General features: G+C 36.5%; 6 protein-coding genes across 7 annotated transcripts; 2 read left to right on the top strand and 4 right to left on the bottom strand.

Annotated features, from left to right (window-relative positions):
- Positions 1-656: 656 nt before the first annotated feature.
- On the top strand, positions 657-6,243 carry LOC132314549 (uncharacterized). The gene is made up of 4 exons (XM_059813398.1): positions 657-869; positions 1,469-1,482; positions 3,757-6,156; positions 6,225-6,243. Exons 1-4 carry the CDS (start codon positions 657-659, stop codon positions 6,241-6,243), a joined length of 2,646 nt encoding a protein of 881 aa, XP_059669381.1.
- Positions 6,244-10,991: 4,748 nt separating this feature from the next.
- On the bottom strand, positions 10,992-11,597 carry LOC132314548 (uncharacterized). The gene has a single exon (XM_059813397.1). It carries the CDS (start codon positions 11,595-11,597, stop codon positions 10,992-10,994), a length of 606 nt encoding a protein of 201 aa, XP_059669380.1.
- Positions 11,598-14,521: 2,924 nt separating this feature from the next.
- LOC132312742 (rust resistance kinase Lr10-like) lies at positions 14,522-17,584 on the bottom strand. The gene is made up of 3 exons (XM_059811235.1): positions 16,724-17,584; positions 15,904-15,936; positions 14,522-15,807 (listed from the first exon to the last, which is right to left on the bottom strand). Exons 1-3 carry the CDS (start codon positions 17,415-17,417, stop codon positions 14,696-14,698), a joined length of 1,839 nt encoding a protein of 612 aa, XP_059667218.1. The 5' UTR covers positions 17,418-17,584; the 3' UTR covers positions 14,522-14,695.
- A 4,966-nt stretch (positions 17,585-22,550) lies between these two features.
- LOC132312741 (rust resistance kinase Lr10-like) lies at positions 22,551-28,191 on the top strand. Of its 2 annotated transcripts, XM_059811233.1 has the most exons (4): positions 22,551-23,432; positions 25,505-25,540; positions 26,660-26,686; positions 26,906-28,191. In XM_059811233.1, the coding sequence occupies exons 1-4, from the start codon at positions 22,592-22,594 to the stop codon at positions 28,036-28,038; spliced, it is 2,037 nt and encodes a 678-aa protein (XP_059667216.1). In that variant the 5' UTR covers positions 22,551-22,591; the 3' UTR covers positions 28,039-28,191. The 2 variants fall into 2 exon arrangements, with proteins under 2 accessions (XP_059667216.1, XP_059667217.1); XM_059811234.1 differs by lacking the exon at positions 26,660-26,686.
- Positions 28,192-56,476: 28,285 nt separating this feature from the next.
- On the bottom strand, positions 56,477-57,780 carry LOC132312743 (rust resistance kinase Lr10-like). The gene is made up of 2 exons (XM_059811236.1): positions 57,752-57,780; positions 56,477-57,667 (listed from the first exon to the last, which is right to left on the bottom strand). Exons 1-2 carry the CDS (start codon positions 57,765-57,767, stop codon positions 56,556-56,558), a joined length of 1,128 nt encoding a protein of 375 aa, XP_059667219.1. The 5' UTR covers positions 57,768-57,780; the 3' UTR covers positions 56,477-56,555.
- Positions 57,781-58,727: 947 nt separating this feature from the next.
- LOC132314547 (putative RING-H2 finger protein ATL21A) lies at positions 58,728-59,255 on the bottom strand. The gene has a single exon (XM_059813396.1). It carries the CDS (start codon positions 59,253-59,255, stop codon positions 58,728-58,730), a length of 528 nt encoding a protein of 175 aa, XP_059669379.1.
- Between the last annotated feature and the right edge of the window lie 1,693 nt (positions 59,256-60,948).

The raw sequence follows: 60,948 nt of genomic DNA, 5'->3' as shown, positions 1-60,948 counted from the left end.
ACATAACAACAGAATGATATGTGTCCATCGTTTCATCCTTGGTTTCATATTCGCCGTTCACCTGTCGAACAATTAACTGCGAGTCACTAAAGACAGTCAAATTCCTGACCTTCAGCTCCTTGGCAAGCTTAAGTCCTGCCAACAGTGCCTCATACTCACCTTCATTGTTGGTGGCTCTGAATTCAAGTCGGAGCGCTTGACTTAAGGACGTACCTTCTGGTGTCTGCAGTTTGATCCCAATGCCTGCCCCCATCTGATTTGAGGATCCATCGACAAAGAGTTTCCACAAGAAACTACGAAGGTCTTCCTCCATGTCTTCTGAATCACATTTTAATGAAAAATTTGCTACTGCTTGCCCTTTGACTGCCGTTCTGGGTTCATATGTTATATCAAATGAGTTTAACTCTATGGCCCATTTCGTCATCCTTCCTGAGAGGTTTGGCTTATGCAGGATTATTCTGATAGGGAAAGTGGTTAGAACGATGATAGGATGGGATTCAAAATAATGCCTGAGCTTTTTTTTCACATGCACTAGCGAGAGTATCACCCGCTCGGCCTTTGAATAACGTCGTTCGGCCTCAGTCATCATTTTGCTAACATAGAACACTGGATATTGCTTCCCCTCTGCACAACGGATCAGAACGCCACTTGTCGCGATGCTGGATACCCCGAGGTATAAAAATAGTTTTTCTCCTGGTTTTGGAGCTGACAGGACCGAAAGGTTCTGCATATATTCTTTCAGACCAGTTAATGCTAGGCGCTGTTCATCCCCCCAAACTTATTTGCCATGGCTTCGTATTGTGTCAAAAAATGGTTTGCAGCGATCTAACAATTTGGAAATGAACCGGCTCAATGCAGCGATCCGTCCTGTAAGTGTTTGCACTTCTTTGACTGTCGTCGGCTCGGTATTCTTAGTTAGGGCTTCTGCTTGGGCAGGGCTAGCTTCTATGCCTCTATGATTAACCACGTGTCCCAGGAATTAACCAGAACTCACGCCGAATGAGCACTTGGTTGGATTGAGCTTCATTCCATAGTGCCTCAACACATCAAATACGTCTTATAGATGTTTCAGATGGTCAAATTTCTTCTTACTTTTTACTACCAGGTCATCAATGTAAGCTTCCACAGTCTTCCCTATTTGACCCTTGAAAATTTTGCTAATAAGCCTTTGGTAAGTTGCTCCGGCGTTCTTCAGTCCGAATGACATAACTTTGTAGCAATAGGTCCCGTGTTCAGTAACGAAAGAAGTTTTCTCCTCATCGGCAGAATCCATGGGGATTTGATTATAACATGAATAAGCATCTAAAAAGGTTAGACGTTCATACCCAGTAGTAGCATCTACCATTTGATCAATTTTTGGCAGCGGAAAGCTATATGTAAGACCCGTGTAAAATACATATATATATTTATATCATATATTTATTTACTTAATATAATTTAATGGTTATCTCTGATTTAATTTAAACAGGTGATTGTGATAAAGTTTGTTAAATAATTTAAATTTTAAAAAAAAAACTAATTTATCTCACCAGACTCCCTATATCTCTATAACTCTCTAATACGTTTTATTTATATATAAAAAAAGAGATACTAGCACGATAACGGGATAAGAAGGGACCAGAGAGAGTGATTTGACGTCGTGTTTTCCTGCAGTAGCCGGGGGAAAGGAACGGTAATCGGGAAGTCGCGTAGAAAGGAAGAATTATTTATACCAGGCAAGTTAATCTTGCTTTGTACTTTTGTATATAAATGTGACTCGGCATATTATGTTCTTTGTCTATATAATTTATTTTTTTTATGTCTTATTAAATTGATATAAAATATTTTAATTATAATTACGAACAAGATGATAATTATATTTAAGTTATTTTTATGTGATCTTGGGATAGAAGGATCTAATCTGGAATATTTATATATAACTTTATACATGTATGAACTGACTGAATTAATTTTTAAAGTCTGGATCATAGAAACTGTAAAATAATTTTATTTATTGGTTTGTTAAGGTAGTAGGGAATTAAAATAGTATATGGATTTGTATACGTGTGTGTGTGTGTGTGTGTATATATATATATATATATATATATATATATTATTTTCCTGACAGTCATGTATGGATAAAGCAACCACAGTTGTGGACAAATATGATACAGTGTGGTGATCGGACAAAGGACAATAGTTTTATTCGTGAACAAGAGCACAATTTGGAGCATAAGATTCATTTTTTTTTTTTTCTAAATAATTAATGTACCATGGGTTAGCCGCATGTCATGAGATGTAAACAAATTTGTCTGGTAAGAGTTCCAGAACTTATAATAGAATAGTCATGGAGTAGCTGAAGTTCTATTAGTGGTTGTTGTACAACTTGTAAGAATTGATTTTCTCTTTATGTGTTAGATGGTTCATGAGTCATAATTGATAGCTATAGTACAAACTGTGGGTTGACTAGAATTGGTTTTGTCTTCTTGTAAAGTTTGAGAGGATGATTGGTTATTGGTTAGAGACTTAAGAAAAGGAATTCAGTCTTGAGAATGAAATGGGCCAGTATGTGCAAGCAAACCCACGAGCAAGCTATTGTTAGGCTTTGGTTGAGTTACTGGAAATGGTGTAAAATAAGGTTCAATAGTTATTTTAAAATATTAGGAATTGTGCAAAGTAGTAGTTAAATAATATTATAAATTATGGTATATTTCTAGCTTCTCAAATCATGTGGTGGAATTTTTTTTAATTGTTTAATGTATATATAAACATATTATTATATATTTTCAGTGTAATATATAAGCATGGGATATGATTGGATTAGTCGGAGGAGTAGTCCAGGACTGACTTAGTGATGACTTTTGGGTATGGTCAGGGACCTACCTATTTGGGAGTACACTACCCTTTTGTTATGGCCATGGGTCTAATGAGCCCTTATTGTGTGGACGTGATCAGGGATCATCTGGGGAGTAGACGTACAATCCAGCCTCACGTGTGTTTTTGGTAGTCAGGGACTATACGATTCACACCACTTTATTGGACGGGAGCCAGGGGCTCATGCGAGATATGTGGATTTATTAATGAATAAATAATATATATTTATTGAGTTTATAATTAAGTGGGATTTACATATCTGATTAAAGCACTTATTTGAGCTACTTATATATATAAGAATACAAGGTGAGGTTAATTTGCTGAACGATGATTGTGTTTAGCATTTATTGCTGAGCTTGTGAGCTCACCCTATTATCACATTTCAGGTACACGTTGAGTAGGAATGTGATGGGATCACATGATGGTGATGGATTTTGGCCAGCTTTATGTATTTTTTTGGTTTAGTTAATTTTCGCATTGTAATAAGAATGGCGATATTTTTCTTTTGAGTTAGTTCATTTTGGTCCAGTTATCGTGGATTATTTTTGACAAGGTTGTTTGATACTATGGTTGTATCAATTTAATAATTAGAGGGTGGTTTGAATCTACCTCTTTATTTGATTATTTTTTTTATTTTTATTATTATTATTTTTTTTGTAATGTTGTGGTTCTGTAATGAAAGTCATGCCAGACTTTAATACAAGACAGGAGTTCATGTATTTAAGATTTTTTTTGGGGTGTGACAGTTTGGTATCAGAGCCTAGGTTAAGAATTACCTGGCTAAGAAAAGTGATAGTAAGAATAGGAGCATATACTTATACGAATTATTACTCTCTTACCATGCTCCAATTTAAGTATAAATTACTTGTGAGACTTATCATTGACATTCTTTACTGAAAATAGGATGTCAGGAGCTGGAAGAGGCAGAGGACGACCTGCTAGAGGTAGAGGTCAGGGAGGTGCTGGTCGTGGTGGTGTTGACCATGACAATGTTCAGTTGGAGGATGCACCTCATGTGCCAAATCCTATGATTGGATTTATCAGAGATATCCGCAAATTGGGGGCTGTTGAATTTGCTAGAGCTACCGATCCACTTGATGCTGAGAAGTGGATTGAAGATATGGAAAAGTATTTTGAGATGATGGACTGCACTGAGGTGCAGAAAAGGAAGATTGGTACATTTCTTTTATCTGGTGAGGCGCGCCAGTGGTGGCAGTCAGAGACCAGGATGGTTGTGGACATTACAACTATGACCTGGGATGATTTTAAAACTCGGTTCAATGACAAATACTTTCCACAATCAGTGAAGGAGAAGAAGGCAGCAGAGTTCACGCAGCTGGAACAGAATAATGAGATGTCAGTTAGTGAGTACGAGAGGAAGTTTACAGAGCTATCCCGATTCGCTCCTCACATTGTTGCGAATGAGTTACACAAGGTTAGAAAGTTTGAGCGAGGATTGGTCTCTTATGTGAAGAAGTTTGTGGTGGGTCATCGTTTTGACACATATGCTAGAGTGGTGGAATGTGCTATGGCAGTAGAGGAGAATAATAACATTGCCTTTCAGAAACAGAAGGAGCGTAGGGCAGAACAGAAAGGTAAGGGGGCTAGCAGCACTCAACAGAATCAGAGTAGCTCTCAACAGAATCAGAGGGGTCAGCAGCAGCAGACTCAGAGAAACTGGCAGGGTCAGTCTTGGCAGAGAGGTAGACAAGATTGGCGAGCAGGGAAATGGCAGAGAGTTGGTGAAGGTGAGCAATCCACAGCTTTAGTACCAGCCACACCTCATGATGCACAGCCATATCAGTTCAGCGGGCATTGCTATAATTGTCGTGAACAAGGACATTTGGCTCGTAATTGTCCTAAGCCTCACAAGAATAACCAGCAGAAAGGTCAGGCACCACAGCAACAAGGAGGTGCAAGGGTTTACGCAGTTGTTCCAGATGGGAGACAGGATCGTGCACCACCAGCAGTAGAAGGTACACTTACTATTTATGGCAGTATAGCTAGAGTACTATTTGATTCAGGTTCTTCATATTCTTTTATTGCACTATCATTTGTGAATACACTGGGATTAGAACCTGGACATATAAGTAATGCCTTATCTATTATAACTCCACTCGGGAGCGCAACGACACTTGATAGAATATGTCGTGCTTGCCCTGTTACAATTGGGGAGTTGGAGTATCCTATTGATTTAATAGTATTACGTATGAGAGAATTTGATGCTATACTGGGTATGGATTGGTTGGCTAGATATCATGCTCAGTTGGACTGCCATGAGAGGATTATTGTATTCTCAGTTCCGGGACAGTTTCCTTCTCGATATAAGTGTGGGGAGTTTGAGGGCACCATGACTATGGGATTTCTGGCCCACATCGAGGTGGTTGAGCAATGCGTGACTATAGAGCAGTTGTCTACAGTGTCAGAGTATGCAGATGTGTTTCGGGATATTCCGGGTTTGCCTCCTAGGAGGGCAGTGGATTTCTGCATCGACCTCACTCCTGGTATTTCACCTATCTCTAGGGCAACCTACAGAATGGTGCCAGTTGAATTGAGTGAGTTGAAGAAGCAGACTCAAGAGTTGCAAGATCGGGGGTTTATTCGACCTAGCACATCACCGTGGGGAGCACCTGTTCTTTTTGTTAAGAAGAAGGATGGGTCACTCCGCTTATGTGTTGACTATCGTGCGCTGAATAAGGTCACTATTAAGAACAAGTACCCATTGCCACGCATCGATGATTTGTTTGATCAACTCAGAGGGGCGCAGTTGTTCTCTAAGGTTGACTTGAGGACTGGGTACCATCAGCTGAGGATTAGGGATGAGGATATTCCTAAGACTGCCTTTAGGACTCGTTATGGCCTCTATGAGTTTTTAGTCATGCCTTTTGGGTTGACTAACGCTCCGGCAGCTTTTATGGATTTGATGAACCGAGTGTTTCGACCTTACTTGGATCAGTTTGTTGTGGTATTTGTTGATGACATTCTGATATATTCCAAGACTAAGGAGGAACATGAGAGACACTTGAGCATTGAACTTCAGACTTTGCGTGAGCATCAGCTCTATGCTAAGTTTGAGAAGTGTGACTTTTGGCAAGAGCAGATTCAGTTTTTGGGGCACGTGATCTCTAAGGATGGAGTTTTAGTAGATTCTGCCAAGGTGGAGGCTGTGATGAGTTGGAAACGGCCTACTACTGTCACTGAGATTCGTAGCTTCTTAGGACTGGCAGGATACTACAGGCGTTTCATTGAAGGTTTCTCCAAGATTGCTGCACCATTGACCCGTTTGACTCGGAAGGATGTGAAGTTTGTTTGGGATCACCGCTGTGAGCAAGCATTTGAGGAGCTGAAGACGAGATTGACTTCGGCACCAGTTCTTACCATTCCTGTTAGTGGTGAGAGATTTGTGATTTACACAGATGCATCACATCAGGGTCTTGGCTGTGTTTTGATGCAAGATGACAAGGTGGTAGCGTATGCCTCTAGGCAGCTTAAGCCACATGAGCAGAATTACCCTACACATGATCTGGAATTGGCAGCAGTGGTTCTTGCATTGAAGGTGTGGAGGCATTACTTGTATGGCGAGGAATTTGAGTTATTCTCTGATCACAAGAGCCTCAAATACCTCTACACTCAGAAGGAGTTGAATATGAGGCAACGAAGGTGGATGGAGAAGATGAAGGATTTTGATATGACTCTTCAGTATCATCCTGGAAAGGCGAATGTGGTAGCAGATGCCTTGAGTCGGAAACCGAGAGGATTAGTTGCCTTTATGATGATTCAGGAGTGGATGATGTTAGAGGCATTGGCAGAGTTTTCTATCATGCCGAGTTCTCAGAGTACAGGGGTTATTCTTTGTAGTTTGACTGTACAACCTACTTTGATCAGCCGGATCATTCATTTTCAGACTCTGGATGACAGGTTACAGACCAAAGCAGTTGAGTCTGTTAATGATGAAGGTAATATTGACTGGGCGTATGGAGCTGATGGTGGTATGAGATTTCGAGGTAGGCTATGTGTTCCAGACTTAGCAGACCTCAAGAGAGAGATTTTAGAGGAGGCACATCACTCTAGGTACACAGTGCACCCAGGTGGGACTAAGATGTATCATGATCTTAAGAGGCAGTTCTGGTGGGAAGGCATGAAACGTGATGTGGCAGAGTTTGTATCTAGATGTCTCACTTGTCAGCGAGTGAAAGCTGAGCACCAGAGACCAGCAGGACTATTACAGCCTTTGCCTGTGCCTGAGTGGAAATGGGAGCATGTGACGATGGATTTTGTAGTGGGGTTACCGAGGTCGATACATAACCATGATACAGTATGGGTGATAGTGGACCGATTGACTAAATCAGCTCATTTTCTACCCATTCGAGCTACTGATACTGTAAAGGAATTGTGTAAGATCTACATTAGAGACATAGTTAAGTTTCATGGAGTGCCGGTGTCTATTGTCTCAGATCGTGATCCTCGTTTTTCATCTCGATTTTGGAGTAGTTTCCAAACAGCTTTTGGTACTCCTTTGAGTTTGAGTACTGCTTTTCATCCTCAGACCGATGGCCAGTCCGAGAGGGTCATTCAGGTGTTGGAGGATATGCTTCGTGCTTGTGTGCTAGATTTTCGGGGCAGTTGGGAGGATCACATTCCATTGGTTGAGTTCGCTTATAATAATAGCTATCAGGCTAGTATCGGCATGGCACCATATGAGGCACTTTATGGTAGACCTTGTCGTTCACCTGTATGTTGGGCTGAGGTTGGTGATGGTAGTTTTTTGGGGCCAGAGTTGGTGCAAGAGACTACGGAGAAGGTTGCCATCATTCGAGATCGACTTCGCACAGCTCAGAGTCGACAAAAGAGTTATGCAGACCGACGCCGTCGTGCTTTGGAGTTTAGTGTGGGTGACTTGGTGTTCTTGGAAGTATCACCAATGAAGGGGGTTACGAGATTTGGTAGGAAGAAAGGGAAGTTAGCTCCTCGATTCATTGGACCTTTTGAGATCACAGAGAGGGTTGGAGTGGTGGCATATAGATTGGCTCTACCACATAGACTATCAGCTGTTCACGATGTTTTCCATGTCTCTATGTTGAGGAGGTGCTTGAGGGATGAAACTCAGGTCATTGACTGCACAGAGGTCCAGATTTGCCCTAATACGACCTATGTTGAGACGCCTGTTCGCATTGTTGACAGTATGGTGAAACAGTTGAGGCGGGCAGAGATACCTCTGGTGAAGGTATAGTGGAATCATCAGGATGAGAGAGAGGCTACTTAGGAGCTAGAGTCAGAAATGAAGGGAAAGTACCCACATCTATTCGAATAAGGTACGCAAATTTCGAGGACGAAATTTCTTTCTAGGAGGGTAGAATGTAAGACCCGTGTAAAATACATATATATATTTATATCATATATTTATTTACTTAATATAATTTAATGGTTATCTCTGATTTAATTTAAACGGGTGATTGTGATAAAGTTTGTTAAATAATTTAAATTTTTTTAAAAAAACTAATTTATCTCACCAGACTCCCTATATCTCTATAACTCTCTAATACGTTTTATTTATATATAAAAAAAAGAGATACTAGCACGATAACGGGATAAGAAGGGACTAGAGAGAGTGATTTGACGTCGTGTTTTCCTGCAGCAGCCGGGGGAAAGGAACGGTAATCGGGAAGTCGCGTAGAAAGGAAGAATTATTTATACCAGGCAAGTTAATCTTGCTTTGTACTTTTGTATATAAATGTGACTCGGCATATTATGTTCTTTGTCTATATAATTTATTTTTTTTATGTCTTATTAAATTGATATAAAATATTTTAATTATAATTACGAACAAGATGATAATTATATTTAAGTTATTTTTATGTGATCTTGGGATAGAAGGATCTAATCTGGAATATTTATATATAACTTTATACATGTATGAACTGACTGAATTAATTTTTAAAGTCTGGATCATAGAAACTGTAAAATAATTTTATTTATTGGTTTGTTAAGGTAGTAGGGAATTAAAATAGTATATGGATTTGTATACGTGTGTGTGTGTGTGTGTGTGTGTATATATATATATATTGTTTTCCTGACAGTCATGTATGGATAAAGCAACCACAGTTGTGGACAAATATGATACAGTGTGGTGATCGGACAAAGGACAATAGTTTTATTCGTGAACAAGAGCACAATTTGGAGCATAAGATTCATTTTTTTTTTCTAAATAATTAATGTACCATGGGTTAGCCGTATGTCATGAGATGTAAACAAATTTGTCTGGTAAGAGTTCCAGAACTTATAATAGAATAGTCATGGAGTAGCTGAAGTTCTATTAGTGGTTGTTGTACAACTTGTAAGAATTGATTTTCTCTTTATGTGTTAGATGGTTCATGAGTCATAATTGATAGCTATAGTACAAACTGTGGGTTGACTAGAATTGGTTTTGTCTTCTTGTAAAGTTTGAGAGGATGATTGGTTATTGGTTAGAGACTTAAGAAAAGGAATTCAGTCTTGAGAATGAAATGGGCCAGTATGTGCAAGCAAACCCACGAGCAAGCTATTGTTAGGCTTTGGTTGAGTTACTGGAAATGGTGTAAAATAAGGTTCAATAGTTATTTTAAAATATTAGGAATTGTGCAAAGTAGTAGTTAAATAATATTATAAGTTATGGTATATTTCTAGCTTCTCAAATCATGTGGTGGAATTTTTTTTAATTGTTTAATGTATATATAAACATATTATTATATATTTTCAGTGTAATATATAAGCATGGGATATGATTGGATTAGTCGGAGGAGTAGTCCAGGACTGACTTAGTGATGACTTTTGGGTATGGTCAGGGACCTACCTATTTGGGAGTACACTACCCTTTTGTTATGGCCATGGGTCTAATGAGCCCTTATTGTGTGGACGTGATCAGGGATCATCTGGGGAGTAGACGTACAATCCAGCCACACGTGTGTTTTTGGTAGTCAGGGACTATACGATTCACACCACTTTATTGGACGGGAGCCAGGGGCTCATGCGAGATATGTGGATTTATTAATGAATAAATAATATATATTTATTGAGTTTATAATTAAGTGGGATTTACATATCTGATTAAAGCACTTATTTGAGCTGCTTATATATATAAGAATACAAGGTGAGGTTAATTTGCTGAACGATGATTGTGTTTAGCATTTATTGCTGAGCTTGTGAGCTCACCCTATTATCACATTTCAGGTACACGTTGAGTAGGAACGTGATGGGATCACATGATGGTGATGGATTTTGGCCAGCTTTATGTATTTTTTTGGTTTAGTTAATTTTCGCATTGTAATAAGAATGGCGATATTTTTCTTTTGAGTTAGTTCATTTTGGTCCAGTTATCGTGGATTATTTTTGACAAGGTTGTTTGATACTATGGTTGTATCAATTTAATAATTAGAGGGTGGTTTGAATCTACCTCTTTATTTGATTATTTTTTTTATTTTTATTATTATTTTTTTTTTGTAATGTTGTGGTTCTGTAATGAAAGTCATGCCAGACTTTAATACAAGACAGGAGTTCATGTATTTAAGATTTTTTTTTGGGCGTGACACTATCCTTCGGACAGGCTTTGTTCAAATGGGTGAAATCAATGCACACTCGCCATTTCCCATTCTTCTTCTACACAACAACAACGTTTGGCAACCAGTCAGGATAATACACTTCTCTTATAAATCCCGCATCGAGCAACCTGTCAACCTCCTCGGCTATGATCCAGTTGCGTTCTGGAGCAAACCTTCACTGCTTCTGCTTTACAGGTCTTGCATTAAGATTAACGTTCAAGGAGTGACAAGATCCGGAAGGATTGATTCCAGGCATGTCTAGGTGACTCCATGCAAATACATCAGCGTTCTGAGACAAGAAACCAACTAACTCCTGTTTCTCCTTCACAGCAAGTCGTTCCCCCACTCTCGTTGTTCGTTCTGGTCAGAACCGATCGATCTATACATCAACTAGGGGTTCTTCGGTCAATTCCACTGGCTCCTCCTCCCCATTCTGCTTGGGGGGAGGTTCCTGTAATTGTTATCTCGGGCTTGCCGAATGGATGGGTGCTTTCCCTTTTCCAGCATACTTCAGCGTTACTGAATAACATTCCTTAGCTGCAACCTGGTCCCCATGAATGTCGATTACCTTGGCTCCGTCTGCCCCAGGTATCTCATTACTTGATGCAGAGTGGAGGGAACACCTTGAACTCTGTGGATCCACCCTCTGCCCATCAGAAGGTTGTAAGAGGGATGAATCTCGACAACTACAAATGTCTCCATCAGAACCCTCTCTGCAGCATGTACTGCTACCTCCACCGTACCGATGGGCTCCACTCGTTTTCCATCAAACCCTAGCAAAGGATTCCCAGTGGGCTTGAGCCGATCAGGCTTAATCTTGAGCCGATCAAATGTGTCCCTCGGCATGACATTTACACTACTTCCAGGATCAATCAGAACTCTGCGTACTAAACATTCGCCCACTATTAAACTGATGACCAACGGGTCCTCATGGGGGATCTGAGCATGCAATAGATCTATTCTGTCAAACTTTATCTGTGTTGATGGGCTCTGTTGGTGCAGAGTGTTTACATTGCCCATCATTCTCTTCATCGTTGCCTGACGAAGGCGTGTTCGAAGCAATTCATCTGACTCCTCAGTAGGCTCAGGCCAACCGTGGATTGCATTGATTATTCGAACTGGTTGCGTATTGTGAGAGTTCGACTTCTGATTCCTCTTTACGTGCTCCATCGGTCGGTTCTGTTCCACCGCTGGGCCTTGAATATAACTTGCGAACTCCCCTCTGGCTATCAGCATCTCTACCTGTCTCCTTAAGTTCCTGCATTCATTAGTCTGATGGCTAAAGTCAGAATGAAATGCACAATGCTTAGACTGATCCCTCTGTTCGAGGGGTTGTCTGATTGGTAAAGGAGATCAGAACTTATCTTTATTTTCTTGGTACAGCCTTGCTAAGGTGACCTTCAATGGAGTAACCAGCTCTTCCTCCCTAAGTCTCTTCTCAGATTTCCACGAGGTCTGACGCTGTGGCTGAACCTGTTTTTGTCTGATCTTTGCTTTGGTTTTCTCTTCTATTGATATGACGGATGTCTTCTGAGCGTTAGCTGCCTCTTCTTCTTCCAAGCGCACAAATCCATCAGCTCTTTCATTAAGTTCGTCCATAGTCTTCGGCGTAGTCACTACCAAGCTTGTGTGGAATGGAGTGCCACGAGTCATGGCCAATATAAACGTTTGAATTACCGTAGAAGGATGACATTCAATCACTATACTCTTAGTAAGGTTAAACCTGGTTAGGAAAGCTTGGAGACGCTCATCCTCATGCTGCTTCATTGTGAATAGGCTCGAAATGTCCTTTGTTGGACGCTTATTTCCATAATATTGGCTTCTGAACCAATCACACAAGCTTCGAAAACTATCCACTGAGCCCCTTAGCAAGTTCTTGAACCAACTGAGCGCTGGTCCAGCTAGACTTGTAGGGAAGTACTTGCACATCAAGGAATCATTCTCAGTGTTCAGAGCCATTTTCAACTGGATGTGATACACATGATCAATCGGATCGGTCGTTCCGTCGAACAGAATGAAAATGGGCATGGAAAATTTCCTCGGACTCGGAGCATTCAGAATTTCATCGGTGAACGGTGAATCAACCATTCGAGCTGCTGAACGGAGGGCTTCATTTTCCCTCTGGAACCCCGCGATTGCTCTCTGATCTACAGATCTCCTCCTTGAGCTGCAATAGTCGAGCGTCGCCATGGAAGGCTGATAAGTCGGATCGAATGATCTTTCCTCAATAAACTCTTTGTGCCATGGCGGTATAGCTTTGTGGCGATCAAACTCCATTGCTTCTCTTCTGCTGAGTGTTTCTTGATTTGGATCGAAAGTCATGGCTTCGTTTCGCCTAATCTGTTCACGCTGTGGATCCACGTGAGTTGATCCTTCACGATCATCAACACGACGAGGATTTGGAGGCAAATTGTTTGGCCGGACCTCCTCGCGGTGAAGATCTGTCTAATTATTCCCTACCTCCTCATCGTGATGTGCCGCATCGGTATGTACAACTTCTTCTCCTACCGGGAGCGGTCGCGGAATCACCGGAACTTCTTGACGCTGCATTTCAGTCCTTAGATCTGCATTCTCTCTCCTGAGAGCTTCGATCATGCTCATCAACTCATCAAGTTTCATCTGCTGGACATTCTCTACCGTATTGGAGTTCTCACCCCCAGTCATCATTCCAGAATGGAGCAAAGGAATGAATCACAAATTCTAAGTTAGGTCTGAGTCTCGCTGACGCGAATCACGTCAGATCTGGACTCAAATTTTACGAATTATGTTCTCTATTCGATAGATCAGAGCTTTTCCGGCGTCTGAGCTTGCTGGATCGAGCCGCGATAGAGTGAATCACAGCTGCGTAAACCTAACGCCAATTTCTCATAATCAATTAAGAATCAAGAATTTCTCAAGAGCAAACTATAATCTCTTAGATCTGGATTAAACTTCTAGAAATCAAACTTCGTCATCATCAATCAATCTGAATCAACATGACGTTGATCAAACAAGAATCAACCTCCAACGCTTCCCACAGACGGCGCCAATTGAAGATGCAAAGAATTTTCTCTCTCTACTTTGACAGAGTCTCATTACATTTTCAATAAAAAAAATAAATCTCTCCCTCTTTTACTCTCTTCACTGCTCTTTTATAGGCAATTACAAATGTTACTGGACTATCAGTTTTGGGCCTTCTTTCCAATAGGCTTGGCCTTCTTCGGTGAACCCTCCGAGCTCGACCCATTCTGTGGTGCTCTTGTATGGGCTGTATTTCGATTGTTTGCCCCGATGTCACGTTCGCGGACTATAACCGGTCCATATCACTTATTGTATCCTCAGAAATATATACTGAAAATGAATTTTCTAAAGCTGTACTAAAGCTGTAGACGTCAAAAAGGACCCACACGGTATCAGCTTGACTTGCATTTTTTGATTTGGGAATTTTTTTTTTTTTTTTTTTATCACCAATTTGGGAATTTGACATGTCAACCCAAAGACTTGTAGCATGTATTGTAGCATAATTTCTGGACCGTTGAACATTCTGTCGCTTTCATTCTTGAATGCATGATTTAATTCTAATTTGGTTTCAGAATTTTCAAAAGAAATGAAATAAGAATTTGCTAGTCCAAGTATGGGTGCCAAGACTATTTTCAATAATGTTCACTGCAGAAACTGGAAGTTGACATGTCTTCACCATCTCCACATATCAGCAATATCTATTGTCCATGATTAGTACAGAACACTGGTGGTGTTTCCCATTTCATCTTAACAAATTTAAACCAATCCAAATATGACTGTGCAGTAGAAATCATGAATGAAAATGACCCAAGTGCACAATATCTTCTAATTCAATTGACAAAACTATAAGTTTATATCATCTGTCTTTCATAAAAGAAAATAACAATGTCGTCTATTCCATATACCAAAAAACAAGAATTTGAGTCCTTTTTGTTTTTCCTGTTTTATTTTCCTATAAAGGGACATTATCAAAAGAGGCAGACTTTGATCCCCACTAATCAAGAAAATCAGCTTAGAAATTGCCACATTGCGTTCTTTATTTTCCATAAATATGTAATAAAGACCACTTAATGAATCATTTGAAAGAATGAAAAGAAATAGAAGCATAGCTAGCTAAAAAGAAATAAGAAATTATTACAGAACAAATTATTCCAAATCTCCTTAGATGGCAATGGGCTTGCCATTTCACTCATGAATGAGTACACACAATACATGGTACCTACCCATTACAAATACTAATAGCATCATAAACATCAAATTTACTATAGTCACTCTACTTCAGAAATAACTTCTAACTCTATTTCAAAAGCTCTTGCAGGCATGGTTGTTCTATTCATTTGAGCTGTTGAAGCAAAAGGACTTGGGGGCATGGTCAGACCATCTCCTTCCCCTTCCAGCATTTGTACTACAATGTTCATGGCAGGGCGATCCACCGGGTACCACTGAATGCACCACAACCCAACAATAGTCAATTTCTTTGCTATCTTGGCATCTTCCTCTTCTTCAATGTGCATCCCTAGCTCTTCTCCTTCACGCAAGCGATTATAAATCCATTCTGGAAAGTATGTTTGGCTGGAATCCTCTACTGTAACATCACCCTTCTTCCTCACCCCCACCATATCAAGTAGCAACATCCCGAAGCTATAAACATCCGATTTATATGAGACATTTCCAAAATTCCTAGAAAAAACTTCAGGGGCAATATAGCCTACGGTCCCTCTGGCTGCTGTCATAGAAACTGCACTTTTTTCCTTGGAACACAACTTTGCTAGCCCAAAATCTGAGACTTTTGGATTGAAGTTGTGGTCTAGCAAGATATTATGAGGCTTAATATCAAAATGAAGTATTCGTTGATCGCACCCTTGGTGAAGATATTCAATTCCCTTGGCTACGCCTAGAGCAATATTTTGCAGCTTCACCCAACTAAGTGAATGTTTTTTTTGTTTTTCGGTAAACAGGAACTTTTGTAATGAATCATTTGGTAAGAACTCATAAACAAGTGCTCGTTTGAATCCATCAGCACAGAACCCCACTAGGCGAACAACATTGACGTGGTGGATTCTACCTATTGTTCCCACTTCATTAATGAAATCTTCCCCTTTCCCTGTGGAATTGTCAAGGACCTTAACAGCAACAAGAATTTCATTGGAAAGTTTTCCTTTGAATACAGTTCCGTAACCTCCTTGTCCTAGTTTCTCCTCAAATTGATTTGTGATCTTCTTAATATCAGCATAAGAGTATCTTGTAGGCTTGAGAGCTCTATAGTCCTCCAAAAACTTCTCAATCTTTACTTGGTTCTCTTTCTCCATTTTATTCATGGTATGGAAACGATAGAGTAGAGATGCAACCACCACAAGAAAAAAGGGACCTAAGATTGAACCTGCACGCGAACAAACCAGAGTTCAAAACCCTTTTCAATAGTCCACAGTCCCTGGTACTAGCTAGTAACAAATGAATGATAAATAGACAACCTCACCTCTAATTAATAGCATTGCTGTTGATGATACACCTGTAAAAGATAATAAAATAATTAATTCATCATGTTCATGAAATAAATAAAATCATAATAAAACTTTTGTCCATTTCAAAAAAAAAAAAGATACAACTGTTTAAGTAATTAGTTTTCATGTCTACAAACACCCTGTGCAGAATTGCAGTAGAAAGTTTTTAAATGCCAATATGCCATAAATTTTCTCCCCCTAGATTTTATATCAGAATTGGTAGAAGAAATATAAGAAGTGCTTCATGTCAGGGTTTCAGCCATGGTTAAAAGTATTAATGTTGTATTTTCAATTAAGGATTTTTGGCTCTGTTTGGGGTTGGAGCAAGAGAGATAAATAAAGGCGGAGGCCGGAGTTATTACCATTGCACGAAACAATGATAACTATCACAAATCTTTTTAATCATGATCTAAATTAGTATTGTTTTGATGGAAAACAATAGGTGATGGAATTGAAACCACTAGACCAACACAAGACTTAATTAGTATCTTAATTTTTAAGTCAATCAATGAGAACAAGATAGACTAGACAAGAAAGAAACTTGATAGTGCTAAAAAAAGAGTCTTTGTTTTTTCCCCCTCATTTTCTAAAATAAATCAATAAAACCCTAAACGAACAATTCAAGAATGAAGTTTCACATGGCGGCATTGACCCAAATGTCTTCAACTTATGTGATGCTAATATTATAATTGAACAAAAGTTTATTTTTTTTCTAACAATTTTAACTTTCAAATCAACCCATTATTAACATGTGACAAGATTATAAGTTTTTATAGGGTTTGATTGTAAACATACCTTGGGATTCTTCCGAACATTGAATTTCATATCCCCCTGTGTAGTTCTTGAAACTACAAATCTTGCCTTGTGATTCACATTTCCCACAATTTGGTGTGGACCAATTGAGTTGAGTTCTAAAGTTCTGGCTAAAAAAGTCATAAGGAACGGAGGAAATATTAGCGGCAATCTTGGAGCAAGATGTCAAGGAATAGTAATCTATTTCCACGGAGGAATCAACGGCATAAACATGGTAGCCGGGGACATCAAGGCAAGGGACCAAGTACCCTCGATCCCTATCTGGTGCAGAGCAATTGAACAAGGCAAAGTCATACGGGTAGAAATAATCCTTGAAGTGGAAAGGAGAGACAGGGAGGCTGAGGTTGGCAAGGCAGCTTTTTGGATCATTATAATCATGATAGATATGTATGAGTTGAGATGTATAATCAATTTTCTTGACCAATACCTTCAATGAAAAGGGAAGCTCCAGCACTGTTTGGTTGTTGTCGTTGCAAGATAGCTCGAACCCGGGATAGCCACACTGATTGTCTGGCTGTTGGTCTTTGATCTTGAATGGGAACCTAATGGCGGGGCCATAGTCACTGCACCTTGATACACCGCACAGGGCATGGCCTCCTCCAACCTTTGCTAAGACTAAGATCAGTAGCATTGAAAAGGAGGAGAAGAGGATATTGATCGCCATTTCAGCCTCCATCTCTCTTAAGGTGGATATATTAAGTTCAGTTTCTCTAATTCTCTCTTCTAATTCTCTCTCCCAAGGTTCCAATATTCCCGCTCAACCATGACCGGCTAGAATATTCATGGTCTGCTCTATAGGAATTGAGGCTTAATGCCAAAACTCTAAATTAAACCATTTATTAATATTTGATATAATTTACACTTTTTTTATATAAAAAGAAAAAAATGGCACTCCACACTATTCTTTTTATCTCAGAGAAAATAATAATAGAGTCTTTAAACAGATCCTCTCATATTTTGTAATACTATAAATACCCTTTATGCTATGAAGTTTAATCATTTTATTTTTTTAACCTTCTTTTATTATTTTTGTACGTTTTCTCACTCTTACTCCATTTGATTTCCTAAATCCACATGATGTTTGGCTAATGAGAAATTTAGCTTTGAAGTTTTTTTTTTCTTTTTTCTAAATAGATGTTTTTCTCCATTTGAGTGTCCTAATATTAAATTTCTATTGGTCTACCTTTTTTGCATTCACACTTAATTTTGGAATATGTTTACATCATTGTTTTTCAATAAAAAATAAATAAATACATTATGTCGCTTTCTAATGTCAATTCATTGGACTTTTCTCCCATTTTTAAGAGTGCAGATCGTTGATGCTACTTTTGAATTTTTCAAAGATAAATAATAGTTTCGTTTTTTTATTTTTTATTTATTATTTTGAAAGATACATGTAAAATGTACATGGAGACACAATGAGCGGAATGGGCCAAAGGCCACAAACTTAAAGGACTAAGTGAAAAGCCCAAACAAACCCACAGTTATAAACAAGGGACAAGCCCAACAGCCTAACCGAAAGCATCAAAAACCACTGAAAATATAAATTTGGTGGTTCTCACAGAGAAAAATCAGTCCTCTAAAACTTACAAAGATTATCTACCGTATTTTTACAAGACGAAGACTAGAGCTATATTAAGAAATCCATTAATTTTCTATAAATGTGAAACTAAATCAAGAATTCGTCATTACCCAATAACTATTTACGATATATAATTGACATCTTATAACAATAATAATAATAATGTTGTTTGATACTCCTGGAAAAGACTAAAAAGGAGAATTATTCATCTTTTATTGACTTTGTGATCACATTAAAGTAATTTTATTTGAATGTGAAAATTTAATATTTTTTTTAAAAAATAAAATTTGTGGGGTCTTGTCTTCAAAATAAGATCATAAATACTATATTAATGCCCTTAGATTAGGTTGGGTTTTTTTTTTTTTTTTTTTTTTCATTGGTAAAAAATTCACATCCATTTTGTTCTAATATGGACTCGAGGCCTCAACACTCTTTCTGGAAGGTTGAGAAGATATGGATGGAGTCCATTCAACAACTAAGTAATATGATGGTGAGGATTTTTTATTTTTGCATTTATTTTAAAGTAATGATATTCAAGGTCAATTTGTCGCCTAAAGGAACTTTTATTTATTTGATGTCGTGGATAAATTCAAATGTATATCTTATCTATTAGTTCATCAAAGAGATATTAATATTTAAACTAGACAAATTTGCCTAACAAATAGATCTAAGATTTTTTTTTTTTTTTTTCCAACTTTCAAGCCTCATGTAGAAGGTTTTCTTAGCTCAAAAAAAAAAAGAAATAATTAGAGGGATTTTTGAAGTAAGATAATTTCAGAGGGCAGGCATGATGTAAAATTATATACAGTCATAGAAATGAAAAATTAATAATAATAAAATTAATGAGCCAGCTTGGGCGGGGCAGCTAAAAAATAATTGCAGTGTACTTTTTCTTCTTGCACAATTAAATATTTGTTTTTTATCAATGACTTTGACTAATTCTCGAACAAGGTTCTACCTCCCCTGCCATATTAATCAAATTTACTAGTATCCAACATTTTTAGTGGGCTTAGCATTGCAAGTTGCCTGAAATGACCGGAAACGAAAGCTATAATAGACATAAAAATTCTGTTTGATTCAAACCAATGCTCCATTGAATGAGGTCGATTGATTTCATATTGAGATTGATGTGAACTGAGTTGATCTTTCTCAACAATATCTGTAATAATTTTGACAATTGTCACTAGGCTTGGAAATTTAGGATCTATTAATTGCTACGAATTTTGTTTTTGTGTTTTCGTTATAACTCGAAACAAAATAAGTTTTATTTATTTATTTATTTATTTATTATGTATGGTGTTTTGAATAATAATCGAAAACATGTAATGTGTGTTTGTTTCAAAAATTTTGCAAACAAAAATATATTTGGTAAAAAAATTGTTGCAAAATTTAAAGATATAATGGCTACATTATATGTTATTATTGTGCAGAAACATGTAAAAATATCAATTTAAATATTTCAACTTCTGCCTATTTTAAACATTGTACAAGGCAAAATATGTTTTTACCAAATATATTTTTTTAACTAATCATTATTACAATACCGGACAAAAATAAAACAAGAAAAACAAAATGAGCAGCAAACATGTCCCGATTAAATTATGCACACATAATTCTATATTTAACTGCGGACTTTTTGTGTGGACGTGATTAATTCAAAAGGCCCTCTGTGGCTTTTTCCAATGTATACTTTTAGGAGCTTTGTGAGTTCAGCTTCCCATTGCACAGTCTGTAAAGTAATTCTTATGTTGAAAAACTCAGTAATTCTTATGTTCAACAACGATTTTAAAATATTATAGCACTTTGGTTGTTTCACGTTATACATATATAAATTAATAGAATGTACAGGTACGTCAATATAAAATGTATGTATGCTTAATTCCTTTATATATTTCAATGCTTTTGTAAGTTTAATTTTCAAGATCGAATTGATAAATTCTGTACAAAAGGAAGGGGAAAATGCATGCTTGAAGTCTTAGCAATTACCATTATATTCAATATTCCTGCCGTCATTCTATATATGATTCTTTGGTTATATATTGCTGACTAGTCTGCGCTCCATATAAAATTTAATTCTCCCTATTTCAACATTTCTCACTCTAAAATTTATTTTAGTTAAATTCTCTTCTTTTTTTCTTTTTCTTCTTTTTTTTTTTTATTTTTCAATTTTACCATGTAGTCCGTATTTTTTAGGTGATATATGAGGAGTCATTTATTAGAAACTAACTAATTAGAAATCTTTTTCCAAATTAAATTATTCAATTTGGATAAATTATTCAATTTTGTTCACATCCGATATGATCTAGATGTACACGGCACTACTTGACTTTCTTTGCCTATTTTAGTCAGTCAACCCCATTTATCACTTCGAACCATTTATCACTTCGAACAAAGACTTAGTGTCACTTGATAGCTATTTGCAGTTATTCATACTGTACTAATTGACTTGCTAATATAATAAAATGAGCAGTAATACTCACACTGTACATTTGTAATGAATTGTAGAAATAATTTTTAATTAGTTATTTATACCAAATATAACTAAGTGGATGTCTCTACATTCTTATTTGTTACATAATTGACCAATTAAAAAAGTAGGTCTATTAATTCACTGCAATTATTCGGTACTAGAATCATTTTCCAATGAAAATATAATAAAAATTATTCATTTAAAAAATTAAATTTTAAAATATGTACACTTATTTAAAAATGGAGGAGTAAGAATCATAAACCATGTAAGCTGTGTTGGATCTCTAATTTCTGGTGCATGCAATTTTTTTTTTTATTTGAAATCAAAATTATTATAAAATCATTTTAATTACTTCATATAAGCTTCTATTATCAAGACATGCACGGTTGAGACCTAATTCAATACTTTAAAGGAGGGCTTTTTAACACATTAATATAAATAACATTAGTATCAGCAATATCAGCAATATCTATTGTCCATTTCACCTTAACAAATTTAAACCAATCCAAATATGACTGTGCAGTAGAAATCATGAATAAAAATCACCGAAGTGCACAATATTTTCTGAGACCATTTTCAATGGCCTCTTAAATGGGCTCTCAAACTCAAAATATAGCATGTGGATGGAAAATAAGGCATTCCAATGGTCTCTCAAAAAATTTCTTATATTTTGAAATTCTCAAATGTATTCTCAAATATATCAGTTCTCAAATGGCCTCTCAAACTCAAAATATAGTAAGTGAATAAAAATAGGTGAGCTTTCTCAAAAGACCTTTCATATTTTGAAATTGTCAAAAGTTGCTAAAATAAAAATAAAACACTCCAATAGACTCTCAAAATATAAAATGGTTGTTGTGTCAAAAAATAGCATTTTCAATAAAGCATCATTGGAACAGAATTATAAAAATATAACATTTTTACGCTGTAGTTCCTTTCAAAATATAGATTTGACGTAGAAATATAGCACTTTGCATTGAAGATTCAATTGACAAATCTATAAGTTTATATCATAAGTCTTGCATAAAAGAAAATAACAATTAATGTCGTCTATTTCATATACCCAAAAACAAGAATTTGAGTCCATTTTGTTCTCCAGTTTTATTTTCCTTTAAAGGGACATTATCAAAGAGAGATTCTCAAATGTATTCTCAAATATAACAGTTCTCAAACTCAAAATATAGCAAGTGGATGAAAATAGGTGGGCTCTCTCAAATGACCTATTATATTTTGAGATTGTTAAAAGTTGTTAAAATGAAAATAAGACACTCTAATGGACTCTCAAAACATGGAATGATTGTTTTGTCAAAAAAATAAGTTATATTATTATTTAATATATTATATATTAAAATATATTTTTATCAAATAAAAAATAATGTACAATATTTAATATATTCTATATTAAAAATATATATTTTTATTAATATTTAATATGCAACTTAATATATAATACAAATAATATGAATTTTATTTAAAATAAATAGTATCTGTGTAGTACTAATAGTAAAAACGTTTATGCGCTACAGTGCCAAAAATATAAGAAACATCTTTTTATGTTTTTTTTTTCTTCACAAAAATAAAAACATTTTCAGTTATAGGAAAACAAAAATATATTATTGAATACAATATTTATTTTCGTCTTGCCTTTTTAAATTATGCACACATAATAATACTATATTTGACTGTGGACTTTTTGTGTGGACGTGAATAATTCAGAAGGCCCTCTCTGGCTTTTTCCGATGTATACGTTTAGGAGCTTTGTGAGTTCAGCTTCCCATTGCACAATTTGTAACTAATTCTTATGTTGAAAAACTCTCTCTCACACATGTCTGGAGGAAGGCTTGTAGTTTGTGTCACAGCCCTTGTACTTCTCATCCTTCAGCTACCTCAGATTAATTCAAAAGCTGTGTGTGAACCTTCTTCTTGTGGCAATATCCTTAACATAACCCACCCTTTCCGATTAAAAGGCGATCCACCCTCTTGCGGTGATACCAAGTATGAGCTGGTTTGTGAAAACAATCTTTCTACACTAGCTTTTTTCCATTCCAATAAATACTACGTCCAAGCTATCAACTATCACAACTTCACTATCCGTCTTGTCGATGCCCATATACTACTGCACAATAACCATAATTGCTCCTCCTTACCTCGTTACTCTTTTACCCAATACAATCTCAGCTTTCATGAACACCCCCCCTATACCATTTCTAGATACCCAAGGTACCCAGAGTCAGAGAACAGTATAACGAAGCCTATAATTTTTTTAAGTTGTCCGAATCCATTGGATTCTCCTCTCTACGTTGACTTATCTCCTTGTATGAATATTGGAGGAGGAGGAGGAGAACTCTTTGCTTCTTCCAACTCCTCTACAACTACAAGAAGGATGCATTCTTATGCTTATATTGGGCACCTAAAAGCATCAAGTGTGATGGAATTGTGCAGTATTGACCTTATTTTTATGACATCGTTGCCGGGGGTTAATGAAGTTCACGGAAACCTTTCATTTGCACAACTCCAGAGTGCCCTGCTTTATGGATTTGAGCTTTTCTGGTTTATGGATCAATGTGGGAACTGCACTCGAAGGGATTGCTACCTTGATCAAGACATGGAGCACTTATATTGCTCTACTCCCTATTACTCTGGTAAGACATGGAAATTCTTTTTTCTTTTTTTCTTCTAATTCACTATTTTCTTCACTTCAAAATTTTAACACCTAGTTCTACTTTTAAAGATAAAAACTTCCTACTTACACTAATTACCAAGTACGTCATACGTGTGTGCCTGTTGTAACCAAGGCCGGAGCTAGCAAGTGTATTCCGTCCCCTTATTTTTTCTCTCTTCCTTATTTCGTGTGTGTGTGTGTGTGTGTGTATTTTACTGAGTTTTTACAAAATTCACTTCCTGATTCGCAAAATTGTTAGTCTGAGACCACATTTTTACTCGACTAGACCCAAAAATCTCTTGCTCTCTCTCTATATATATATAACCCATGAACACAAATTTAAATACATAAACATTATTTTTATAAATGTATTTATCTCTCTTTTCTTGGATCCCAAATACATACAAATACATATGTACATGTACATATATTATTTGCATAACATTGCATCAATTTTTTTTCTTTTTTCTTTGTCCTAAAACTTGCTTCGTAGCAAACGGGGTAGGCTTTATCTAAATAGGTCGTAAAGTCACCTAATCAACTACCGTATGGCATGTCCTTACTTAAGCCTGTAATCGAAGGGGGTCGACCTCGCTAACCCTGAAGTGGGTCGATGGCCGAATCTTGCATTTTTTACCACGGACTCGAATACTTTACTTTTTACTTTAAACGGAAAGAAAATATCACTAAATCACAAGCCTTTTTTATTAGGAATTTTAACTAATTCTTATATATTCATGGCCCATGCGGACACTTCAACCATCCATCTTATACTTCGCAAAGTAAAAAAATACCACCGCTAAATGCCCTTGATAGATTCTTTGCATATATCTTATTATTATTATTATTGATATAAGAGAACCTTAACCATCCATCAATAGATTTATTTTAATTATTTTCTTGGGTGGACTAGTACATAGTTAGTACTCGTAGTTAAAACGATCAAAAATTCTCACAATTCTGACCAGATTATCTTATTTCAAATTTTCTTTTGAAATGAATAGTTTTTAATTATTTTTTATATTTTAGCTTAAGTTCTTATGTTAGTTAAAATTTATTTATTTATCAGGTTCAATATGCCCCGAAATAAAAACCCCCACTATATAGCTATTGTGACTTCTTTATATATATTCAGTACCAACTATTCTAGAAGCTTCATTTTGCCAACAAAATTTTTAATTACCCAAGGAAAAAAAAAAAAAACTATTATAGAAGCTCACACTTTACTGGAAAGGGTACAATTATACCCTCAGTTGTTGTCTCTCGTGAATTCATGTTTATTGCATTTCCTCACCTCCCTCATATATATCATGCATGAGGGGCCATTTAGAGCAGAAACGGATTCAGAAATTTTTGGAAAGAATGCAAAAGTGAATTTAGTAGGAGTATAATTTTTTTTTGTAATTTTAAAGGTGCTAAAGTGAAAATTTTATAGATATATAATTAAAAACAAAAATAAAAATAAAAATAATTCAGTCGGGGCAATTTCCCCAAGGCTGTGTCCTGACTTAGAGGTGTTGATTGCTTTTTCTTCTTGTGTTACTTCTCGCACTTTGTTGCATGCATGTGGTTGAAAACTACACTCTTCTTCTTCTTTTTTTTCCTCCTTTTTTTTTTTTTTTTTTCAAGGTAACGTTGAAAAATACTCTTGTTACTTTCTAATTGCTACATGCCATTATTGTTTATATATTGGTTCGTTTGCCGACATGTTATAATAAAAAAGAAAAATGTTGTTACAAGGGAATGTACATATATTTTTGTTTTGGATATTGTCAATTGGTGGTACCCAGCTCGTGAAATTTTGTTCTCTAAAAGTACACCGAAGTGGCTTAAAAAAGAAAAAAGAACACAAGGATATATATATTTTTTTCGAAAGTTACGGAAGGGGTTTTTTTTGCCATAACTAGATTCTTCTTATATGTGTGTTCTTTCTTCTGGACAATTTAGGTATGGATTCATCTTATAAATTTTTAGTTATTTTTTAAGATTATGTTATATTTGATCTTATTCATATATGTATTTTTTTTTTTTTTTTTTTTCTACACAATTTAGGTATTCGGTACAAGGTGCTTTACTGGACGAAAATCGGTAAGAATTCTTTCCCCAGCAAATCACATTTAATAGAGGTGCCTATTGTAATGGACCACCAAAATGAGATGGGTGTGAGTTTGTGACTTGACCTAAACTAATTCATGAAAACTCAAGCAAATCGTGTTTGGTAACATTTTCAGTTTTGATTTTTTTTTTTTTGTTTTGATTTTTCTTTAAAACCAGCAACAAAATATATTTGGTAACTCTATTTTGACTTTTTATATTTCAAAATTTTTAACTCTTTTCATATTTCCTTCACAATCTTAACTCTACAAATGTTTGAGACTTGATTTTCAGTTTTGGTTTGAAATACTGTTATTATATTATTTTTTCAAAATGAGAATTAGAAAATTATTATTTTATTATTTTATTAATTTTCACAATTAAAGAAAATTTATTTTATTATTTTTCAATTATACACAAATCGTTAATAAAATTATAAAATATATTTTATTATACTCGAATAGTAAAATTATAAATGTTATTTTTTCATTTTATTAATTTTCAATTATACTCAAATAGTAAATAAAATATTATTTTATTATGTTATTATTTTAAAATTATACTCAAATAGTAAATAAAATTAAAATATATATTTTATTATACTTGAATAGTAAATTTTAAAATATTATTTATTATTTTATTAATTTTCAATTATACTCGAATAGTAAATAAAATATTATTTTAATATTTTTCAATTATACTCAAATAGTAAAATAAAATTAAAAAATATATTTTATTATACTCAAATAGTAAAATTAAAAGTTCTATTTTATTATCTTTCAATTATACTTGATTAGTAAATAAAAGAGTCAATTTAAAAATAAAAAATTATCAAACATATTTTCTCTTTTCTCTTTTCAAAAATTCAACACCACCAGATTTACATTACCAAACATATTTAATTTTGACAACTCCACACCTTTTCAAAATTCGTCATTTTCACGGAAATGAAAGCAAAGTCAAAAATGAAAACAATGACTTTACCAAACAGGCCCTAAGATGTAGCAATTGGTTTTTAGTCACAAGGTACATTTGGCACAATTATTTTCAGTTTGTTTATATTCCTCACTTCTTTTTGCATGTTTGCTTGCTTTTTTTCTTTTTTTACTGCAGTGACCTATCTGGCGGCACATGTTATTGGTAAGAATATGCGTCTTTCAACACTTAAATATACATATATATAAAAACACACTTAGAGAAGAAAAAATGTGAAAAATATGTCTTGTATACAAAGAAACAAGGCAAATTATAGAATTTAAAAATGCCTGTAATGTAAAGCAGTCTCTTCTTCTGTGCAAAGAATAATAATGCAGCTATAAGTACGTCTGGTCATGATTATCTTGTACTATGCCTCCACAGGATTAAACATTGCAATGAGAATTTTATGTGGAATTCCATTCGGACTGACGGTCTTCATAAAAAAATTGCGAAGAAGGCATTTATCAATGTTCGATGATATTGAGGATTACTTACAAAATCAGAATAACCTCACTCCTATTAGATATTCTTACTCCCAAATTAAAAAGATGACCAATGATTTCAAGGACAAATTGGGTGAAGGTGGTTATGGTACGGTGTATGAAGGAAAGCTTAGAAGTGGCAGCCCTGTAGCAATCAAATTATTGAGTAAGCCTAAAGCTAATGGGCAGGAATTCATCAATGAAGTGGCTACCATTGGAAGAATTCACCATGTCAATGTGGTCCAACTTGTTGGATATTGTGCCGAAAGGTCTAAGCGCGCGCTTGTGTATGATTTCATGTCTAATGGATCTCTTGAGAAGTATATTTTTTCTAGAGAAGGAGAAACACCATCCTTGAGTTATGAGAAAATGTTCAAAGTTTCTATTGGAGTGGCACGTGGGATTGAATATCTACATCGGGGTTGTGACATTCAAATCTTACATTTTGACATCAAGCCTCACAACATTCTCCTTGATGAGAATTTCACTCCAAAAGTTTCTGATTTTGGGCTTGCAAAATTGTACCCAACAAAAGATAGCATTGTGTCTCTGACTGCGGCAAGAGGAACAATGGGTTACATGGCTCCAGAATTGTTCTATAAAAGCATCGGAGGTGTTTCATACAAAGCTGATGTGTATAGTTTTGGAATGTTGTTGCTGGAAATGACGGGAAGAAGGAAGAATTTGAATGCATTTGCCGATCATTCAAGCCAAGTTGACTTCCCTTCATGGGTATATGACCAAATTATTGAAGGAAAGGACATAGAAATAGGAGATGCCAATGAAGAGGAAAGGAAGGTTGTAGAAAGGATGATAATAGTGGGATTGTGGTGCATACAAATGAAGCCTAGCGATCGTCCTTCAATGACCAAAGTTGTGGAGATGCTGGAGGGAAATGGTGAACTCATGCAAATGCCTCCCAAGCCCTTTCTTTATCCAGAGGAGATGCCTGAAGATACTGGAATCAATACAGAGCATTCAATTCAATTGGGTGATTCTATTGATTCCATCACCTTAGATATAAGTGCTTGACCTGTGGCTGAACCACATGGAAATAAATGGGGCAGTTGCACCCCTATTGAACTGTTTGTTATTTTAATACTATATGTTTGTTATTTTATAATTGTGAACGTATTGTCTTCGAACTTTTCAACCCTTATATATATATATATATATATATATATATATATATGTGTCAAATTATCTCTTTTCTTTTCCAAATTATCTGCCCCCTCCTTTTCATGACCATAACCAAGCTCATCTACCTCTTCTATTTTAGCCAGCTTCTCTTTGGCTCCTAAGTCAGCTAATTCCAATTTTTAGCTAATATTATTTTTTTAACAAAATAAGATTCTTTTTTTTATTTTAGAAAAAGAGAAAAGTGAGAAAAAGTGAAGAATTTTGTTAACGGCAATAGATTGATTAAGAAAAGTATTTAACGTTTTCATTTTCAATAAATAAAAACATTTAACGTTATTCATAATGAAATTGAAAATTATAAATGTTTGGGAAAAAAACACTACAAACCAATATATAATTTCATTATTTGTCGTTTTGGAATATATATATATATATATATGTGTGGTAATTTTCACTGAAGTAAATTTCTAAGAAGTCTGTATTGTTATTAACTATTTACCAAAACTTTAATGTGTAACGAGGAAAACAGATTTTTTCATTCCTAAATTCTCTCATTAATGATCTTAATTGAAGGCTGTTGTTGTTTCTCCAACATGTAAAAAATAAATAGATGGAAAAAGAATTGTTTCACATCAAAAAATACCCCACACTTGAATTGTTTTTTTGTTTTATTATAGAGTTTGACTTGTCAACCAAAGACTTCTGGCCATATAATTGCTGGTCCCGCTAAACGTTATTGACTTGTCAACTATAAACTAATTTTAGTTGTTTTAAAACGCTTTTTAACTTTTGGTCCAGTCCATAGATTTGGAATTGGTAGCTATTTGTCAATGTCCATACCTGGACATCTTAATAGTTGACTCACCGTCTACATATTATGCCCAAAAAAATCTATAATGGCCTCAACCATTCATTACGAGGGATTCAGAAATAAAAGATGTATCAAATGATTGATATCTACAATAGATCAATGGATCAAAAGTAAGTGTGGATTTTACCTTAGATATTTCAAATTACATATACTTCATTTTTCAATTTATTTAAATTAAATTCTCTCCGTTTTAACTTTTCTCGCTCTAAAATTTAATCCTCCATATTTCAACATTTTTCACTCTAAAATTTATTTTAATTAAATTCTTCCTTTTTCATTTTTACTAAGTAGTCCGTATTTTTTAGATGATACATGAGGAATTATTTATTAGAAACCAATTAATTGGAAATCTTTTTCCAATTAAATTCTTCAATTTGGATAAATTATTCAATGTTTTACACATCTGATATGATCTTGATCTACACGGCACTACTTGAATTTCTTTGCCTATTTTAGTCAATGCCATTTATCACTTTGAACAAAGACTTGAGTCACTTGATAGCTATTTGCAGTGATTCATATAGTACTAATTGACTTGCTAATATAATGAAAATGAGCAGTGATATTCACACCGAATATTTGCAGTGAATTGTCTAATGCATGCAAATTTTTTAAATTTGAAATCAAAATTATTATAAAATCATTTTAATTACTTCATATAAACTTTTAAGAGATATAATATCACCACATGCACACCTACAATCAACTTGAAATAAGTCGACACCTAAGTCAATATTTTGAAGGATGGCTTTTTAACACATTAATATAATTAACATTATATTTGTAAAAAGTTTTTATTTGAAATCAAAATTTCCTCTCATTTTTAGCATCTTAAATTAAAGAGAGAGAAAATGGTGTAGAGAGAGAGAGAGAGAGAAAGAGAGGAGAAGCCTCTCACGGCTAAGGAAGAAGAAGGAGAAGGAATGCAGAATTTTTGCTAAACGTGCCCCTGATCACAAGCATAGTGTCACGGGCCTAGAGATTTGGCGCAGCGGCACGGCCCGTGCGGCACCAAGGCGTTGCTTCAGCTCGCGCAAGCGCCCTGGTCAGCCACCACGACCTGCCCTCCCAAGGATACATGCTGACTGGTTTCGGCCTGCCATGGCCTCGTCAGGGGAACGGCTCCAGCTCCCGACCAGTTTGTGCAGGGATGGCCAACTCCCTTCTTCATAGTCAAGTCCACGACCAGCGACAAGCACCTCGAACTGAACCGAGTCGACCTGCCTGAACTCTGAAGAGGTACCATCCTGTGCTCCTGCACGCCCCTTCCCTGGAACCATTCCCAGTCAAACTCTGCTCTTTGCCAACCAGCATGCGTGTCTTCCATCCTCCAAGCGTCTTAGGAATCACTTCGTGACAATAGTCCACCTTTGACTCACTAAATGATCGAATTGCCCCCTCATGCCTATATACTACAAATACACACCATTAACATGTAAAAACCACATATACCCTCACATAAATATTAAATACCATGTAAAACATTTAATTAGGTCCAAAAAATATTTTTCGGACACCCAAATACGAGAGTAGCACCCATCTGAGACCTCTCAACTCGAAAATTCGAAAAATAGCAAAATGATCAACAATGTATTTTTAAGAGTTCTGAACTCAAAAAAATACCTCAAACAACTCTCAAAACTCATACAGTACTCCCACAGTGTTAGACTGACAAAACGAGTTGACAAAATAAATAAATCCAAAAAAATTTGAAAAAACTTGAAAAAAAAATAAAAAATGAGAAACATTACAATACGAGTAATTAAAAGATCATACATTCACATGAGACACTGGTTTTTCAGAGAAGTGTGATTGTTTTTTCATGCTTTTACTTATTGTACTTGCTGCATGTTTTAATTTTACTTTCAAATGTATATATATACATATTATTGTTACTTGCTAATTGGATGTCATACATGTCATTATTATTCATGTGTTACTTGTATTTATCTCAGGGAATACGTGTGCCAAAAACCTAATTCTATTGTTTAGCTGTTATTTGTTATGAAAAAAGGATCAAATAGGAGTTTATGAAAATAAGAGAAAAATAATGACAAGAAAAATGAATAGGTACACACACAAACGAGACAAGAATTTACGTGATTCGGCTATACTTACATCCACGGGGAGAAGACAAAACAATATTTCACTATAGAAATAAAGAGATATAAGGCAAAGTGGCTCACACCCAAAACCCAATTACACCCAAAATCTCTCACTCTGATACTGATATTACAAACTCACAATTGATGATTTTGGATTTATCTGGAATGCATGATAGACATGGCTATTTATAGCCAAAGAAAGACAACTTATGCTTGATGATCAAGCATAAGCCTTACTGATCACACATGAGGCTGCTTGGTGACCACTCAAAAAACTTGGTAAATACACATACTTGAAGCCCAAGTTGATGGTGAAGTCATGGGTGATGTATGCTTGCTGAGTTGGCAATTTGATTTGAGCCACAATATTCTAACAAATCTCCACCTTAGCTAAAAAAAAATTCCGAATGAGCCACTGTATCTCTGCAAAACATACTGTCTTCTCCACAACACAAACTAATTGAGAATTTTAGTTAAGTTTGAGTCATGCTCAAACTTAACTCTCGGGCTCTCATTCTTCAACCCATGCATGTCTTGCGCAGCCATAAGCATACCTCCAGTATTTGTGTCAAACTCTAAATGTTTTCTCCAAAAGCAACCTCAAAAATTTCAAGTTTGACATCTCCTTCAACAACCTTCTCCAACCACCCACAAACCACCGGCTGGTAATGAAAAGTCATCTTCTCACCCTTGTAGAGAATAGGACGTCCTTAACTTTTCCTCGCATCTCTGTTGTGACCAACTACTTGCCTCCCACGCATCTTAATGGCACTCGAATGGACTATCTCATTGCCACCAAGATTATTGCAAGTCAATATCACACCTGTCCTCATAGGTCTGCCTCCTTGTAAGGATTGCTGCAATTTCGGTTGCCATTTGAAAACGGATTTCATTCTCCCACCATGTTATGTAGTCCCCTCACAGCCCTTTTGAGAACTAGGATCGTCACTCCTCTTTCTAACTCTTCTTTTGTCAAGACCTGAACGCAGATTTCTGCTAGCTGTAGAAGTCCCTGTAGAAGTTCCACCTGTTACTGTATTCCCTTGGAGAAGATACAAAATTTTCACCTTGGTGCCCTGTAGCACCACAAGAGAATCCATCACGACCATCATTACTCCACCTTCTGTTACAACCTTGTAACCTTTGGTGTCTAGCACACCTACTGAAATAAGATTCATCTTCAGATCTGGTACATGTCGCACATCTGACAATGTTCTCACCAACCCATTGTGCGTCTTGATCTTGACTGTTCCAATTTCCAAAATTTTGAAAGCTTTCTTGTCCGCCGTCAAAATCGAACCACCTTTCACCTCTTTCTAGGAAGAAAAAGAATCCCTATTGGGACACATATGAACTGAACAACCAGAATCAAGAATCCAACTGTCATTAAATGACATACCAGAACACAAGTTTGTCATCCTCCATATTAATAGCGTCTTTTCCATAGAGCAGTGTGGTAACAAAATGCTTATAGGAAGGAGGCAAATAACACAACAAAATAAGAGCTTGATCCTCATCATCAATTTTAATATCAGTATTTTTCAAATCCATAATAATATAATTGAAATTATCAATATGCTCCTTAAGAGGCATACCTTCCTTCATACGAAGGGTGTAGAGTCTCTGTTTCAGGTAAAGTCTGTTGGTGAGAGATTTCGTCATATACAGATTCTCCAATTTCAGCCACAACTTTGCCGCCGTGTCTTCATCAATAATTTCACGCAGCACCTCATCAGTTAGATTCAGAATAATCGCACTACGCGCCTTTTCATCGACCTCATCCTTGTCTTCATCGGACATAGTTGTTGGCAACTTGTCCTTCCCGAACAACACCTTCTTTAGACCTTGCTGAGTTAGCAGGGCCTGCATCTTAATACGCCAAATACTGAAGCTAATTTTGCCATCAAAATTTCCAATCTCGTATCTGGTCGACATCTCAAAAAACTTCCCAAAAAATTACTCGGTGAATAGTACTGTATTTGTGAACAGTGCCCGAATAGTATATGTGAACAGTACCGTACGTGTGAACAATATTTATACATAATATACACGAACCCGAGCTATGATACCAGTTTGTTATGAAAAAAGGATAGAATAGGAGTTTATGAGAACAAGAGAAAAATAATGACAAGAAAAATGAATAGGCACACACACAAACGAGACAAGAATTTACGTTGTTCGGTTATGCCTACATTCACGGGGAGAAGACAGGACAATATTCCACTATAGAAATAAAGAGATATAAGGCAAAGTGGCTCACACCCAAAACCCAATTACACCCAAAATCTCTCACTCTAATACTGATATTACAAACTCACAATTGATGATTTTGGATGATCTGGAATGCATGATAGACATGGCTATTTATAGCCAATGAAAGATAACTTATGCTTGATGATCAAGCATAAGCCTTACTGATCACACATGGGGCTGCTTGGTGACCACTCAAAAACTTGGTGAATACACATACTTGAAGCCCAAGTTAATAGTGAAGTCATGGGTGATGTATGCTTGCTGAGTTGGCAATTTGATTTGAGCCACAATATTCTAACAATATTATTATTTCTACAAAGAAAGATTTTTTTATTTTAGAAAAAGAAAAAGAATGATAAAAAGTGAAGAATTTTGTTAACATCAATAGATTGTTCGAGAAAAAACATTTAACATTATATATATATATATATATATATATATATATATATATATATATATTTAAAAAATTTACATTATTCATAATTAATTTTAAAATTATAAATGTATTGAATAGAAGTACTACAAGTCAATATTTAAACTTTATTATTTGTTGTTTTGATCAAAAAATTATTTATTATTGATTAATAGTACATGGTGGCTTTTACTAAAGTAAATTTCTAGCTAGGTATTGTACTTAACTATTACCAAATGCTGTATTATTATTATTATTATTATTATTATTATTATTATTATTATTATTATTATTATTATTATTATTATCATTATTTATTATTTTTGGTAAGTAACCAACTGCTTTGTATTGTGTAACGAGCAAAACAGATTTCGTCATTGTACACACAAATTTTGTAAGTCTGCAATAGAAACAAAATATGGAGCAAATAATATAATTTTATTAATAAATAAAGATGGGGTACAATCCTCTGTAATATTCTTTACAAAAGAAAGAATTGGTCCTCTGATTAAATCTCCTTTTTTTGTTGGTTGGTTGGATCCAAAGGCTGCACAAGCTTGATCTTGAATCACCGTGGAATTTGATGAAGAACGGCACGTCTTTGACTGTACTTGTTGTTGATCACCGTGGAATTTGATGAAGAACGGCACGATTTGATGTGCTTGGTGTTCTTCGCTTTTGGATTTGGGGATGAGAGTTTCTGTATTTCTCTCTGGAATTCTAGATTTCTGAATTCTGAATTTGTGTACCCCTTCCTTCTTCCTCCAGGCCTCTATTTATAGGCTTCTTGGATTAATAGGATGATGAAACGTGTCATCTCTTGATAAGGATAAAATTATAACTGGGCCGGGCCGGTTATATTGTAATAATTATCCTTAAAAATAATTATTCCAAATATATTTTATTTAAGAATAATTATTCTTTTTATTTAACCATCTGGGCTGGGCTAATTAAATAATTTAAGTCGACCAAGTGTGGGCCAATTAAAAAACTTAATCAAATATTAGGCCCATATTTAATGGGTCCATTTATCCAAATCAAAGTCCACTAAAATTTTAGTGTCTACAAATTGCCCCCACTTCGAGTCCCAAGCTTAACAAGACTTGTCTCCTTTTTCAAGTGGGACTTGAAGTATACAACTTCCCTTTTATTTTTATGTTTTTTTATTTATTTATTTTTTTGCCTTTCCAATCCCACTTCGAAAATTTTACTTACAAATCCCTTGCCTATATATATATATCACCCAACTCATAGGATTTTGACATCAATTTCAATCAGCTCTGAAGGACTTGTAAGATCGCAGCCTCTGAAGATTGTGTGGGATTGCGACATCTGCTTAAACACCTATGGTATGACTGTTCTTTCTTTTCTTTTCTTTTCTTTTTTTCCTCCTGCATGCTTCCTGTGTTCACGGGCACGAATCACTGTTCTCGAGCTCAAAATCCGATCTTCGCCGTTCAGATTTTAACTCATTGAGTCATGAATCTCTCCTCCAAATTTCAGCTCGATCGGACCACGGACGAAGCGGGATCGGACGTTTGATCAAACCTGGGTAGAATAGAAAAACCTGCGTTTTTATACCAAAACCCGGTTACTGTTCATGGGCACGAATCACTGTTCCCGAGCTCATAATCCAATCTTCACTATTCAGATTATGCGTTACTGAGTTGTGAATCTCTCCTTTAAATTTCAGCTCGATCGGACCACGGACGAAGCGGGATCGGACGTTTGATCAAATCTGGGTAGAATAGAAAAAACCTGTGTTTTTCTACCAAAACCCGGTTACTGTTCATGGGCACGAATTACTGTTCCCGAGCTCAAAATCCGATCTTCACCGTTCAGATTGTGCTTTACTGAGTCGTGAACCTTTCCTTCAAATTTCAGCTTGATCGGACCACGGACGAAGCGGGATCGGACGTTTGATCAAACCTGGGCAGAGTGAAAAAAACCTGCGTTTTTCTTCTCTTTGTTCTTTTACTTGCGACTAACCTCTCTCTCTTTTTATACTAACTTCCTTAGGGTTTTCTTTTCCCTAAAGGCTGGGCTTTGGGCTTTTAATAAAACCCACTTGGGCTTTCCTCCATATAAAAGGAAATAAACCCATCAAAGAGATCAATTTTTTTTTTTTTTTTTTTTTTTTTCTTCTCCACGTTTGCTGGAGATCATTTTTTTTTTTTTTTTTTTACGCTTGTTGGAGAACTAATTTTTTTTTTTTTTTTTTCAGGACTTGATTGAATATAACAACTTAATTACACCAACCGTATCAGAAATTGAAATCTTCCTCCTTCACAACATTGATTGAGCTTCAAAATTTGTGTATTATTCCATTATGGTGGCATTCAAGTGTTTTATGAAGCAAAAGGTGACTATCTTAGAGAGCGAAAATTGTCGAAGAAGCCAAGGAACCACATTAAGCATATTCGATTCACTTCTCGATCGCGATGCCATTTATATGCCTGATCCCGAGAATAAACATTATTCTTCTCATTGGACACGCATTCAAATGCCTGATCCCGACAATGAACAATGTTCTTCTCATTGGACACGCAAGGCTACAGACGACCTTACCAACCTTAGTCTTGATCAGATTAATGAAGAATCCATTGAACTTGATATTAAATTATCGACTTCATTGGATATGCAAAGCCACTTCTTCCTTTCAGTATTCAATTGCCTGATCTGACACTGAACACTGTTCTTCTATTTGGACACGCATTCGAATGCCTGATCCCGACAATGAACATTGTTCTTCTCATTGGACACGTATTCGAATGCCTGATCCCAACAATGAACATTGTTCTTCTCATTGGACACGAATTCGAATGCCTGATCCCGACAATGAACAATGTTCTTCTCATTGGACACGCAAAGCTACTAACGACCTCACGAACTTTGGTCTTGATTAGATTAATGAAGAATCTATTGTCTCAGAAGCCTTGATCTTAAATTCTCCACTTCATGATAGCATAATTGAGGAAAACCAGTTTTCTCTCTTGGGTCTCAACATTCAAGCGAAGAAAGTATCATGGAGTATTCCCTGTACACCTTCTGCTGAATTGCCACACACCGAATTATATTGGGAATGGTTAGAAGATGTCTTGGCGCGCTTCAATGACTTCTTATTAAAACAAAATCTATATGGTGCTCTATTCGCCTCCCTGTTTTCATATGATCACCATGAAGAGGTATTCAAAGCATTCCTCGAATGTTGGTGCCCAGCCACTAATACTCTTCATTGTTCTATTTACGAGCTATCTATTTCCCTTCGAGATTTATATGCGCTAGGCAGTTTCCCCCATCAAGGAAGAATTTATGATGAAGTCATTCCGTGTGCAGATGAACTCTCGAGAGCTGGCAACAACAAACGTTCTCTCCCCTTGAGTTGTCAATATCTATTTTTGGCTTTCCACAAACTCCGCAAAAAGTACAAAGGAGAACAGAATGAAGATATTTGATTGGATTAGTTTCTGGTTTCAAGGTGCACCAAGGCATGCCAATCCCCCAAAAAGAATGAAAAAAAATAAAGTTTATCGTCTAAAGGAAACTCAAAGCCCTTCCAAGTAACAAATTTTTTTTTATTATTTTTTTTTTATCATACTGAACTTAGAATGAATTCTAAGCTGCCTACGTACCCCCAAATAAGGGATCAAGTCATCACGTAGTTCAAAAGGGATATGATTTTTTTTTTTTTGGGCCGTACATCATTTTAGCTCATGCGGGCCAGGAGCATAGTGTAGTTGAAGCTCGTACGATCAGGAGCATTGCCTTCATGGGTAGTAGCACTTCAGGAACTTGCCATTAATGGGCCCCACTCTTACTCCGTCTTCATCAATAATGAGATATGCGCCGTTAGTATAAACTTCACGAACAACATATGGTCCATCCCATTTAGATACAAATTTACTTCCCTTGCGATTCATGATAATTGGTCTCCGAACAGCTAATACTAAGTCTCGAACTTGAAATAACCGAGGTCGAACTTTCTTATTGAATGCTTTAGAAAGTCGAGCTTGATAACACTCTAGCTATTGTTGAGCTTCTAATCTCTTCCCATCCAATGCTTCCAGTTCTTAAAGACGTAAGATGGCATTTTCTTCACTTGTAAGGCCTTCCTGTATGGCAATCCTCAACTAAGGGATTTGTTGTTCCAATGGAAGAACCGCTTCTACGCCATAGACCAGATAATACGGAGTCGCTTGAGTAGGTGTACGATGTGTAGTGCAGTATGCCCACAATGCTTCTTTCATTCGTTCATGTCAATCTCTCTTTGTTTGGTTGACTACTTTCTTCAACAACTCACAAAGAGTTTTATTGAATGCTTCTACGAGACCAATTGCAGGGGCATTATACATGGAGGATTTACGTTGTTTGAAACTAAACTTCTCACAAAGGTCAGTTACCCAACTATTTTTTAAATTTGTCCCATTATCAGTGATAATGTATCGAGGAACACCATATCGATAGATAATGTTAGACTTGATGAAATCAACCACTGTTTCCTTTTTCACATGTTTATAGGGTGCAGCTTCCGTCCATTTGGAAAAATAATCAGTGGCAGCCAAGATATACAAATGGCCCTTTGAAGACTTTTCTAGAGGACCCACTACATCTAAACCCCATGCATCGAATGGCCATGACGTCACAGTAAGGTGTAACGACTTCGGTGGTTGGTGTATGAAGTTAGCATAGAATTGACAGGCTTGACACTTCTTCGCATACTCCAAGCAGTCTTTAACCATGGTGGGCCAATAATAACCCATTCTTTTGACGCGAAAGTGAAGTTTTGGTCCAGATTGATGGGCTCCACAAATCCCAGAATGTGCTTCCTTAATTGCATGGATGGCTTCATCATTTGAGAGGTAGCGAAGGAAAAGGCCCTCATATGAACGCCTATACAACGTATCATTGTAATAGATGAATCGAGGTGCTTGTCTTCGTATTTCAGTCTTGTGGCATTGATCTTCGAGAAGCTTTCCATGTTCTGGATAATCAATGATAGGGAGTCTCCAGTCTTCTTCCTCTTGTGTCCAACAAGAAACCAAATTACTTTCTTCAAATTTATCTTCCAAGACTTGTGGCAAGACCCATCGTTAACATACAGGAACATCAACCAAGTCCTCAGCAGTTAACGCCAATGTTGTAGCTAAATTTGCCAAAGCATCAGCTATCCGATTTTCTTTCCTCGGAATATGTTCTAGCATGACGCTATCAAATCGTTCCAACAAATGAAAGGCATAACGATGGTACGGCACTAGATCATCTTTCTTAACCTCAAATTCTTGAAGAAGTTGGTTAATCACCAACTTGAGTCTCCATATATTTCGAGATCCATGATCTTCATCTCATTTGCCATTTGAAGGCTGATAATCAAGGCTTGATATTCAGCTACATTATTTGAACAGTTTTCAACGAGTGCAAAAGAGTACGGAATAACATGTCTTTTTGGAGAGACAAACATTACTCTTGTTCCGGCCCCGTTTGCTCGTGCTGCCCCATCGAAAAAATCATCCATGAAGTCACACCAAATGCACATTTAAGGGGATTCATCTTGAGCTGATATTTTCGGAGGCGATTAAAAACTGTACGTAGATCCTGTAAATGATTTCTTCGCTCTTTCGTCTTTACCACTAAGTTATCAACATAACATTCAACAATCTTGTGGAGTATGTCATTGAAGATCCTTTGCATGGCGCGCTGGTATGTTGCTCTCGCATTTTTGAGTCCGAAGGGCATAACTTTGTAGCAATATATGCCTTTAGGAGTGCGAAAGGCAGTTAGTTCCTCATCTTTTGGAGTCATTCTTATCTGATTGTACCCGGAGTAACAATCCATGAACGAGAGAGCTTCATGTCCTGTGGTTGTATCTACAGTGAGTTCGGTGATGGGAAGAGGAAAATCATCTTTTGGGCATGGCTCATTTAAATCACGAAAATCCACACAAATTCGAATTTGTCCATTTTTCTTCTTCACTGGAACAATGCTCGAAATCCATGTTGGATATTTGACCTCACGAATGAACCCTACTTCAATTAATTTGTTGAGTTCTTCCTCTATCCTCGGAACTAGCTCTGGACGGAAGAAACGTTGAGACTGCTTAATCGGACGTGTCCCATGTTTGACAGCAAGATTGTGTACTGCAATTTTAGGATCAAGACCAGGCATCTCTTTGTATGTCCAAGCGAAAACATCCTTGTACTCAGACAACAATTGAAAGTAATCATTTTCTTCTGAGGGGCTTAGGAATGCACTAATGAAAACTGGTCTGGGTTGATCATCAGTTCCTAAGTTGATTTCTTTGAGTTGATCAATAGTAGCCTGCCCCCCATCTTCTAGTGCTGCTGGAGCTTTCTCGATGTAAACTGGCTGTTCAGCTTCAGGTTCCTCTTCAATAGTGATGTGGTATGAAGTAACACAAGATGATTCGCCAATGTCTTCCACTTCATTTGCTTGATTAGTGAATACAATGGTTCACCTTCTAGCTTTTAATGTAACATCATTGGTGACATCTATCTCTGTCTTACGTTTCATTCGCGAGGGCACTAGGCTCTGAACTTCACTATTGTTCACCATGTCAATGCTTGTTTCTTCTGACTTCCCACTCTTGTTACTTTTTAGCGGTGCATCATTGATAGTACCAATTCGAGAAAATACTAACTTTCGAGGTTGAGATTGTGGAGATTTTCTTCATTGGTCATGAAAGCTCATTCTGTTAAAAACAGAAGCACGAGGCAAACTGCTGCCATGAGAACTTGAAACATTTGATTCTTGGCTTGATAACCTGTTGAATATAGATATTCGATCACATGGAGCTCCAATACGGTCAAAGACCGATTTTTGATTTATAGTCTGTTGATCTTGTTCATCCGCAACTTCTTCAAACCCAATTTAAAAAGTGTTTGACTTCTTATCCTTTTTTGTGATGTGAATTCGAAGTGACTTAGAAGGTACGAAACCTATACCAAACTTAGGTGGAATAATTTTATGCCCTTGATCTTTCAACTTCTTTTGTGTCTCATTGAGGCCATGCATTTTCTCACCGGTGACCTCTGAATTCAGTTTTCCAAGGATTGCAGGATTTGTAAAATCATACCCCGACTTAGCCATGAGTTGGTATGCTTTAGGATCGAATCCTTCATCAGTCCTTTGTTTTGGAAATGATCCATGATTGACCATACATTGAGAAGGCCGCATGAACCCTTTTAACGAAGGCTTAGAAGACGAAGACTTTTGAATCTTGGTGAAAGGAAGAGTTAATTCTCCTTTCAGCTTTTGCATATCTTCTTTCTCTTTGGTTTGTGTCATCTTCAATTTAAATTCCTTGGTTTCAAGTATCTCAATGACAGGTGACTGCCCTTCTTGTTGTTGAGATTTTGGAACATACTTTAAAATAGGTTTTATCCGATGTGGTTTTATTGAGACCCCTCTTGTTTTGGCTACCTTTACAATGTCTGTCACTGAAACATCTAATGGATCCTTAACGCTTCTTCTGTTTTTGTAGATTGAACCTCTTGTGTAGATGGATGGCTTGGGATGGACACTTCCGAAGGTGTATTATGCTCGATATAGAACTTGGCATCGGCAAAATGAGATTCTGCTTCTGTAAATGGTTTATGGTCCGCCACAACCGTTTGTACGCCATTCTTGTAGAATTTGAAGCACTGATGAAGAGTCGATGGAATGACACCATTACTATGTATCTAAGGCCTTCCTAACAACAAATTGTAGGACGTCTTTGCATCAATAACATGAAATAAGGTTTCAGCTTGGAGCTCGCCAATAATTAGTTTTGCTTGAATCATGCCAATAGCTCTCTGTCCTCCTTGGTTAAAACCTTGAATAATAAGACGGCTACGAGATAACTCGTCGACTGTGATACCGAGATTTTTCATTGTAAATTTTGGCATGAGATTCACCGCTGATCCACCATCAACAAGAATTCGAGTAACTCTTTGTTCCTTTATGTAATCGGAAACGAAAAGAGGACAATTGTGCGGTTTCGAACCCAACTGAAGATCTTCGTCAGTGAAAATAATTGGTGCATAACATGAATCCAGCGTACCTCCAACTACTTCATTATCATCAGACTTTTCAATGATGGCAGCGTCTTTTGCATGATTCTCCATAGTCTGGGCTTCATCTTAATCCTTGCTATTCTCACCATCAGGGCCCGTTTTAATTAAAACCATGTAAGCTGTCACAACTTCGTTATCTAGATATCCTTCTGGAAAGAACTCTTGCAAAGTAATGGGCTTCTGGATCTTTTTGCTTATAGAGGCATGTTTGGTTGACTGTGTCTTCTTGACCCATTTTCTGTTATGGCCAGACTGCTTATAGTGATATTGAGGTTTCTTCTTCCTTTGCCCCCTGTCAGAATAACTAGTCTAAAAAATGTCAGATCGTTGCTTCCGTGGTTTCTTTCTTGTCACCAAAGTCCATTCTTCTTTATCATCCTGAGGAAAGACCCTTTCAAAGGTTGAAACGTCAAGTGCACTCCCTTTGCCAAGAGAGATGAGGATTGGTTCCAATGAGCCAAACTGGATGGTTGTGCAATACAGTTCAGAAGTTAAAGGTTGAGAACGAGCACTCCCCACGACAGAGGTTGTCACAGTAGCAGTAGTATGATTTGAAGTTACAACTTCGTCCGTATCCAACAAGATTTTTCCTTATTTTGCCAGATTCATCACCACCTTCTTGAAGATAAAACACTTCTCAATTGGATAACTGACAATACGATGGGTTTTGCAGTATTTTTGTATCGTTGAGACGTCCCATCTCTTGAGGGCGTTTGCATTCAGGGAGTTCTATAACTTTACTTTCGAGTAAACATTCCAAGATACCAGGGACATCAGAATCTGGGAAAGGGGTATTCCTTCTTCTCTAACTCCTTTAACGTAGGACACTGTCTTTCCCTCTCTTGAAACTGGCGAGGCTTTTTATCATCCTTCTTGTCATCTTTAACAGATATCTTGATTGGGGTGGTTGAGATAGCCATGGAATCTTTAACAGCGATCCTTGACGACTTATCGCCCTTCTTCCAATCTTTCTTATCCTTGCGTGGTTCTATGGCCACGGGACTTTTGCCTTCATGGGATTTCATATTGATCTCCATGTCATGGGCACGTGTTGCCAATTCTTCAAATGTGCGAGGTTTTATACCTTGCAGAATATAAAGAAGGCCCCAATGCATTCCCTGCATACACATCTCCACAGCAGAAATTTCTGACAATCGGTCCTTGCAGTCAAGACTGAGTGCTCTCCACCGATTAATGTAGTCGATTACAGGCTCATCCTTCCATTGCTTCGTGTTAGTTAACTCTATCATACTAACAGTACGACGAGTGCTATAGAACCTGTTCAAGAATTCTCGTTCCATTTGGTCCCAACTATCAATTGACTCTGACTTTAGGTCGGTGTACCACTCGAACGCGTTTCCTTTAAGGGAGCGGACAAACTGTTTAACTAGTAAGTCCCCCTCTGTTCCGGCATTGTTACAAGTCTCGACAAAATGGGCAATGTGTTGCTTGGGGTTACCTTTTCCGTCAAATTGCTGAATCTTCGGAGGTTGGTATCCTACATGCATCCTCATACTGTCGATTCTCCTTGTATAGGGCTTTGAGTACGTGAGAATGCTCTGTGAGACGCCTCCATATTGGGCTCGGATTGTATTCGTTATCATATCTTGCAATTGTGTGACAGATAATGAAGGGACTGAAGAAGCATGATTGGTTTGACTAGTTGTCTGTTGTGTCACCGGCGTCTGGTTTTGATTAGCTACCTGTTCTGTGACCGGCGTCTGTTTGGGGTCTTCCATGCGAGTACCTTACGCGGTAGAATTAAAATTCTCCGTCGGTATTGTTGTGGAAGATGTAAGATTCCCAGACGGTGGTGGTGTGAAAGTTGCACGATTCCCAGTTGGTGGTGCTGTGGAAGATGTAGGATGCCCAGATTGTACAGGTGATTCACCGAAGGTCTGAACTTCCAATTTGTTCATTAGTGTAGCGATTTGTAAGTCCTTCTTTTCAACAGTCTTTGTGAGGTTCTCAATGACACGAGACATAGTTGCTAGTTGTTCCTCCACCGTGGCAGCCCAGTCATCATAGCAGCGACCACATCTGAGTATGATAGGCCTTGAGAGTCAATGTTTCTTGAAGTGATTGATTACTCTGAAGTCTGACGTGGTGATTCTGGGGGTGAACCGATACTAGAGCGAGCATCATGGATGGATGAGGTGAATCTGCTGGTGGCGAAATCTCCTCTGGAACAACGTCAGGGTTCTTGACATGTTGGGTTTTCACGTTTGCCGACTTTACAGGATTGGTTTTCACTAAGTCTTGCTGATGTTTGGATGAAGTCATCGCCTGGGACTTGCTACGTGTCACAGGGCCCGCCAAGGTACTTCCATCACTTGATTTGGCCTTCGTGCCACTTTTCATGGTGGCTTTGGCGTCGACCTTTGTGGTAGCGATGTTCTTTTGGGCTTTCTTCTCTGTTGGAGTCTTAGGGGGAGCCATAGAATCTGATAGAAAAGAAACTTGATGGTAGGAGAAAGAGATGAGAGGCAAAGAGTGTCCCACCGGGCGTGCCAGAAATTTGTACACACAAATTTTGTAAGTCTGCAATAGAAACAAAATATGGAGCAAATAATATAATTTTATTAATAAATAAAGATGGGGTACAATACTCTGTAATATTCTTTACAAAAGAAAGAATTGGTCCTCTGATTAAATCTCCTTTTTTTGTTGGTTGGTTGGATCCAAGGGCTGCACAAGCTTGATCTTGAATCATCGTGGAATTTGATGAAAAACGGCACGTCTTTGGCTGTGCTTATTGTTGATCACCGTGTAATTTGATAAAGAACGGCACGATTTGATGTGCTTGGTGTTCTTCGCTTTTGGGTTTGGATGTTGGGGATGAGAGTTTCTGTATTTCTCTCTGAAATTCTAGATTTCTGAATTCTGAATTTGTGTACCCCTTCCTTCTTCCTCCAAGCCTCTATTTATAGGCTTTTTGGATTAATAGGATGATGACACGTGTCATCTCCTGATAAGGATAAAATTATAACTTGGCCGAGCCGGTTATATTGTGATAATTATCCTTAAAAATAATTATTCCAAATATATTTTATTTAAGAATAATTATTCTTTTTATTTAACCATCTGGGCTGGGATAATTAAATAATTTAAGTTGACCAAGTGTGGGCCAATTAAAAAACTTAATCAAATATTAGGCCCATATTTAATGGTCCATTTATCCAAATCAAAGTCCACTAAAATTTTAATGTCTATAATCATTCATAAAAAGGTCGTTGGTGTTTTATCAATATATACTTGATTGTAAAAACAAGCTTCAATGTTCAATAAAATCTGCCATTAGTTATCTTTAATGATTTAAGTTGCTATTTTTCATAGTCAAATATCCTACTTAAAAGGTCGTTGGCTTTTCTCCAACGGGCTAGCAAGGAGAATTTTTTTTTTATATTCGTTATACGGTGTAACGTGTATGTCTAATTATTTATTTTTATATATACGTACAACGCGTGTATTACATAAATAATTCATCCGGTCATGAACAAAAGATAAGGGAGAGAAGAAATATAACTTGATGGAAAAAGAATTTGTTCACATACAAAAACCCACACGGTATCACACTTGACTTGTTTTTATTTATTTATTTTTTTTGTGGATTATGGAGTTTGACTTGTCAACCAGAGACTTCCATCCTCATAATTCCTGAACCGCTTCGTTGAATGATTTGATTCTATGATTCCTGAAGGACCCACAGTACTGTTTTTATAGAAATTTAATTATAATTTCGTTTCAGAATTTTTAAAATTAATGAAATAAGAATTTTATTGGCAAAGTTTTTGTTTCTTACGTTTTTTTTTCTTTATCAATGTAAGTTGTAACAAAATAAAACATGTTTTATAATATTTTCTGTATTTGAATAATGTTAAAACATTTCAATTCGTACAAGAGAACAAAATCAAAAGTACCAAATTAATATTTTCAATTGCTTCAACAATGTGGCAAAAAATACTGTACTGATGTATAGTACCCAAAAAAAAAAAAAAAAAAAATCTTCAATTACTTTTTTAAGTATCTATTTTATTTTTCAAATTTATAATATTTTTTTTTACCAAATACGTTTTCATATATATTTTTTTGTTTTAATTCTACAAATCCTGCAACTTACCAAGCTCCAAAATAGAAATATTACTTCTATTTTAATTCAAAACAAATGCACCAAGAAAAAGGTTTTGATAAACTCGTAAACAGGCCTTCACAGTGTTGCTTTCAATAATGTAACCGGAATTGTCTGCAACTGCCAACCGCGTTGCAATGGCTGAACAATGTCTAAGGGCCGACTTTACATGGGCTTTGTAAAAAGCCTTGTCTGGGCTTCTATAAGCTTTGTTTGGGCTATAGGCTCTGTATCTTTTGGCCCACAATGAGTTTTGTATATTCTTTCTCTGTTTATATAATCTTACACTAAACTTAAAAGAATAAATAAATAAATAAATCTATAGCTTATGATCCACGACATTATCCTTCATTTGTTTGTTCTTATTTTTCTTAAGAGTTAAGTGCACTTAACACCCTTGAAAAATAAAGTTGAATATTTTACATAAATTGACTACTCGCAAATTACATGTATTCTTGTGATTCACCTAGTTATCATGCAGATGAAAAAAATCGAATAATCATGAGTTCTTGCCGGTAAATTCAGAAACATAAATTTAGCAAATCAAAACAATTGAGATAGTACGATGTATCAATTTAGACCGTGGAGATATTGAAACGCGTAATTAGTGAATGATAAAAGAGCGTTCTAATATGGCCGACTTGGAATTCAAATAAGGTCCTACCTCCATTGTCGTTATTAACCTTAGCATCCACATGTTTTGTGCTTAGCAGTAAAGCACTCAATTTGGAAAAGTTCACATCCTACATGATGTAGGACCAACATGGTACTAATTGACTTGCTTTGTCTCTTTTAGTCCATGGCATTTTATCACTTCACAAAGGCTTGTAGCTATTTGCAGTACTTCTTTGCTTCAATACTGTGGCAATAATTTAATATTTAGATCAAAATATTTTTTTATTTTAATTTTAATTTTTTTAAATTTCAAAAATTCATATCTCACAAACCGTACATCCAAATGTTAAAAATAATATATGCACTGAAAGCTTATAAAACAAGAATTTCAGAAATATAAAATTTGTTTAACGAAACTTCATAATCAGAAAAAATAGATAATTTAAAAATTTAATGTAACAATCTTATTTTATTATAAAATAGTTGTGTTATTTGCAAGAAAATTTTTAAATTTATTCATTTTCATATGGAACATAATATATATATATATATATATATATATATATATATATATAATAAAAAAATTAGTCCCAATATAGACCGAATATTCATTTTTATTTTTTTTTCAAATGGTGATAATGACTGATTCTATAAAAGAATGAAAATACTTTGACTTAAAATATGGTATCTCATGAAATCGATCTCGATTGGAACTAAATTTTTTATATATTTGGCTCATATGTAAATGAATAATTCTAAATTTAAAAGCACTATTAGATTATAAATTTATCTATTTACCTACAACTATACGTACCATATTAACATTTATAAGTTATTTGTTCACCTCTCACATAATCACAACCTTCTCCCAACCATATTTTACTGTTTATAGCAATACAATATAATATTATTAATTTCTCGACTTGTGAACCAAACACTTCTAGCATGTTATTAATTTCTGAACCATTGAACACTGTGTTGTTGACCGAGTCTGACTCCAAGATTCCTGCAGGACCAATCACCCAAGCTATCAGCTTAACTTGCAATTTTCAATTTGGGAATTTGACATCTCAACCCAAAGACTTGTAGCGGAGTATAAAATTTCTGGACTGTAGGTGCAAAATTTCGCCCAACCAATAATGATTGAGAAAAATAAAACAACTCACTCAAAAACAATAAAAATAGATAAGAACAGTGTGTAGAGAAGCGTAGAATTGCTTGATCCCTTTATTAGAGGTCTAGGCCTCTATTTATATACAAAAGATTGTAAAATTATGGTAGGACTCGCGTTGCTTGTCCTTCAATTCTTTCTATATAAACATTCTTTACTAATAGAGTTCTTTCCATTGTCTAATTTTTCATACATAGAACTTGCCTTGTACAGAACTTCCTATCTCAGAATTTTCCTTCTACGGTAAATCCTTCAACTGGTAGGACTTGTGCATTATTGAGTAACTGGGCTGAACATACTTTGATCCGGTTGGGCTTGAGTAACGGACCGGATGTTAAATATTAACATGTTGGGCTGATAATCTCTTAATTCGGGCTTCAACAGGGCTGAAGGTCATATAACAATAGTACTGGGCTTGTGAACAATGGTCTTGGACTAGTATCAAACTCAATTTGGGTTTGAGCGAGGTAGGCTTTATAAACTTATCAAGGATATGTTTATATCTATGATGACGTGGATTATTCTCATTTGGAGGGGATTTTTTCCCTCCACACTTAGCCCCCAATTCCTTTTTTAATTGGAGTACTACTCCTAATAAGAAGGGAATTGAAGCTGTACGATAACCAATTTCGTAAGAAGTGGATTTGAGGCGTGATTACTGATATTTTGACCAAAGGGTTTCCATAAGAGTTACTTCCGCTCTTACTGCGTTCATTTCATTCCTTACGTTCTTCACTTTGTCACATCACTAGGTTAGAACATTTGTCATGGCAGAGACTAGAGCACCTTGGAAGCCATTTATATCTAGAGCTGATAAATCAGTTCTTCACTCTGGTGATTCTATGATTACCGACCCCTCTGTAGCACTAGCAGTTGCTCGGGGAATGTAATATGGAGTTGGAATAACTGCCTCCATCTGCCCCTGTTCGAGCCATTGAGGTTCGTCATTCTCCCTTCCTTTTTGTCTTCTCTCCATCAAGAAGTTGGAGAAAGATCTTGGCAATTCTTAAAAGAAGGTCTCGTATGCAGCCATGAATGCAAATATTACATCTTGGTGCGCTTGTCCAGGACTAAGGCCTTTCGGTTTGGCTTTGTACAAGGTTCGGGAGACAAGTTGAACGATCCGGAGGCCTTTAATGCTGACATGGAAGTGTCATTCCCTTATCCTGAGGGTCCACAAGCCCAAGAAGCTGAAGTGCTTTTTGCTGAAATGGTGAAGTCTCATCAGGATGATCATCTAGCTCCAACTTCATCAGTTCCTGCAGCTCCCAACCCTTCGATTCCTCCAACTTCAAGTCCAACTGTGGTGGACACTTTTGACTCTGCTCTGTTATGGGAATTTGTGACTGCCCCTACATTGCATATGCTTTGTTGCACAGTAATGTCCTCCTGTTTCTCAAGAAAATACACTTGTTTGAGGACTTTATATTTTTTGTGGTCCAAAGTGTACAGTTCCTCGGCGCTGAGCCTAAGAGGAAATGTACTGAACTGGACACTTAGAGTCCTAAGCAAAGTATTCCTTGGCGCTGAGCCTTAGAGGAAATCTGCTGAATCGGACATTTAGGATCAGAAGCGAATCGGTCCTCGGCATTGAGCCTTAGAGGAAACGTGCTGAACTGGACACGTAGGGTCTGAAGCGAATTATTCCTCGGCGCTGAGCCTTAGAGGAACTGTAATGTAACGGACTCTGGAGAGCCGAGGCATATAGTTCCTCGGCGATAAGTTTGAGGGAAACTGTATTGTACCGGACTCTGGAGGTCCGAGGTATCTAATTCCTCGGCAATGAGCCTGAGAGGAACTGTAATGTACCGGACTCTCGAAGTCTGAGGTATGCAGTTCCTCAGCTATGAGCCTGAGAGGAACTGTAATGTACCAGACTCTTGAAGTCTGAGGTATGTAGTTCCTCGACTATGAGCCTGAGAGGAACTGTAATGTACCGAACTCTTGAGGTCCGAGGTAGTAAGTTCCTCGGCCATGAGCCTGAGAGGAACTGTAAGGTATCGGACTCTTGAGGTCCGAGGTAGTAAGTTCCTCGGCTATGAGCTTGAGAGGAATTGTAATGTATCGGACTCTTGAGGTCCGAGGTAGTAAGTTCCTCGGTCATGAGCCTGAGAGGAACTGTAAGGTATTGGACTCTTGAGGTCCGAGGTAGTAAGTTCCTCGGCTATGAGCTTGAGAAGAACTGTAATGTATCGGACTCTTGAGGTCCGAGGTAGTAAGTTCCTCGGCCATGAGCCTGAGAGGAACTGCAAGGTATCGGACTCTTGAGGTCCGAGGTAGTAAGTTCCTCGGCTATGAGCTTGAGAGGAACTGTAATGTACCAGACTCATGAGGTCCGAGGTAGTAAGTTCCTCGGCTATGAGCTTGAGAGGAACTGTAATGTACCGGACTCATGAGGTCCGAGGTAGTAAGTTCCTCGGCCATGAGCCTGAGGAACTGTATTTAGGCCAGATAGTCTGGGCTTAAAAAAGAGAGAATATGTTTTCTTTTCTTAATATTTCTTTAGGGCTGCTTATACTGCCCCCGTTATGGAAGGTATTGCCCCCATGAAGGAAAGAAAAATATGTCTCATTTAATTTTCATGTAATTATACGCATCGGCACTCTTTGTGCTTTGGAGGAGTTTACATGAAAATTTAACCTTCAACGTATTTGAGTTCGAGGTGATTTTCATGTAATTTTATTCATCGGCACTGTTTTGTACCTTAGAGAATTTTGTATTTGAGGTAATTTTCATGAAATTTTATTCCTGTTACAGCTCATTATGCGTTAAAGGAATTTTGAAGTCTTCGGACTCTTGAGGTCCGAAGATGAATTTTCTTCCTCGGCAGCTCGTTGTGCCTTTAGAAGAAATTTGAAGTCCTCAGACTCTTGAGGTCCGAAGATGAATTTTCTTCCTTGGCAGCTCTGTGTGGCTTAGAGGAAGTTTGAAATATGCGGACTTGTGAGGTCCGAAGATGAATTTTATTCCTCGGCAGCTCTGTGTGCCTTAGAGGAAGTTTGAAATATGCAGACTCGTGATGTCCGAAGATGAATTTTATTCCTCGGCAGCTCTGTGTGCCGTAGAGGAACTTTGAAGTCCTCGGACTCTTGAGGTCCGAAGATGAATTTTCTTCCTCGGTAGCTCGTTGTGCCTTAGAGGAATTTTGAAATTTACGGACTCTTGAGGTCCGAAGATAAATTTTATTCCTCAGCAGCTTTGTGTGCCCTAGAGGAAACTTGAAGTCCTCGGACTCTTGAGGTCCGAAGATGAATTTTCTTCTCGGCAGCTCGTTGTGCCTTAGAGGAATTTTGAAATTTACGGACTCTTGAGGTCCGAAGATAAATTTTATTCCTCGGCAGCTTTGTGTGCCTTAGAGGAAACTTGAAGTCCTCGGACTCTTGAGTCCCGAAGATGAATTTTCTTCTCGGCAGCTCGTTGTGCCTTAGAAGAAATTTTACTTTTTGATACTTTCGAACTCTTGAGGTCCGAGGCTACTTTTTGGTGTTCGGCTTGCCCCCAATTTTTTTTTTTTTTTTTTTTTTTTTGTTTGTTTTTTTTCCAACGTTTTGACACCACATATAGCATAGCTGCATAGTTGGGCTATTTGCCACTTCACTTGGGGATCAGTCTTTCTTGCCATGCAAATAAACCAAACCCAAATATTATTAATCAATATACGAATAAGGAGCAAATATGAAGTAATTTGTAAACAAAGTTATCAGAAGCATGTAAAATGATTACACGTAGCACTTAGCAACTGATTAAAGGAAAGAAAGAATTTTAAGAACTTCTTTTGTATCACAATGGAATTTGTAATTAGAAATTCTAATTAGTATCAAGTATTTACTCGTTCTTGTTTATCAAGTACTTGAAATTACTCAATGCATGTAATATTTTAAGACTTCAAGTAACAGACCACATAGCACAGCTCGTGCATTCAACAATGCCTTTGGCCACGGATCTTTATGCAAGTATAAATTTCAAAAGTCAATGTAAAGGGTCAAACTCTTCTTTTAGTTGAGTAGTGATGAAGTTGTGCACCCCTCTGAAGATTCTGAACCAACAATATCAAGTGTTGTGGTCCTAAGGCTCAGATCAATTACCAACCTTCACTGAACAACTAATGGTTATAATCTAAAATTCGGATCAAAGTCAATTGTGAGCAAAACAACTAGTGGATATAACTAAAATTGCAATGCTAAAAATCCTCGATGAAGGAAAGAGGGATGAATCCGTAGAGGATTATAATCGAAGAAAGAGAGACTAAAAAATATGTTGAGTGTTGACAGAGACAAAAGTTCAGGTGTTTTTATTTATTTATTTATATTTTACTTAATAGAGTATACTGAATAAGCAATTTGGTTCAAACTGAGTCATAAATATTTATGTATAATGAGTGTCTACATGAATAACAAAATATGATTGCATCATGTGTAAATATATATATAATATTGATATGTATATTTAATATGATTTTAATTTTCAATAAAGATTTTTAGCACGAAAAGCTTAGCCCTAACTATAAGTAAAGAATCAAAGTTGGGAAACTTATCTGCTGAAGAATTTTCTGAAAGCCTCTGAAAGCCTTTATTTCGTTGTCAGCCTTGGAAAATTGAATGCCGGGAAAAACTTTGCCGACTTAAAAGCCCGACTCCTTCTAGTTCTTAGAAGACAAAGCTATTGTTTGTTTCACGCATGCTCCAATAAGCATATTCAAGCTTTGAATGCTCCAAAATAAGTCCTCAGTTTAAATCGGCAATTTTTTCTTCTTCTTCCTTTCACCCAAGCACCAAACAGTGGACTGGGTTACCACAGAACCAATTTTCAAAGGAGGTTACAAAGCAGGTTTAGTTCTAGACTAATCCAAAATTGGGATAGCTTTGCACTTGCAGCCAAACAGTGGCCATTAGGCAGTATATATATATATAACCGAGGAGCTTTACACCAGTTAGTAATTAACAGAGGAGGCAAGGAGAAGCTGTGGTGGATGACGAGCTGGTCCGCCAGTGGGCGACGGCTTGACGAGGATGAACTGATGAAGTTAACCGGCAAGCTCGCGGCAGAGATAGACGGCTGGTGAGATGAAAAACCGCCAGCGAGACAGATCCGCGAGCTTAGTGAGGACTTGCGGCCGGCGATGATGAATATGGCCTATGAGCTGCCGGAGAGATGGACGGTTGGTGGGACGACACTGGAGTAATCTGGTTTTGGGTCAGTGTCGTTATCGTGAACGAACAAACTAACGTATCGCCTTCGCCGTTAACAACCTCCAATCTCATGAAGTTTTGACGTTTGTGGTCCATAACAGAAGGCCTGGCCACTGACGCCGGCGTTAGATAGCATACCACCCATCGTCAGATCATGATAGTCAGTCCACGAAACGCAGCGTCTCAAGACGTCTTCCCACAACGCCCCTCCACTGACGTTGACGTATATGGACCCGTCGCTCAATCTCACCACCTAGATTACGAGGCCTCCACGCCGTTTAGGAAGATGACTGTGAACTCCCGGCAGTGCACCGATGGGCTTGGCCAGTAGTGACAGTCATCTGTTCATCTCTACTGGTTACACAGTAGACACTAATACTTTGCAATGTAGAGTGTTTGTCCTCCAGTAATCAAGCTCCTGGACATCATCCTCAACCAGCCACTCATGCTAGGAACCCAAAACGGGGACCTCTGATGCAATATTTGTCACACGAAGCACTACTAAAGTACTTAAAGGTGATAGCTTTGACTGACAGGAGTGCTCCCAAGAACCCATATCTGCGTCCTCAAATATTGTACTTGGTAATTGAATGTGAGATTTCTGGTATACCACTTGGAGCTCCAACAAGAGAGTACGAGCGGCTATCCTGGACTCGGAAAGTTGGTCACCGAACTGAGATGCAGCTATTTGGATTAATTTGTCTATCCCATATGCCTTGATTCCCTCAGTTCCTAATCATGGTACATTTTGACAAAAGCACATTGAAGCCTTGGCTCGAATTTGAGGATTCCTATTCTTAAGGTAAGGTTGCAACTTTGGCAACAACAAAATGTGGGGAATGTTTTGTATTTGCTTCTCCGTCTCTCTGATCTTCGTGTATCTATGTGAGAACATCTTGTGGAAATGAATTCACATTTCATGTTGAACGATGACATTGGCTACGTCAAACATAAGACTGCTAAAAAGAAGAATGATTTGGTTAATCTTGATGATCAAGAGGTATTATGTAATGGTGAGCAACTGGAAGATCAGAGATTGATTAATGATATTTGTAAAAACAATGATGCTGTGATTCACTTTCTTGTCCAGAAATCTACTGAAATTAGGATTAAAAATGTTGACAAAAACTTTGAGCTGTCTGTTATCGCATCAGACTCATCATAGTTGAATGATCCAATAGTTAATGAAGTGAATAGAGGAATTGAGAGTGAGTCTGAGATCGACAACAACTTTGTTGTACCTAGAAAAGCCTCCTGGTGCAAATTTTTGGGTAAAACCTGTGATTGTTAATCCAAAAATTAAAATACCTTTGGCTATTTGGAATTTGATTAACCCTACTTCTAAAGGGTTAGATAGAGTGAACTTATCCAATCTGGAGAAGCATATATAATGCTGGATGCATCATGTGGAAATATATATATATATAATATGTATTTAACTTTTAATAAAGATTTAACTATAAAACCATGTCGGGACTTGGCACGGGAAACTTATCTGATTAAAGACCCATCACCATGTGGGTGTTGAGTTGTGGTTACGTGTTGGCCGGATCTACACCCTTCGATAGATCCTTCGACTATGTGAGGAACACGGCGTGTTGGGTTGTCGGAGAATCCTTTTGGACACCTGCGCTTGTTGTGCAGAGATAGATCTGGTCATGTGTGGAACACGACCTTCGGACGTCTGAAAAGGGTTGGATTCAAATCCATACTCTCCTTCGACATTGTCACGTTGCTGGCCTTGGAGATTTTAATTTGAAGTGTTGTAACTTTGGTGGGGATATATTTTTATACGATTCCCACAGACGGCGCCAAAGTGTAGGTGCAAAATTTCGCCCAACCAATAATGATTGAGAAAAATAAAACAACTCACTCAAAAACAATAAAAATAGATAAGAACAGTGTGTAGAGAAGCGTAGAATTGTTTGATCCCTTTATTGGAGGTCTAGACCTCTATTTATATACAAAAGATTGTAAAATTATGGTAGAACTCGCGTTGCTTGTCCTTCAATTCTTTCTATATAAACATTCTTTACTAATAGAGTTCTTTCCATTATCTAAATTTCCATACATAGAACTTGCCTTGTACAGAACTTCCTATCTCAGAATTTTCCTTCTACGGTAAATCCTTCAATTGGTAGGACTTGTGCATTCTTGAGTAACTGGGCTGAACATACTTTGATCCAGCTGGGCTTGAGTAACGGACCGGATGTTAAATATTAACATGTTGGGCTGATAATCTCTTAATTCGGGCTTCAACAGGGCTGAAGGTCATATAACAATAGTACTGGGCTTGTGAACAATGATCTTGGACTAGTATCAAACTCAATTTGGGTTTGAGCGAGGTGGGCTTTATAAACTTATCAATGATATGTTTATATCTATGATGACGTGGATTATTCTCATTTGGAGGGGATTTTTTCCCTCCACATGGACTGTTGAACATTCTGTGCTTTCATTCTTGAATGCATGATTTAATATTCTAATTTGGTTTCATAATTTTCAAAAGAAATGGAATAAGAATTTGCTAGTCCAAGTATGTGTGCCACGACTATTTTCAATAATGTTCACTACCAGAAACTGGAAGCGACATGTCTTCACCATCTCCACATATCAGCAATATCTATTGTCCATGATTAGTACAGATCACTTGTGGTGTTTCCCATTTCACCTTAGCAAATTTAAACCAATCCAAATATGACTGTGCAGTAGAAATCATGAATGAAAATCACCCAAGTGCACAATATCAGCATTTTCAATAACCTCTCAAATGGACTCTCAAATTCAAAATATAGCAGTTGGATGAAAATAAGAAACTCTAATAACCTCTAAAAAGACCTCTCATATTTTGAGATTCTCAAGTCCAATAACCTCTCAAATGTATTAATCTCTCAAACTCAAAATATAGCAAGTAGATGAAAATAGGTGAGCTCTCTCAAAAGATCTCTCATATTTTGTGATTGTCAAAAGTTGCTAAAATGAAAATAAGATACTTTAATATGCTTTTAAAACATGGAATGGTTATTGTCTCAAAAAATAACATTTTGAATGAAATGCACAATTGGAGTAGAATTGCAAAAATATTTCATTTTTACACTAGTTTTTCTCAAAATATAAATTTGACATGAAAATATAACATTTTGCAATGGATATTCAATTGACAAAACTATAAGCTTATATCATATGTCTTTCATAAAAGAAAATAACAATTAATGTCGTCTATTCCATATACCCAAAAACAAGAATTTGAGTCCTTTCCGTTTTCCTGCTTCATTTTCCTATTAAGGGACATTATCAAATGACAGACTTTGATCCCAATAATCAAGAAAATCAGCTTAGAAATTGCTAGCATGCCTTCTTTATTTTCCTTATATATGCAATAAAGACCGCTTAATAAATCATTTGAAAGAATGAAAAGAAATTGAAGCAAAACTAGCTAAAAAGAAACACGAAATCATTACAGAACAAATTATTCCAAATCCCCTTAAATGGCAATGGGGTTGCCATTTCACTTATGAATGAGTACACACAATACATGTTACCTACCCATCACAAATACTAATAGCGTCATAAACATATCAAATTTACTATGTCACTCTGCTTCAGAAATAACTTCTAACTCTCTATCAAAAGCTTTTGCAGGCATGGTTGTTCTATTCATTTGAGCTGTTGAAGCAAAAGGACTTGGGGGCATGGTCAGACCATCTCCTTCCCCTTCCAGCATTTGTACTACAGTGTTCATGGCAGGACGATCCACCGGGTACCACTGAATGCACCACAACCCAACAATAGTCAATTTCTTAGCTATCTTGGCATCTTCCTCTTCTTCAATGTGCATCACTAGCTCTTCTCCTTCACGCAAGCGATTATAAATCCATTGTGGGAAGTATGTTTGGCTGGAATCCTCTACTGTAGCATCACCCTTCTTCCTCACACCCACCATATCAAGTAGTAACATCTCGAAGCTATAAACATCCGATTTATACGACACATTTCCAAAATTCCTAGAAAAAACTTCAGGGGCAATATAGCCTACGGTCCCTCTGGCTGCTGTCATAGAAACTGCACTTTTTTCCTTGGAACACAACTTTGCTAGCCCAAAATCTGAGACTTTTGGATTGAAGTTGTGGTCTAGCAAGATATTATGAGGCTTAATATCAAAATGAAGTATTCGTTGATCACACCCTTGGTGAAGATATTCAATTCCCTTGGCTACGCCTAGAGCAATATCTTGCAGCTTCACCCAACCAAGTGAATGTTTTTTGTGTTTTTCAGTAAACAGGAACTTTTGTAATGAATCATTTGGTAAGAACTCATAAACAAGTGCTGGTTTGAATCCATCTGCACAGAACCCCACTAGGCCAACAACATTGACGTGGTGGATTCTGCCTATTGTTCCCACTTCATTAATGAAATCTTCCCCTTTCCCTGTGGAATTGTCAAGGACCTTAACAGCAACAAGAATTTCATTGGAAAGTTTTCCTTTGAATACAGTTCCGTAACCTCCTTGTCCTAGTTTCTCCTCAAATTGATTTGTGATCTTCTTAATATCAGCATAAGAGTATCTTGTAGGCTTGAGAGCTCTATAGTTCTCCAAAAACTTTTCAATCTTTACTTGGTTCTCTTTCTCCATTTTATTCATGGTATGGAAACGATAGAGTAGAATTGCAACCACCACAAGAAAAAAGGGACCTAAGACTGAACCTGCTCGTGAACAAACCAGAGTTTAAAACCCTTTTCAATAGTCCACAGTTCCGTAACAAATGAATGATAAATAGACAACTTCACCTCTAATTAATAGCATTGCTGTTGATGATACACCTGTAAAAGATAACAAAATAATTAATTCATCATGTTCATGAAATAAATAAAGTCATAATAAAACTTTTGTCCATTTCAAAAAAAAAAAAAAAAAAAAAAAAAGATACAAGAAGTAATTAGTTTTCGTGTCTACAAGCACCCTGTGCAGAAGAATTGCAGTAGAAAGTTTTTAAATGCCAATATGCCATAAATTTTCTCCCCCTAGATTTTATATCAAAATGGGTAGAAGAAATATAAGAAATGCTTGATGTCGGGGTTTCAGCCATGGTTAAAAGTATTAATGTTGTATTTTACAATTAAGGATTTTTGGCTCTGTTTGGGGTTGGAGCAAGAGAGATAAGGAAGGCCGGAGGCCGGAGTTATTACCATTGCACGAAACAATGATATATATCACAAATCTTTTTAATCATGATCTAAATTAGTATTGTTTTGATGGAAAACAATAGGTGATGGAATTGAAACCACCAGACCAACACAACACTTAATTAGTATATTAATTTTTTAAGTCCATCAATGACAACGAGATAGACTAGACAGAAAGAAAGAAACTTGATAGTGCTAAAAATCCAGTCTTTGTTTTTCCCTCCTCATTTTCTAAAATGAAATCAATAAAACCCTAAACGAACAATTCAAGAATGAAGTTTCACATGGCAGCATTGACCCAAATGTATTCAACTTACGTGATGCTAATAATATAATTGAACAAAAGTTTAAAATTTTCAAACAATTTTAACTTTCAAATCAATCCATTAATAACATGTGACAAGATTGTTAGTTTTTATATGGTTTGATTGTAAACATACCTTCGGATTCTTTTGAACATTGAATTTCATGTCCCACTGTGTAGTTCTTGAAGCTACAAATCTTGCCTTGTGATTCACATTTCCCACAATTTGGTGTGGACCAATTGAGTTGAACTCTAAAGTTTTGGCTTAAAATGTCGTTAAGGAACGGAGGAAATATTAGCAATCTTGAAGCAAGATGTCAAGGAATAGTCATCTATTTCCCGGGAGGAATCAACGGCATAAACATGGTAGCCAGGGACATCAAGGCAAGGGACCGAGTACCCTCGATCCCTATCTGGTGCAGAGCAATTGAATAAGACAAAGTCATACAGGTAGGAATCATGCTGGAAGTGGAAAGGAGAGACAGGGAGGCTGAGGTTGGCAAGGCAGCTTTTTGTATCATCATCATATATATGTATGAGTTGAGATTTATAATCAATTTTGTTAACCAATACCTTCACTGAAAAGGGAAGCTCCAGCACTGTTTGGTTGTTGTTGTTGCAAGATAGCTCGAACCTGGGATAGCCACAGTAGTCTGGCTGCCGGTCTTTGATCTTGAATGGGAACCTAATGGCGGGGCCGTAATCACTGCACCTTGATACACTGCACGGGGCATGGCCTCCTCCAAGCTTTGCTAAGACTAAGAGTAGCAATGAAAAGGAGGAAAAGAGTATATTGATGGCCATTTCAATCTCAATAGCCTACCATTTCAGCCTCCATCTCTCTTAAGGTGGATTATATTAAGTTCAGTTTCTCTAATTCTCTCTTCTAATTTTCTCTCCCAAGGTTCCAATATTCCCGCTCAACCATGACCGGCTAGGATGAGGTATTCATGGTCTGTTCTATAGGAATTGAGGCTTAATGCCAAAACTCTAAATTAAACCATTTATTAATATTTGATACAATTTACACTCCTTTTTTAATAAAAAGAAAATAATTACACTCCACACTATTCTTTTTATCTCAAAAAAAATAATAATAGAGTCTTTAAACCGATCCTTTCATATTTTATAATACTATAAATACTCTTTATGCTATGAAGTTTAATCATTTTATTTTTTTTAACCTTCTTTTATTATTTTTGTACGTTTTCTCACTCTTATTCCATTTGATTTCTTAAATCCACATGATGTTTGGCTAATGAGAAATTTAGCTTAGAAGTTTTTTTTTTTTTTTTTCTTTTTTCTTAATAGAAGATGTTTTTATCCATTTGATTGTGTCCTAGTATTAAATTTCTAGCGGCCTACCCTTTTTGCATTCACACTTAATTTTGGAATTTGTTTACATCATTGTTTTTCAATAAATAATAAATAAATACATTATGTCGCTTTCTGATGTCAATTCATTGGACTTTTCTCCAATTTTTAAGAGTGCAGATCGTTGATGCTAGTTTTGAATTTTCCAATGATAAATGATAGTTTCTTTTTTTATTTTTTATTTATTATTTTGAAAGATACAGAAAAAATGTACATGGAGACCCAATGAGTGGAATGGGCCAAAGGCCACAAACCTGAGTTAACTCAAGAGTTACCCAAAAAGTACTAAGTGAAAAGCCCAAACAAACCCACAGTTGTAAACAAGGTACAAGCCCAACAGCTTAACCAAAAGCATCAAAAACCACTGAAAATATTTGGTAGTTCTCACAGAGAAAAATCAGTCCTCTAAAATTTACAAAGATTATCCATGGTATTTTTACAAGACGAGGACTAGAGCTATATTAAGAAATTCATTAATTTTCTATAAATGTGAAACTAAATCAAGAATTCGTCATTACCCAATAACTATTTACAATATATAATTGACATCTTATAACAATAAGACGAAGGCTAGAGCTATATTAAGAAATTCATTAATTTTCTATAAATGTGAAACTAAATCAAGAATTCGTCATTACCCAATAACTATTTACAATATATAATTGACATCTTATAACAATAAGACGAAGGCTAGAGCTATATTAAGAAATTCATTAATTTTCTATAAATGTGAAACTAAATCAAGAATTCGTCATTACCCAATAACTATTTACAATATATAATTGACATCTAACAACAACAACAACAATTTACAATATATAATTGACATCTAATAACAACAACAACAACAACAACAACAACTAAATCAAGAATTCGTCATTACCCAATAACTATTTACAATATATAATTGACATCTAACAACAACAACAACAACAACAATAATAATAATAATGTTGTTTGATTCTCCTTGAAAAGACTTTAGTAAAAAATTAAAAATGATTAGAAACAAAATTGAGAAAAAAAAAAAAAAAAAAAAAAAATTTAATTGAAGAACCAAATGTCTGAAGAAATAGGTCTCTAACTTTGACAATTTCTTAACTGTTTATCCTTAAGTACTTAGATT

Source organism: Cornus florida, unplaced genomic scaffold (genome assembly GCF_030987335.1).
Source record: "Cornus florida cultivar Cherokee Brave unplaced genomic scaffold, ASM3098733v1 CherokeeBrave_3.0.0_Hap2_Chr06, whole genome shotgun sequence".
NCBI lineage: Eukaryota > Viridiplantae > Streptophyta > Magnoliopsida > Cornales > Cornaceae > Cornus > Cornus florida.
This window is presented reverse-complemented; position numbering and strand designations above follow the sequence as displayed.

Excerpts from the sequence above, each read along its gene's own strand:
- LOC132314547 (XM_059813396.1), bottom strand. The coding sequence starts at position 59,255 with ATGGCCATCAATATACTCTTTTCCTCCTTTTCATTGCTACTCTTAGTC.
- LOC132312742 (XM_059811235.1), bottom strand. The coding sequence starts at position 17,417 with ATGGAGGCTGAAATGGCGATCAATATCCTCTTCTCCTCCTTTTCAATG. Across the intron at positions 15,937-16,723 it reads ATGTTCGGAAGAATCCCAAG|GTGTATCATCAACAGCAATG; the intron begins GTATGTTTACAA and ends TATCTTTTACAG. Across the intron at positions 15,808-15,903 it reads AGCAATGCTATTAATTAGAG|GTTCAATCTTAGGTCCCTTT; the intron begins GTGAGGTTGTCT and ends GTTCGCGTGCAG.
- LOC132314548 (XM_059813397.1), bottom strand. The coding sequence starts at position 11,597 with ATGGAGCACGTAAAGAGGAATCAGAAGTCGAACTCTCACAATACGCAA.
- LOC132312741 (XM_059811233.1), top strand. The coding sequence starts at position 22,592 with ATGTTGAAAAACTCTCTCTCACACATGTCTGGAGGAAGGCTTGTAGTT. Across the intron at positions 25,541-26,659 it reads GCTTTACTGGACGAAAATCG|TGACCTATCTGGCGGCACAT; the intron begins GTAAGAATTCTT and ends TTTTTACTGCAG. Across the intron at positions 26,687-26,905 it reads TCTGGCGGCACATGTTATTG|GATTAAACATTGCAATGAGA; the intron begins GTAAGAATATGC and ends ATGCCTCCACAG.
- LOC132314549 (XM_059813398.1), top strand. The coding sequence starts at position 657 with ATGCTGGATACCCCGAGGTATAAAAATAGTTTTTCTCCTGGTTTTGGA.